The 72,089-nt window shown below is 39.3% G+C and overlaps 1 protein-coding gene across 3 annotated transcripts; it reads left to right on the top strand.

The window, feature by feature from the left end:
* Positions 1 to 17,243: 17,243 nt before the first annotated feature.
* On the top strand, positions 17,244 to 23,669 carry LOC142543161 (uncharacterized). 3 transcript variants are annotated; one of them, XM_075650242.1, is made up of 3 exons: positions 17,244 to 20,549; positions 21,750 to 22,054; positions 23,037 to 23,669. In XM_075650242.1, exon 1 carries the CDS (start codon positions 17,574 to 17,576, stop codon positions 20,004 to 20,006), a length of 2,433 nt encoding a protein of 810 aa, XP_075506357.1. In that variant the 5' UTR covers positions 17,244 to 17,573; the 3' UTR covers positions 20,007 to 20,549; positions 21,750 to 22,054; positions 23,037 to 23,669. The 3 variants fall into 3 exon arrangements, with proteins under 3 accessions (XP_075506357.1, XP_075506358.1, XP_075506356.1); XM_075650243.1 differs by having other exon boundaries at positions 17,244 to 21,361; XM_075650241.1 differs by having other exon boundaries at positions 17,244 to 22,054.
* The last annotated feature ends 48,420 nt before the right edge of the window (positions 23,670 to 72,089 follow it).

Raw genomic sequence — 72,089 nt, 5'->3', positions numbered from 1 at the left:
AGGAGAAATCCTCAAAAATACTCAGTCTTCCTACTCAAACTCTAAAGGTCGACGTCTAATATCTGCATATTTGGCCTGTCTATCCTGAGCTGTCTTCATTCTCTTCTGAATTAACTTCACTTTCTCAGTCATATCTCGAATCATATCAGGCCCAATCTCAGGTACCTCAGATATCTCATCCCAATAGAGAGGGGATCTGCACTTCTTGCCGTACAACACTTCAAACGGAGCCATCTCTATACTCGTCTGATAGCTGTTGTTGTACGAAAACTCGCAAAGTGGCAATGAATCTTGCCAACTAGTGCCAAAATCTAGCACTACTACTCTAAGCATATCCTTTAATGTCTGGATAGTCCGCTCTGACTGTCCTTCGGTCTCAGGATGATATGCAGTACTCAAATGCAATTTCATGCCTAGAGCTTCTTGCAAACTTGTGCCAAAAGTGCGAAGTAAATCGAGGATCATGATCTGATACAATCGATTTAGGCACACCATGCAATCTGACCACTTCTCTGACATAAATCTTTGTCATCTGGTCATGTCTGTACATCATCTTGTACGGAATAAAACATGCTGATTTGGTCAATCTGTCAATAACGACCCAAATCGCATCGCAACCTCTGGAGGATCGTGGTAGCTTCGTCACAAAATCCATAGAAATGTGATCCCATTTTCATTCAAGAATAGATAAGCTATGCAATAGACCTCCTGGTTTCTTTCTTTCTGCTTTCACCTGTTGGCAATTCAGACATCTATATACAAACTCTGCAATGTATGCTTTCATCTGTTTCCACCAAAACTGTTTCCTCAGATCATTGTACATTTTTCTGCCATCAGGATGAATACTGAATCGACTACTGTGCGCTTCTGACAATATCTGTCGTTTCAAATCTGAAACATCTGGCACAACAAGACTATTATTCACATACCATACAACATCATGAACCTGATATTCTGATTGATGCCCTGATCTAACCATCAATATCGAGTTCTGAACATTCTGATCAACTTTCTGTGCTCAACTCTGGTTCAACTTGAATAGCATAAAGTCTAGAGGTTGACAATTTGTCTCAAATATCAATCCAGAAAGACAGCAGTCTTCAATCAAATTCAAAACACTAATCGTCGATAAGGATAAAGAACATACCTTTCGACTCAGTGCGTCAGCTGCTGCATTTGATTTTCCCGGATAATATTTGATTTCACAATCAAAATCTTTCAGCAAATCAAGCCATCTTCTTTGTCTCATATTCAATTCTGACTGTGAAAATAGATATTTCATACTCTTATGATTAGAATAAATCTCAAACATCTCACCGTATAGGTAGTGATGCCAAATCTTCAATGCAAATACGATGGCAGCCAATTCAAGATCATGAATCGGATAGCGAGTCTCATGTGGTTTCAATTGTCTCGAGGCATAGGCAATAACATGTCCTCGCTGCATCAAAACACAACCTATTTCTTTGTGAGAAGCATCACAATAAACAACAAAATCACCAGTACCTGATGGAATAGTCAATACAGGAGCACTGGTCAATCTCTTCTTCAATTCTAGAAAGCTGAATTCACAAGCTTCTGACCAAACAAATGGTGCATTTTTCTGAGTCAACTGAGTAATCGGCTTCGCAATACTGGAAAAATCTTTAATGAATCGACGATAGTATCATGTTAAACCCATAAAACTGCGTATCTCTGGCACTGATGTCGGTCTAGGGCAACTGATCACAGCCTCAACTTTGCTATGATCAATAGAAATACCATCTCCAATATAATGTGTCCCAAAAATATCACTTGCTTCAGCCAAAACTCACATTTAGACAGCTTAGCATACAATTTCTCAGTTCTCAGAATCTTCAATACAGTTCTCAGATGCTCAGCATGATCAATCATATTCTTGGAATAAATCAGAATATCATCAATGAAAATAATCACCAAGTCATCTAGATACTTCTGAAATATACGGTTCATCAAACCCATAAATACAGCTGGAGCATTCGTTAAACCAAACGGCATGACTATAAACTCATAGTGGCCATACCTGGTTCTGAAAGCTATCTTCGATATATCAGAATCTCTGACTCTCAGCTGATGATAATCCAGATCTAAGATCGATCTTGGAATAAACAGAAGAACCCTGCAACTGATCAAATAAATCATCGATACGAGGCAAAGGATATTTGTTCTTTATCGTAGCCTTGTTCAGTTGCCGATAGTCAATGCAGAGTCTCATCGAACCATCTTTCTTTCTGACAAACAATACTGGAGCATCCCAAGGAGAGACACTCGGTCTGATGTAACCCTTGGCTAGCAAATCTTCTAGCTGCTCTTTCAATTCTTTCAATTCAATTGGGGCCATTCTGTATGGAGTTTTATAAATAGGAATTGTACCAGGTATCAGTTCAATACTGAAGTCTATTTCTCGAATTGAAGGAAAACCCGGAATCTCATCTGGAAAGACATCAGCAAATTCACATACCACTGGCAAATCTGCCAATGACGGGCTCGATTTCAATATATCTACTGAATACACAAGGAATCCTTCTGCTCCTTTCTGTAATAATCGAGTCATAGATAACACAGATATCACAGGAATTCTAGCTCTAGAACCCTTACCATAAAATTTCCATTCATCAGCCATGTCAGGTCTGAATCTCACAATCTTCTGGAAACAATCTACGGTAGCTCATGTACTTGGTCAGCATATCAATACCGATAATGCAGTCAAAATAAGACAAACCGAGTACAATACAATCTAACTCAATCTCGTTGCCATCGTACTGCAATATACAATGTTTAACAGATTTCACTGATATAAGACCTCTCCCCAACGGTGAAGACACAGATACTACAGCAGATAATGACTCAACAGGCAAATCATGTATCAATGCAAATCGCTCAGATATAAAAGTATGGGATGCACCCGTATCAATCAATACATAAGCAGAGTAACCACAAAGAGAACAGTTACCTGCAACAACATCATCAGGTGCTTCCTGTGCTTGTTCTTCAGTCAGTGCAAACACTCTGGCCTGCTGTCTAGGAGGCTGGCTAACAGTCTGGCTTCCTCCTGGCCTCTGCTGTGACTGAGTAGTAGGTGGTGGCTGGAAGGAGTGAACAGCTGATGATCGTCTATCAGTCTGAGCCATTGATCCAGATGATTCTGCTCCCTGGGATCTTTGAAAACTTCGCTGTGGACAGACTCTGGCAAAATTTCCCTGTTGTCGACAGATGTTGCAACTACCAGATACTCCTCTCCTTGGCATTGCTCTGTGGGATGTCTCCCTCCACAAGTTCTGCAATAGACCCATGTATTACTCTGGCTCTGTCGTGAACCACTGGAGCTAGATGAACTACTACCAGACTTCTTAAACTGTCTTCCCCGGGCTTTCAAAAAAATGATCTTTCTTTCCACCGCTGCTACTGCCACTCTCAAATCTGGTAGGGGGTTGGTGGAACTAAGTTGAGGGTGGTTGCTGTTTCGGTGCTGGGGCAACATACGAAGCTCCTTTCTGTCTAATCAAACCCGCTTCTTGTAACGCCCCAGATTCGACGACTGTCCTCACTGTACCACGACGAGTCTTTCCAGCGTGCTTATGTCCTCACTCACACGCACCCTGGAAAACTTCCCAGGAGGTCACCCATCCCAAAATTACCCCAAGTCAAGCACGCTTAACTTTGGAGTTCTTATGTGATGAGCTACCGAAAAAAAGATGCACCTTCGTGATATGAGTAGTACAAATCAAATCTTTTAAGCCCTCTTCAACTGTACAGTCCATTACATTGAACAGTCTCGGAATCCCTCTCATTCCCGTGTGGGTTCGGTTCATTCATGTTCCCTTCACCTAGAAGCCTGTCAGGAGCCGCTCATTGTCCGTGCAACTGATGGCACCGGCGATCACCCCCCGCCCTCTTCGGCCCCGGGCCTCACATGCCCACCAGCTTCCGCTTGGTTCGTCCCCGAACCACACCGTACTAAAAGAGGTCGGCTCTGATACCACTCTTGTAACGCCCCAGATTCGACGACTGTCCTCACTGTACCACGACGAGTCTTTCCAGCGTGCTTATGTCCTCACTCACACGCACCCTGGGAAACTTCCCAGGAGGTCACCCATCCCAAAATTGCCCCAAGTCAAGCACGCTTAACTTTGGAGTTCTTATGTGATGAGCTACCGAAAAGAAGATGCACCTTCGTGATATGAGTAGTACAAATCAAATCTTTTAAGCCCTCTTCAACTGTACAGTCCATTACATTGAACAGTCTCGGAATCCCTCTCATTCCCGTGTGGGTTCGGTTCATTCATGTTCCCTTCACCTAGAAGCCTGCCAGGAGCCGCTCATTGTCCGTGCAACTGATGGCACCGGCGATCACCCCTCGCCCTCTTCGGCCCCGGGCCTCACACTTCTGCTCCTTTGGCTCTGTTCAAAGTATCAGCAAAGTTATTCGGTCTCCCAGCATTTACCAGTGTAAAGATCTCAGGATTCAGCCCATTAATAAACTGATCAGCAACAGCTTCATCATTCTCAGCAACATGTGGAGCAAAACGTAACAAGGTAGAGAACTTGGCCATATTCTTCTATATTCAACTGACCATGTCTCAGATTGGCAAACTCTGCACCCTTGTCTTTTCTGTATGATACTGGGAAGAATCTTTGATAAAATTCAGTCTTAAAGATTTTCCAAGTAATAACTGTACCTCGATGCTCCAATGCTCTCTTAGTCGTGAGCCACCAATTCTTTGCAACTTCATGCAATTGATGTCCAATCAATCTAACTCTTCGCTCATCTGTATAATCATGTGAATCAAACATCATTTCAATGTCATCTAACTAACTCTCACAGTCAACAGAATTCTCTGTGCCCTTCAAAGTCGGCGGTTTAAACGACTGAAATCTCTTCAGCAGTGTTTCCATAGGAGTTGCTGTAACATCCATCGGATTATTCGAGGTACTACCCTGTTCTGGGATTCTTCGAGGAGGCATATCTGATTATCAAAAGGATTAGCAACCAAATATAACAATTCTGTTTCAGTCCTCCTCTGATTATCTTACTGCTGATCAAGAATCGGTTCTGATTCATTCTCAAGTCATACATGTTTCCAATCAAATCAGATATTCAGGTAAACATGTATTAAAGCAGTAAAACATGTTGTCATCATAAAGCAAGGAAAGAAAATTCAATCTACCCCGCTCACTCTCTTCTAAGTCAGTCTAAGGAACCTACTGCTCTGATACCACCTGCTGTGGAGACCCGGACGCTAATTCATTTTCTTAATCATCATTAGGAATAAATGGATCAATTAATTAAACTTGGGTCATAAAATTTTTTTTTAAATACCTGAGTGCGCAACATATGAAATTTAATCTTATTTCATTTACAAGATCACATCAAGATCAAGTTAATATCTACAACATGATCCAAAAGTACAAGTCTTGTACAAAAGTAAATCAAAACAAACTATTGTTCATTCACTACATATCAAGTGATGAAACAACTCTAATTCTGGGTCCGAATCTCCACGCTAATCTCAATCTCTCATCCTCTTCTCGACCCTGATCATGTCCCACATGTTGTCATGCACATATACAAACACAACAACAGCCGGATAACTCCGGTGAAAAATATATTTTCAGTATAAACAATGTATAAATGCAATCATATAAGCAGATATAAAAGCATGAAACAGTTATCAATAACAAGTATCATAATTTGAAAGACATGAATCGATATAAAACTGTAAATCAGACTCTTTAACTCTTAATCTCTGACTCGACTCTTCTCTAATCTAGGGATCCCGGTCGAATAAGAACGCAACATTCTCCCACCTACTCTCCCAGCTAGATGGTGGTACGTCCTTATCCCCAGACTTTGGCATTCTATATCGAATCTCTACAATAGGAGTCGATCTACTCCTAAGCACATCGATATCACCAAATGTCTAGTGACTTGGCACCTCTGCCAAAGACTAGGCACATCTGCCCAAGACTCTAACTCATGCTTTGCTATAAGTCAATAGACTAAGCATATCAATATCATGAATTGCAAACATCAATGCAATTAAATAAAGTATGTGGTTTTGGGAAACTCAAGTCAAATCTAACTCGAGTCGTATCTTCCCGGTTTTACATTGATTTATACCTTTCTTTTCGTAGATCTGACGAAGTCGAAGTCTTGAATTCGAAGCTGTCAATACTCAATCTGGCAATGACATTATTGAGAAGTACAATATCAATATACAACCCAACCTAATACTGGACATAATCAGAACTCAATATAATTATGTTTCAACGGCATAACAGCACAATATCGATATACCCAGCAATACAATATCAACATATACCAATCTCAACTCATAATCAATCAACAAACATAATCTGATACCAAATCTGTATATTCTCAATCAAATCAAATCTGAAAATGATAACAATTTCATACGGGATCTGTTCTTCAATCTGATTTCGATTATACAATTACCACAATCTCAGGAACAGATAACATAGATCAAACTCTGATTCCTTCAATATCATATTTTCAAATCATAAAAGAAAGTAGTAAAACTTACGTCCTTTTGAAGCTCTTGTCGAGAGGAACACGGTACTCAACTCAGATTGAAAACAGACGGTCGGATCTCGTACAATCAAAATCAAAATTCAAGAACTTTGCAAGTCTTTCATGAAGGTCTAGGTTCTTTCTCCTGCTGAAAATATGAAGGAAATTGAACTTCGAAGAAGACTTATACATGTCCCCATGCATGACAAGACAAGTGGCACCATTTCATATATCAGTGCTCGCACATATGCGCGAATATGCGTGAGACCTACTGTCTCGGCATAAGTCGAATCCATCTGCTCGTGCATATGTGCGCCCCGTCTTCGCGCATATGCACGAGACCTACTGTCTCGGCACTTCTGCATTTCACATGCTCGCGCATATGCGCGCCCTCTTCTCGCGCATATGCGCGAGGTTCTCTGCCCTGCTCGCGCATATGCACGCCTTGTGTGGCGTGTATATGCGCGAGGTGTTCTATCATCTCACATCATAATATCACATGCTTTACCAAATCTGGTCTCGGAGTGGTCCATCTATAATCACATCAATTCATAATCAATAATCGTAGATTGACTTGAAATTCAGGTGATTCAATCTCTTGTGCCAGAGCCAATGCTTATCAGCAAGAGAGGCAACTAAACATGTAGGAACAGTAGCATGATCTAAGTTCCATGAAACTTTGTAGGTGTTGTCTTCCCTCTTTTCAGTTAATACAGTAGACTCAGCATAATCTTTAACTGTGCATATGTGCTTCTGAAAAGCTACAGAATAACCATTATCACACAGTTGACTAATGCTAATCAAATTATAACAGAAATTCTCAACCAGTAGTACATCATTGATAGTTATGTTACCATGGATAATCTTACCCTTACCCACGGTTTTACCTTTTGAGTTGTCCCCAAAAGTTATCTTTGGTCCAATACAACTCATTACTTCTGATAGCAGATTTTTCTGCCCAGTCTTGTGTCTGGAGCATTCACTATCCAGATACCATGTGAAGCTGCTGCTTTTGATTTTCTTCTGTTGTTCCTGCAAACACAAGTTTTAGTATCTGGTACCCAAATCTATTTGGGTCCAAGTCTTATCAGTCTTTTAGGGACCCACATTTGTACAATTCTTGATGACCTTGCACTTCGGGTATCCAAAGCGGTGTGTGCAACAAAAGGCTTGTTATTTCTAATAGTATGCATAATGTTGTTCTTCCCTTCTGTTTGTGTTGTCTGGTCTGTATCTCTTCTGAACAGGTCTAGAATTATAGTAATGGTAGTTTTTAACCTTCATAGAGGGTTGTTTTCCTGAGTTGAATCCTCTACTGGATCCAGCACTCTGGTGAACTCTCCCCTTAGGTTCAACATAACCCAGACCATAATGCTTTCTTCTGTTCATCTGATTTACATTTCTTTCAACTCGAATAGTTGGTACTTCAGGTTCATATACCACACTAGATTTGACAAAGTGAATAAATTTCCCTTTGCCTTTATCCAGTTCTGGCTTGGTACTCGTTTCAGAAGTGCTTTCATTATTGCTGAATCCGAGACCACTTCTGTCACCGGATTGCTTCTGCAATTCTTGCATCTTTTCCAATGAAACAGAAGACTTATTCCATGCATTTACAAGAACAGACATCTTTTGATTTTCAGATCTCATTGTCTGGTAATCTGCATTTACTCTTTCATTCTCAGTTCTCAACTTACTTATCTCAACTTTTAAATCATTGCAGCTATTCTCTTGTAAACAAGTGAACTTATTGACTTGATTTTTTAAGTTTTGATTTTCAGTCTTAACTTCCTCGAATGACTGAGAAAGTCTTGAGTACTCTTCCACCATGTCATGCATTGCTTTAATCAAATCAGTCTGTGTAAATTCGTTAGAGTCAAAGTCAAGTACCTCTCTAGATGTCGAGGTTGGTTCAATATCCGCCATAAGGCACTTGATCTCTTCTGCATCACTTTCGCTAGAATGACTTTCTGAGTCAGAAGACTCAGAACTAGAATCCGCCCATTTAGACTTGCTTTCCTCAGCAATCATTGCTTTGCGGTCTCTTCTGAATTTCTTGTCATTCCTTTTGTATTCCTTCTTCTTCTGGTCATCCTTCTTGGGCTTTGGACAATCAGCAATAAAGTTACCGATCTTTCCACAGTTAAAGCACGCCATATCACCAAGTGGATGAATCCTTCTTGAAATTCCGATTAGGACTTTGGTAAGCTCGATGATTCTTTTTCATAAATCTGGAGAATTTCTTCACAAAGAGAGACATAGCATCATTGCTGATCTTTTCAGCAGTCTTTTCAGAAGTGCTCTCAATAATGGTAGCAGGTACTGCTTGTGGAATAACTACAGCAGCAGCAGCAGTAGATGTAGCAGCAGCAGTAGCAGCAAGAGCCTTAGTTGGCAGATTTGTTGAGGGCTCTTCTCCGCTTCTCACTTCTAGCTCAAACTCATAGGCCTTTAAGTCAGCGAACAAGTCATGTAGCTCCAACTTGATTAGATCTTTAGAGACTCTCATAGCCATTGTTTTGACATCTCATTCCCTAGGTAAAGCTCTCATCACCTTGAGTGCTATTTCTCTGTTGCCATGCTTTTTACCAAGAGCTGCTAGTTCATTAACCAGGCTGCTGAAACGTTCATCAAACTCATTTAGAGTTTCACCAGCCTTCATTTTCAGATTTCAAACTTCTGCATTGCTACAGACAGTTTATTTTCCTTTGTCTGCTCATTTCCTTCACATATTTGAATGAGCTTTTACCAATTTTTTTTCGCAGTAGAGCACATCTTGATTTTGCTAAATGTGTTCGTATCAAGAGTTTTATAAAGAATGTCCTTCGCGACGTTGTCGAGATTTGCTTTCTTTTTATCTTCACCAGTCCATTCGCTTCTTGGTTTTTCAACCATTTGCGATGCACTATCAGTAACAGCAATAGCTGTTGTAACGTACCGTACTTTTTACTACTTAAAATTTTGCGAAAAAATTTAAAATTTTCTTAAAAGAGTAATCAAACTTCAATTTCGATAGCGTAAACCGTACGTCCCTAAATTAGTTGCAACAAAAGATCTAAAAATAAAATTTGACAAAAGTATTTGTTTGTAACCTCGTAATCAGTAGCGTGAAATCAGAGTATTTGACATTTCATAAAAACTTAAAATCTTTGGCGGTCCTCGGGTCTAGCCTCCTGCTCAGTCCAAGCCAGCTCGTTGGTCCCCACCCCTAGTCTCCTCCAAATCATCCTCACCTGCATCGATCAAGTCTAGTGAGTCTAAAGACTCAACAAGTATAAACTGGAAGTAACGAGTAATACGTAATAAAACCACATGCAACTTTAAAATAGAGCGTACATACATGAGCTTGAACTTGCCCTTAAACTTGAACTTGCATACGTACATACATAGACGTGCCATAAACATAAAACTTTTCTTAAACGTGCTTGCGTACTTGTACATACATGAACATACATAAACTTCACCATTTTGCGTAGAGGCATGTTTCAAAGCAAGTGACCCATACATAATACGCCTGATCAGACTAAACCACAGTACTGGGCTGACAGGGACGAATCCACTGCCACATACATGAGATCCCCATTCATGCTTTAACGGGTGGATTGGTCCCCGTTCATGCTTTAATGCTTTCCAATCCTGATCTAAACCCGTTCATGCTTTAACGGGGAGGAGAGGTCCTTGGCCACGTTCACCGACTTCCAAACCCATTGATAATTTGGTCACAAGACATTTAGCATACCTCAAAAACTTGAAATATTTTCTTTGCACGTCGCACATACTTACTTGGCGTTGAGGGATTTGTTGGATCTCGCTCGGGGCCGCTGCTGCAACATACTAACATGAGTTCAAACACTTATCTTTCATAGCTTAGACGTAGGTACTCGTGCTCACCACCGAAGTAAATAAATAGCTTATGACATTCTAAATCCCTCGGGATTTGACCTCGTTTAATAATCGTACTAAGCCATGGTATAGAACCCCAAAACAATCTCAAAGGGAAACCTAAACTATTCCCAAACAGGAGGTACACGGACCCCGTGCCCAGGTCCGGCTCCGGGTCCGTGTAGGTACTATAAAATGCATGTGAAGGAAAGGGAAGGCACGGACCCCGTGCCTAGGTCCGTGTAAGGGTCCGTGTAGATTTGGCAAAATGACACTTCGGAAGGAACAAAGGCACGGACCCCATGCCTGGGTCCGTGTCCGGGTCCGTGTACCCTCGGTGAAAGCAAACCAACGAAAATTCAATACATGTGATGCTCAACATTCTAAACATGATTGTACGGACTATGACCCGACGCCTTGAGACTCATCCTAGGATGCTACTACATTGATACAACCCGTACAAACACCTTGAATCCACGACATCCAACCTACGACACGATGCAACTCAAAAACACGGGACTTGACACCAAATCGCTTCTTACGACTTCTAATGAATTCAATGTTAGAGTAGGTGCCCGTCGAGCCAAGTGTTGGCCGAGGGTTCATGTTTAAACTCTATGTATGAACAGTCTTCATTTTAATAATTTTTGAAATTATTATTTTGGCACTTCTTTATCTGTATACCCATGCTAGTTGCATAGATAAAGTCCTTGAATATACAAATAATAGAAAGAATATGAGATGCTCATATGATGAGTATCATGAAACTCATATTTGGAATACTGTATATTCCAAACAGTTCCTAGTCGATTCAGCCGCCGCTAAGAAGGATATAGACCGCTAGAGTTCGAGACTAGTGTCTGCGATGTGAGTACCATGTTTCATTGGTAGGGGACATTGTGATGTCCGAGCATGCAGATAGGTGCTCCTGGTAGAGTGCACTGAACAACCCCCCATAAAGACTTTCCAAGTGGTTCTCACTTATCGAGTGGAAACGTCCTAGTTTATGGTTGTACACCATTAGTCCTTATGACCCGGGACAACATTGAGACTCTATGTGCTAGAATTACACTTTGACTTGTTTACCGACTCTCACGGGGTCATCAGGTGGCAAGGTTGGGTGTTCTGTCGAAACATATAGCAGTCGATGCATTGTAGTCGGGGATTCACCGCTTACCTTCGGGTATGGATATCCTATGTGATATCATGTGTATGTAGTTTGAAATCTCTGATCAGAGTATGGTGGTAATTATGAAAGGGGTTTCATAGATTACACCATCGATGCAACTACGACATGGCACATAGTATCGATTCATTGACAACTCTCGATATACCAATGGTTGTCGAATCGATCGGGATATATGAGTTGAAGGGACCGTACTATACGCTAACCATAATTGAATGGTTCTTGCAGGCACTATCATTTGATACCTAGGGAATCATGTAAGCGATGCTGCTAGGCGTTTAACATGATTGGTTGGGTACTATCAGATTTGAGTTCTGATGTTCTTATTATCAAGGAGTTGATAATTAAGAATGGAGCAATTGTGGTATGCTCGTATAAGGACATGTTTAGTCCGAATCACATGGAGATGTGAACCCACGGCTAGTTGTATCAATGAACCATTGAGGGCCACACAAGTACTAGCTTTCTAGATCCCAGTTGAGAAGTGAAATAGTTCAATGTGTTGAACTGCTTATAAAGGAGTTTATAGGCGTAAGGAAAAATAGAAGTGTGACTTCTATGAGAGAAATGTAATTTTTTAATTTATGAATGTGTTCCTATATTAAAAGTTGGCCAAATAAATAATGTATTTGAAAATTATGATTTTCATAAACATTATTATGGACTAAATTAAATTAATTCAAGTGTTGAATTAATTTAACACTAGTGGGCCTAGTAGAGTCCTAAATAATTAAATTAATTCAAGTGTTGAATTAATTAAATCATATTGAGTCTTGTAGAGCCCAATTAAAATAATTATTCAACTAGTGGCTTGAGTAAATTCAAGTAATGTTTAATTAGTCTCAAATTTGTTTGAGATAATTAAATTAAGTCCATGGATTTTTAATTGTTAAAAATCAAATAACATTGCATGCATGGGAGGTGAAGGGTTGAGATTACTTTTTCAATCTCCAAGGCTTGGCATGCAACTTTTGCTTTTAGCTTTTTGCAAAACCAAGAAAACTCATTCTCCCTACACTACACCTTGCAATGGCCGAAACTTCACTTGCAATTCTACCTCATTTTCTCTCAATTTTTCTTCTTCAATAGTTGAGGAAAGAAAACTCTTCTCAAGAGAAAAATGCCCTACATTTTCTAGTGCAAGTGTAAGGTGGATCTTTTAAGTTTGGTGGTGGGCTTGATTTTGAAGTAAGGAAGCTTGTAGATTGTCTTGCCTTTGAAGAGCTTAGTTGTATATCAACTAAGTTGGAGCCATCATCAATCTCAAGAGATTGATAGGTAACGATTTCTCAACACCCTATGAATGTCATAGTTGTGTTTTTGTATATGTTACATGCTAGTACATGAGGTGTTCAAATTTTTTTAAAAAATTTTCGGTTTTCATGCCTTGAAAACATTTTGAACTTCCATTGCGCATTTGAACACCCTAAAATCGATCCTCTTTCATTCAAGTGCCTATCGACACTAACTGGTGCACAATTACCAACCCAACATCATACTAAACATACCTAAATACAGCAACGATCACCCGTCGATCCCCAACGAAGCCTGCAACAATAAAACTTCAAGAGCACCTCAATAACATAATTTTTTTGAAAACGCAGTTTGAGCAGTCCCACGAAAATGATTATAACTCACTCAATTTGTATCCAAATATCTCGAATTTTATATCAAATCAAAGGTATCAAAAAGTTCTACAATTTTCATGTTGAAAGTTTTCTCAAAAACACGATTGAAAAATCGCAATTTTCAAAAGAACAGTAAATTTTGAAATTTTAGATCTAAAAACGTTTCAAAATCGATCCAACATGTTTCTGCCCAAACCTTGCACATCATACATGGATTTTTATGCATAAAACAACGCAACACATACTATGATATGATCGACGCAGGAAAAATCAGAATACACATGCCTTATGATGTTAAAGTTTACCGAACCGACGATACCGAAGCGGAGATGGCGCGATGATTGATCCGGGACGATTGTGGCGCTAAAATCCTTGAAGAAAACACACAAAAATTTGCTGGAAGATGGAGAGGGAAGGGGGGGAGGCTGCAAGGACTCCTAGAACCCTAGGTTTTCTCTTCTCAAAAAAACTAATAAAAGTTGGAATGAAATATGTGTGTGTGTGTGTATCGGTATGTGTGTGTGTGTGAAATGTGTGTGCGTGTGTTAGGATAGTAATTAGGGCAATTGATTTGCTTAATTATACCATTAACCATGCTAATCAAGATACTAATTAAAATGTTAACTCAATTAACAAATTAATTAAAATTCTATCCCTACTAATCTTTAAATATAATCCCCTAATTAAAAATAAAGAGCACAAGCACTAAATCTTTAAAAGTTTTAAAACTCCAAAATTCCTAAATAAATAATTTAGGCTTTAAAGATGCTGAAACTTAACAAATTATTTAAAATGCCCCGACCTCCACTTAAAATAAAATACCGCATTAAAACAAAATTGCCAAACTCGTCACCGGTCTCTATTCCTCGATCCCGCCTCGAATAATCGCCTGAAACATGAAATTCGAAACACACTTTAACGTGCATCACATAAACGTAAATAATTTAAAAAAATGCGTTTAAATAAATCATGCACCACTAAGACTCATTTTAAAATTAAATAAATGCTTCAATAATTAAATAAATGCATGGTTTATACGTGTACTGAATTTGGGCTCTACAGCTGTATTATGCTTTAAAATCTTTAATGAACCATCTGTGATGACATACCACATGTCATCATCTTGGGCTGCAAGATGAGCTTGCATACGGATCTTCCAATCATCAAAGTCTTCTTTTGATAACATAGGAACCTTGCTGAAATGTGCCATAACTATTTGTAAAAATTTAGAACAAGAGAAATCTGCTCTGATACCACTTGTTGGGGATCGATGTAGAGTTTAGAGGGGGGGTGAATAAACTCTTTCCTTTACCGATAGATTTTGCAAAGGGTGCTAGAATCCTGTTAGAGATTGTAGCTGTTTTTGTTCAAGATTACGTCCAGCAGATCACAATTATAAGTGCGGAAACAATCCGATGGAGTAGGGTGAAAAATAATAATAACAGTAGGCAGTACAACAGTAGTTGTTTCTGGAAGTTCGAAGATAAAATCTTCTACGGCTCCCCTTCTTCTGTTTCCAGAAGGTATCACTAAAAGACTTTGGATTTTACAGTACCACACTCGTACACACCCACTTCAACATGATTTATCCTTTGCCTACTGAAATTCTTAGTAACTCAACACAATATGATTCAATATGACAAGGTTCTGGGAAAGACTCTTTTCCAGTTTACAAACTCTTTTTCAAAGGAATATCGTAAGACGTTTTACTAGAAGAGATGAAGAAATAGCAGTACAAAATGATCTCCAAAGATCAGATGTAAGATATTAAGCGTGTACTGCTTTTCTACAAATTGAGCTTGAAGATAACGATTGGTTCGCGGTTGCTCAAAGTAACGTTGGATAGATAGTATGTTTCTTGATAAAAAATCATCGTTTTTTCATCAAATGTGTTTGATCCATATATATAGATAACTTGAATTCAACGTCTATAATCAAAACGGCTTCATGATTTCTGATAGAAACAGCTTTATTGTCAAAAATAGTTCCTGCAAAAAGACTTCAGAACAATCAGTCTTGTTACACACAAAAATAGGTAATGCGTATTAAATGACTTTTTTCAGCATTAATGAAGCATTTAATACTCGTACTTGGTAAAGTAACGGTAACATTTAATATATCAAGGATAGGTTCTGTTTCTAGCAGTGAGTCAAGTTCTGCTTCTGTTTTCTAAATTGATAAGTACTCGAAGAGTACTGCTTAGTTAAGTCGACAAGAGAACTTCTGTTTTTATATTCTTCTGGTTTCACTTAACGAGATCTACTGGTTTTGACTATCATCACCGCAATTAAATTAAGTCTATCAAGTTGCCTCGGTCTTTTTGATTTCTTCGCCCGAGTCTCAGGGTGAATGGGTTCGGGACTCTCAGCCCCCATTCCTCTCTCTCTCTTAGGTTCTAAGGGCTCGAATCTAGAATGCCCAGCTCGTCTATGGGGACTAGGGTCTCATCTGAATAGTCTAACAGCTCCTGGACACTGGACTCATAAGGAGAAGACATCCTAAAGCTTAATATTAAATTAAAATGAATACATTTACCGAGGAAGGGGTCAGATTTTAAGGGCTCGGGTAGGAAGTTGGCTGGTCGGGAATTTGCTCGGAATTTCAGTAGAGTAACAGTTCGGGCGAAAGGAAAGTAAGAATGAGCTGTGGATACTTCACATTTACAGAGAATAGGAGCGTCAGGACAGCCGTCTGATCAACTAAAATCAAGGGCCTGGAGAGAACTGAGCTGGCAGAGAATCTCGGCCGTCCATCTATGCTTCACGCTAATCGAATCCAGGAGCGTCCAATGTGCCACGCAGGTTCGAAGAAACACACCCCAAAAATGAGGAGCACAGGAGGAAGGGCTCGGAGTCCGACCATATTTTCTTAAGTATAAATTTCATACTTCTTTTAGACTAAGGGAGGGGGTACTATTGATGCTCCCTGAAATTGGTACACCTGAGTGGATCCGAGCCCACATTAAAACGGATCTCAACCCTATCATTAGTCGAAGCCCACAATCCCCAGGCCTACCAACAGTCCAAGCCCACAACCCCTAGCACCATCAGAGATCCAAGCCCGGCCCACCAAGGGGTCGACAATTCGGAGCCCTGGCGTGACTAGAGGATGTGAAGATATTTAAGGGTTCCGACAGGATGCGGGATTCGGGTAAATCTAATCAGGATAAGGCGAGAGTCCCAACAGCCACGACCTAAAGTTCTAACGTTTGAAAGCTTCTATCTCAAGTAGGACTCTATTTCGGCAGAAGTCCTACCCTGACAAGAAAACTAATCTCCCACCCCCCCTCTATAAATACCAGATATGTACTACGGTTTTACACATTTAATTTCTCTTGCTCACTGAACGCTAGTATATTTAACTCTTAATTTTGCTCTCCAGACTTACTTAAGCATCGGAGGGGTCATGTTGGAAAACTCTCCAGCGTCCCCTAACCCTGTTTCTGTCTGTGCCGAACCCAGAGATCCTACACGACCCGATCAGCGGTGAAGATTTGAAGATCCGCTCTCCACACCGAACGCGAAGTAAAATTTTGGTATCATGAAATATTTTTGTACTTGTGACATTATATCTTTCAACAATAAATTAGTTAAAAATAAAGATAATTCATAATACAAAATATGTCATTGGTGGACCAAAATAAATCATTTAAATGAGTGCTTAGTACTTAGTGTATAACTAATTTAATTTACCGTATTAATTAAGTTTTCTGGCGTATTAATTTTCGAAAATTGAATACAAAAAGAACTTCCAATAATCATAAATGCAAAAACTATGGCACCTGAAAGTGGTTAAATTCTATTATATTATATTTATCAACAAAATACAACAATATAGTTAAGTCGATTTACAATATGAATTTATAAAATTATGACAATTTCACCAACAATATACCGATCGAACAAAAAAGAAACATATTGTTATCCTTTCTAATAGAAATAATATGTCGATCAGGACAATATATATCCAAATTTAGATCCTATAATAATAATAATAATAATAATTAACAAAACAATCCTTTTCCCTCCTCCTCGTTTCTTCGCCTCACGAATGAGCCGTATGACCAAACGAACGTCGAAAACTAAATCGAATTCGAATCGCGCCGTAAAGATGGTTTCTCTTCTGCAAAAGGTTCGATTAGCCATTAATTTACTGATTTAGTATGTTTTAGCATCGAGGGTATACCGATTCTAAGTTTTTTCATCGGTGCGATTCGGGTCCTAGACTTAGGGTTTGATTTCATTTATGATGATTTTTTGAATCAAATCGGATATCAGTTTGAAAGTTGTGTTACTGAACTTTGTTGTTGGGTTGAGTTGCCCAAACAATGAGGGAAAGGAGGAGGTATATTGTGGATACAAGGGTTCGGCATCAGTCCCCTCCTGGCCCTCCCCCGAGTCACCGCGAGTATTCTCCTCGCCGTGGTCGTGATGGGGGTAAATATTCACGGGAAGATGAGAGGAGGAGGATTGGGAGAATGGATGGTTTCGACAGGGAACTGGACCTGCAGGGTGGGAGATTTTATGACACTGTGGATAGAGAGAGGTATGGGGCTGGCCCTAGGCGTTCCAGGAGTCCATGGAGGAGTGACAGGGACCGAAACTCTCAAGCTGGGAGATTTTCTGATACTTTGTATAGAGATAGGTATGGGATTGGTCCTAGGCATTCCAAGAGTCCACAGAGGGTGGAAAAAAGGGATAGTTTTGATGGGGAACTGAACCCCCGAGCTGGGAGATTTTCTGATAATGTGGGTAGAGATAGGCATGGGATTGGCCCAGGGCGTTTGAGAAGTCCACAAAGAATCGAGAAAAGGGATTCTTTTGGTGTAGACCCAAACCCTCGAGCTGAGAGTTTCCTTGATGCTGTAGATAAAGATAGGTATGGGGTTCGTTCTAGGCATTTAAGGAGTCCGCGGAGGATGGATGGAAGGGATGGTTTTGATGGGGACTCAGACATTCAGACTGGGAGATTCCGTGATGCTGTGGGTAGAGATAGGTATGGGGCTGGTTCTTCGCATTCAAGGAGTCAACGTAGGTTTGGCGAAAAGGATGCCTATGAAAGAGATCTGAGCCTTCACGCTGGGAGATTCTCTGATACTATGGATAGGGATATGTTTGTGGTTGGTACCAGGTGTTCAAGGAGTCCGGGGAGAATTGAAAAAAGAGATAATTTTGATTTGGATTTGAATATGCAGGGTGCGAGATTCTCTGGCTATGATAATAGAGACAGAGGTAAGTATGTTGTTGATGATGAGAGCTCCAGAAGGTTGTATGAAGAGGACTTACTTCATGGGGATTCAAATTCATCAAAGTTTGAATCTGATCATCTTTCAAATGCGCCCAGAAATTCTGATGGTCCCAACGTTAAGTACAGCAGCTACAAAAATGATAACCATGGGGTCGGTGACGATAAAATCACACCTATAGGAGGTGGAGAGAAGGAAGATTATCTAAAAAATCCTTACCTGGAGGAGAGTCAAATCGGAATGTCGTCGGTGTCTCATCATTTGGCCGCCAAGCCTGTTTTCTTGGAATATGATAAGGGAAGAAGGTTCTACTCTGACCCAGATAGTTTGGCACATGAAAGTGTTGGTGGAGTGACCAAGAGTTATTTGGGTGCTGGAGATTGTAACAGTCAGCTGTCATCTGTGGCATCACGATATTTGAATACTGATGCTGATAGACATGGATACTTTAACTTGAAGAATGAAAGTCGGTTGGAGAAAAGAGATGCAGAACCTCGTGATGGAGGAGAGCATTGCTTTGAAACTGCAGATGAAGGTTTTAATTTCAAGGATGGGCTTTATCTGGACAAACTGGGAATTGAGAGGCCAGTGGGTAGAGACATGTACGAAAATAAGAAGGAAGATAGCCTCGTATCATTACAAGGTCATCTAAAAGGCGATTCTAGTTACATGGTGTCATCATCTCGATCGAAGGTTTATATCCCAATGTCATCAGAAATTTTAAATGAAGGTTTTCCATGTCACTCCATAGCAGGAGACATTCCTCTAATTTCACACGGCTTACAAGCAAGGACTGGATTGGTTTCTGACACGTATGGCTTTGATGGATATAATGAAAGACCGAAGCACATGTCCCCCAGAAAACTGGGATGTCGATTTGATGACACTGAAAGCAAATCAAGGTTATATGTGGGGCTGCCTGAGCAAAAGCGCAAAGATAATATATATCCAAAATTTGGCGGAAGTACGAAACCCAGAGATTTTGGAGAAGAATATGGTGTTCAACACATGTCAAGATTTGGCCACTTGAACTCTGTTGAAGAAACCCCTCATCGAAATCATATGGAAGATGATACACTTGGGCAAAAACTTGCTTCACTAGGACAGTCAACATCTGATAATTTTGTTGCATATGAATCTCTGCAACCAAGAAATCAGGATCTGGATATGCTAGGTTCTGGAAGTTTGCACCTCAATTTTGAAAGGGAAAAATATCGTGGGCATGGTAGGGTTCGAGTAGGAGAGTATAATGATGAAGTGTATGATGGTTCACGATATCTTCCTGAAAGATCAGATATCTTTACAACAAAGGATTATCCTTTGTCGGGTACAGTATATGGAAGCCAAAGAAATGGGATGGATTTGGCAGACTTGAGGTTGGATGAACCCTCCCAAAGGAGGCCTGGAGGCAAATATCCTGTGGATTATATACTGTATGAGCGTAACACTGGGATTAGAATATCCAGAGATGGGAGTGGTGCTCGTAAGATTTGCAACAGCCTAGGCAGTAGATGATGTGGATCCTGCTAGTTTTTTAGAGAGACCTGAATCAAGCAAATGCAAACTTGAGAAATCAGAGAGGGAAGCCACAGAGTTCGTAGATAATATGTTTTCCTCTTCGCGGTTCATCACTAGTCGATCAAGTGACCCCGACACATCTGGTTCAAGAGATATTAAAAAGCGACTGGGACCAGTTCGTCAAAGGCTTCATGTTTCACAGCGTTTATTGAAGAAAAAGAAACCTTCACTGAGGAATCAGTTGGCACCTGCTCCTTCAAAGAAACATGCCACTCTTCCATGGCTGAAAAGTAGGAATTCAAAGAAAGTGCCTAGCATGCGAGATGAATCAAGTGGAAATCATTATAATCAAGGTGGAGAGCAGATGGGAGTCTATTTTCCTCTTGCAGTCGAACCACCCGAAAAGTCTGAAGATTTCAAGCAGCTTGTGCGTAGTGCATTTTTTAAGTTTCTCAAACAGATAAATGAGACACCTGCAAAAAGAAAGAAATATGTAGAGCCTGGAAAAGACGGTAGTTTGAAATGCATTGTGTGCAGCAGGTCTGTGTCTTAGAGAGCTATTTTCATTGATGAGGCAATGCATATTCCTATTTTTAATTATTATATCTGTCCTTCGATCTATTTCGATCTATTAGTTAATAGCCGATCAAGTAGTCAGTAACTGAGAACGAAATTTAAAACAAATGTCTGAGCATGACTCCTGCACTAAGTGAAGCTCCGAGGTCATTAGAATGAAACCCGTAGGAAGAGTGTTAAAAGTGAGTTTCAAATGCTGATTCCTTTGGCTGTTTGTCGGTACAAATTAGTAGATCGAGTTCCTTAATTTATGTGTTGAGGATTTTGCATATTTCCTTCAATAATACCCATGACTATATTCATTTATTTTTGGATAATACTATAAATTCAGTCTGATGATGTTTTTCATGGTTGCTCGGTTTACTTCAGAAATCATATAAGGACTCGGAAAATTGAGAAAGTTTGGAACTATATGCACTCTATTGACCATCAAAGTTTTAAGGATGTGAGTTGTCACATAATAGGATTTTCTTGTTGGAGTTGTTTGGAAGAAGTGTTCACTGAAATGTCTTATTATTATCTTGAAAATTTTGGTCTTGGTGGAAGCAGGGACCAGTTTGTTCTCTAACTCTATCGAAATAAAGATGCAGAAAGTAAAGCATGTATGACTTGTTCTTGGGATGCGTCTTGCTTTGGTCTGACAATATAATTTTTTGACGGTGTTTATTGGTTGAAAGACCTTCACAGTGGTTTCAGGACGAGTGCTCTCGTGGAGTATAAGATTGAGTTTTAGTAAACTTAGCCTCTCGACTTTCTTGTATCTTATTTTATCGATGGTATGAATTCACCTGGGGGAAGTTCATATTTTATAGACTAGCATGTTTCTATTCTTGGCATGTCCTCATTTACTATCATAGTTGTTCATTATGGTACATTTGATTTTTTGTTTAATTTCTGTAATTTACAAAGATGTTACTGTTAAAAGGTGGTGTAGTCTGCTAGAATTGGAAGTTCTTTAGTTGTGTGAATGCAACAAATTTCAGTTTCATGACAGGCGACAAAAAATTTTTGGGATGAATGTTTATCTCATTTGGTGATTGCAAGCTTCTTTTCTTTCTCAGGCAATAGCTAGCTTCTCATTTTTCAAACCATCCGCATGTTACTAGAATACATAACATATGTTACTTTGTTGTGGCATTATCTTTCTTTATTGTGTTGTTTCAGCAATTCCGAAGAGTTTGTAGATACAGGAAGCTTGGCGAAGCATGCCTTCGCGTATAAAAAGGCTGGCCTCAGGTCTCAGCATTTGGGTTTTTACAAAGCTCTCTGTGTGCTGATGGGATGGAAGATAGCAGAGGAGCCTAGCAGTGACTGGCATTGTGAGGTATTGTCCAACGCTGAAACTTCAGCCCTGAAGGAAGACCTGATTATTTGGCCTCCGGTCATGATCATTCACAATTGTTCCATTGACAAGATAACCAATGAACGGGTGAATTTATCCACTGATACGTTGGATGCGAAGCTTAGAGGTAATGTTTATCTTTGATGTTTCTTTTTGCTTAACTCACTATTCAGTTGAAAGTAAGGTAGGTTTGGGATTTTTCCTCATTTTAGGTTTCTGCAACCTGAAGGATTGCATGCAGATCTAGTTTGCATAAGTTCTTGTTTACTATATGGTTGTCAAATTTGGGCAGCTGTGCGCTACATTTTAAGTGTGGTGTTAAATGCATGGGTGGTTCTGTTGAAGTTTGGTCCCATGCATGATATAATGTTTTTTTAAAGTTCGAAATTCTTTTTCTGGTGGCAATACTTTCTATAACACTAGTAAAATATGCACATGCATTGCATGTGCTATTATTATTTTTAATTTGATAATTTGATCAAATAATACTAAATAATTAACACAAAATTATTTTCGATTTAGAAAAGTTGTTCGATTTAAAAAGGAAGTTTTGTTTTGATTTTTTTCTATTTAAAATATGGAGTGACTTGAAAAGATTTTTAGTAGAATAAGATGTGTAATTATGGAATTAAATATTTTGGTGTCATCAAATGTAGTTATTCTAAGGCCCTCACACTTAATATAATAATATAGATATCTAAAAGTACGTCCATGTCAAGTCTTTCCACAAAATGTCTTTTTTCACTCTGCCTTGGCTATTTCACTCGGCCACTGTTGCATCAATCTGTATATTTGATAATTTGTTAGAAACGAATTATATGCATGCTTATTCTGAGCCACTGAGTGATTGTATTCTCTATCCTGATCCCGATTTGCTTCCATCAGCATTTTCACAAGTTATTTATTGCCGAAGCTGTAGGTCCAATCTTGAGTAAAAGCAAGCAGCATGTTTTTCACTTGATGATTCTGCTCTGTTTTTGTCTGCCCATTCTTCCCTACGAAAATTCATTTCTTGGTATTCTTTGTAGAATTCATTGTTTTATCTCAAATGTTTCACCAGCATTTGTTTTTCCTTCTTGGGGTGTTGTGTTACTATGTCCTTTATACAGGTATGGGCATTGGAAGCATCCTTAAAATACGCAACGGGAAACCCTGCAAATCAAAATGTGACTGATTCTAAAGTTCAATGGCACACTTTCAGCATTACAAGAGGCCGAGAGGTTACACCAGCACTATGTAGAGAACAAGCATGGCAGGTCGCACTTGAAGCAACTTAAGTCAAGTAAGAATGATAGTTCCAATGGAGATCCACAAGTTGCACCAGCTGATGAAGAAGAAGCATTTTTGTATGGGTATCTTGGAATTGCAGAGGATCTGGACAAACTCGACTCTGACACCCAAAAAAGATGTGTGGTAAAGAGCAAGAAGGAGATTCTAAGCATTGCGAAGTCCAGTTTAGATTCCAATGCGGAGAATGGATCTTTTAACAGTTAAATTATATATGAACTATATCCGTCTTTTGCCCTTTGTTCACTTGCTTATCCTGACATCATAGGATACAAAGACCGGCCCTTTTGCAACGAGAGGAGCTGAGCATCTCTGGCTTTTGAATTTGAGATCGTAAAATCGATCATTTTGCTGTTTGTCTTCTTTATATGGGAAACCACTTTTGGTCTGTGTAAATAATTTCAGACTTGGTATCTTATGGTATCTACTTGTTGGAATCCAGGGTCAGTTTTCAATCATACTAGAAATATTGTTTGATAGTGGCGCTATTTCGGTTTTTAATCTTTCTATCCATACATGCATTTTTTACATATTATAATCTATTTTTATTACCTATATAAAAGGCCAATGTTTTTAAAATTGTGATTTGTCTTTTAAGTTCTTCATTAATAATTAATAAATAATAATTAATATATTTAGAATTGTGATTTGTTTTTTAAGTCATTCATTAATTTATATAATCTATTATACCAATATAAAAAAGTCAATGTTTTTAGAATTGCGATTTATCTTTTTAAGTCCTTCATTAATATTTTCATTAATTAATAAGTTTTAATTATTAATTTAAGAATATATATATATATAATTTAAATAAAATAAATACAACAAAATTCATGTAATTTATATATATAGATTTAAATTATACTATATATTATAATCATTACATCATATAAGTTTAGCAAATCAATTTAAGGAAAAAAAACATTATAAACAATTGTATACATGATTATTTTCTGAAATAATTTAACCACTCGCTTTAAAAAATCAATTTAATAGTATTATTATTTTAAAAATTAACAACGAAATTTAACAGATAAAATCGTTTTTCATCTTCATGATTACACCAAGTGCTTTAATTTAACACATATAAATATCCCCAGTGCTAAATAGATTATTATAAAGATTTCACTATATTCAAATATTCTTAAACAAATCAAAACATATTCAATTATCATAAGTTATGTAACGTGTAATTAATAAACATATAATGGCCCGAAAATTCGTGTTTGAAAATTTGCGAAAAAATTTAAAATTTTCTTTTTAAAGTAATTAAAATGCCTCATTCATAAAATAAACTGATAAATCAAGTTAAATGTTCAAAATAGCCGCGGAAGAAATTATTGTTCGCAAAATAACAAGTTAAAGTAATCCAACAACTGTAAAAATGTTTGAGCATAAAAATGGTGAATGCTGTAAATGAGGTCCTCGGGTTCCACTATTGCCGACCCAAGCTAGCTCACTGGTCCCCGCCCTCGGTCCCGACCTCATCAGTACCTACAACAATCAAGTCTAGTGAGTCTAAAGACTCAACATGCATATATCGTAAATAACGAGTAAGTAATATAATAAAATTGCATGGGAGTAAAAATATCATGTCATGAGGTATAACGTGAAAATAACTTATCATGAGCAATTATAATACGTGCATAACTGACTGAAAATCATAAGTGAAATGCTTGCTCAATAGAGCCCTGTAATGAAATAGCATGTAATAATATTCTGTTGAGATTATGTTCTACGCAAGTGGCCCCTGCACTGAACTGAACTGAACTGACCGGTAAGTGACCACCGGGTGAAGTAATGATCGTCTGATCAGACTAATGCCACAGTATACTGGGTGGAACTGAACTGAACCGGTAAGTGACCACCGGGTGAAGTAACGATCCCATGATAGTGAAATGGCCACAAGCAATATCGCATAAATCTCAAAAATGAACATTTTATATTTTATGCACGTAATATAATTAAATGACATAATTAAATATCCTGTATTATTTTACCACATGGATTGGATCGTTCTCAGGCTCGCTGCGACCTAAATTTAACAGGAAAAAAATATGCAAATGATTTTCTTGACCAAACTTTGTAATTGAATCCAAAAACGAGACAATTACGCCCAACGACTTCGTATTTAATCATGACTCCGTGTCAACCCGAACCAACACCTTAGAATGTTGGTAAGAGGTTCTGGTCGGTGGTTCAAGCCCCAATGGCCATTAGCCTCGCAAACGACGCAAGGAAACCAAAGCGCTGCTGCTGTAATTCTTGACAGCAAGTGTGCTGCGGTTCAGAGGTGAATTTCGGGTTCCTGGTTGGCTTTTTGCCTGTGGCCTTGGACTGGACAGTACCTCATCGAGTTGGGAAGGTCATGTTTTTGGCCGTTCGTGATTCGGTTAAGTTTAGAGGTCGTACAAGAATTTACGGTGCAATGTGCCAAAGTGACTCTCGAAAGAGCGTTTCATGTTTTGGCCTTCATTCACCAAAATTTCGAGTACTATAATTTTAGGAGCATTATTTCATCATTTTAGGTGTATTTTAATCATGACTAAATGATGGTTCGGTGTTGGTTCGGGCCTTTATAGCTGGTATCAGAGCAATGGTTCTGTAAAGGGTTGTACTACTACTGACCACGAGAAGCTCATGGAGTCACGTCTTCGGTCTGTAAGTTTTACATTTATCCATTTTATTTAAAGCATGAAATATTCGGACAACATGTTTTCATGAAATATTTTACGTCCAAATTTTTATTGTTCAGTATTTAAATTTAAATAAATTATGGAATTATGCATGTTAGTTACGTATGGGTTATGTATGGAACAGTATGCCCCCTAGACGCATCCTTGAGCGCACTAGAGAGGATGAGCCTCGCCAGGAGCACGGCATGAACCAGAGGCAGGAGAGGGACTTACCACCTCCACCTCCACCTCCACCTGACATGAATGCCCAGATGCTAGCTGGAATGACTCAGTTCTTTGCACAGTTTGCAGCCAGGCCGACAGGGCCCGAAGGCTACTTATGAGAGATTCATGAAGATGCGTCCTAAGGAGTTTTCAGGGACGACGGACCCCATGATTGCCGAGGGCTGGATCAAGTCCCTCGAGGTTATCTTCGAGTTCATGGAGCTTGGAGATGCGGACCGAGTTCGTTGTGCCACCTATTTATTCGGAGGAGATGCACGCCTATGGTGGGAAGGAGCATCAGTAGCTTTGAACTTGGCTACACTGAGTTGGACGCGCTTCACGGAGGTATTCCACTCCAAATATTTTACTGATGAGGTGCGTTCCAGGGTGACCAGGGAGTTCATGACCTTGAGGCAGGGTGATCTGACTGTTACGGAGTTCGTCCGTAAGTTTGAGAGGGGTTGCCACTTTGTGCCCCTGATCGCCAGTGATGCTGGAGCCAAACTGAGACATTTTATGGATGGTCTGCGGCCGATCTTGTGCACCGCGATGTTAGAGTGGCAGGCCCTACTACTTTTGAAGTCGCGGTTTCCAGAGCTCTTGATGCAGAGCAAGATCAGATCGACATTGAGAGGGACTGCCAGGGTAAGCGACCAGTCCCAGTACCACACCGCCCTCCTCCTCCTCAGCAACAGCATTAGAACAAGAGACCTTTCCATGGCCCACCCAAGAACAGAGGATAGAGGCAGCAGCATCAGGGACGTGCAGTCCCAAGGACCTTTGAGCAACCAGTCTGCCCCAAGTGCTCACGCCGCCATCCTGGAGCATGTATGTATGGTTCAGGGAAGTGTTATAAGTGTGGTAGTCCAGACCACTTACTTCTGCAGTGCCCTCAAAGGAATCTGCCTACCCAAGGCAGAGTTTTTGCTCTCCATGCGACGGAGACGAACCCGGAGACCATGCTTATGACAGGTACCTTTAAGCTTTAAGTTTACATTTGGGATTTAATGTTTTGGGTTAAGATTTTTGAACATAGAATTGCAGTAGGATTGCATGCTCTACTCAGTATTATTTTGGGAATTTAAGTTAGAAGAACTTTGACCCTTGCATGTCTATAAGTTAGTTCTTGTGATTATTGGTTTCAACTTAGAGTTTCGATCTTTCAGGGAGAATTTTTATATCTGGTTCCGCTACGAAGGCCTTGATAGATTCAGGGGCCACTCACTCATTTATTTCGGAGGTCTTTGCTAATTTCCTCAAGGTCAAGACCGTTGGGCTAGATGTAGCCTATTCAATAGTATTGCCTTCTGGTGAGGAGATGGCAGCTACCAATGTGATCCGAGACATAGATCTTGAGCTCCATGGAAACCTCGTTTATGCGGATCTGATCGTGTTGTCGATGCCGGAGTTTGACATCATCCTAGGGATGGACTGGCTATTGTGGAACAGAGTTTTGATTGACTTCCAGCGGAGATCTGTTCTAGTCCGACCGCCTGGAATGACGCAGTTCTTATTCGAGCCGGACATGTACTTTCCCTTACCGCACATTATTCCTTATGTCAAGGCTAGGAAGCTCATGCATAGAGGGTGTCGGGCGTTTTTAGCAACTTTTATATCTATCCCCGAGGCACCCAGTCAGTCAGCCGCAGATGTTCCGATTGTTAGAGACTTCTTAGACGTTTTTCCTGAGGACGTCTCTGGTATGCCACCCGAGAGAGAGGTGGAGTTTTCTATTGAGCTTATGTCAGGTACGGCTCCGATATCCAAAGCACCGTACCGACTAGCACCGACAGAGATGGCAGAGCTTAAGAAGCAGATTCAGGAACTTCTAGACAAGGAGTTCATTCGCCCGAGTTTTTCACCATGGGGCGCGCCAGTCTTATTTGTGAAGAAGAAGGATGGCTCTATGAGGCTTTGCATTGACTACCGAGAGTTGAACAGGGTCACAGTGAAGAACAAATACCCACTTCCGAGGATTGAGGATTTGTTTGACTAGTTGCAGGGAGCTTCGATATTCTCCAAGATAGATCTGCGTTCCGGTTATCACCAGTTGAGGGTGAAAGATGCCGATGTTTTCAAGACTGATTTTATGACTCGTTATGGCCACTATGAGTTCCTTGTGATACCGTTCGGTCTGACGAATGCGCCAGCGATCTTCATGGATCTCATGAATCGCATATTTCGGCCGTATCTTGACCAGTTTGTGATAGTATTCATAGACGACATTCTCGTCTACTCCAAGAATCAAGAGGATCATAGCAGACATCTGACCACAGTGTTGCAGACCTTGCAGAAGCATAAGTTATTCGCAAAGTTCAGTATGTGCGAATTCTGGTTAGAGAAGGTGGCATTCTTAGGCCATATTGTTTCCAGCAGCGGTATTGAGGTAGACCCAGCGAAATTTGCAGCAGTCAGAGATTGGGTTGTGCCTCAGAATGCATCAGAGATCCGCAGTTTTCTTGGGCTAGTAGGATATTATCGGAAGTTCATTAAGGGATTCTCCTCTATTGTTGTTCCACTCACATCATTGACCAAGAAGAATGTGAAATTTGTGTGGAGCGATTAATGTCAGAAGAGCTTCGATACTTTGAAGCAAGCTCTTATCTCAGCACCAGTTTTGGCCATGCCGTCAAGGCCTGGAGATTTTGTGTTGTATACCGATGCTTCGAAGCTCGGTTTAGGCGCAGTGTTGATGCAGCATGGGAAGGTGATAGCATATGCTTCTCGACAGCTAAAAACTCATGAGAAGAATTACCCTACCCATAATCTAGAGTTGGCCGCCGTAGTTTTTGCCTTGAAGATTTGGAGGCACTATTTTTATGGAGAGAAGTGCCAGATCTTTACCGACCACAAGAGCCTCAAGTATTTCTTTACGCAGAAGGAGCTGAACATGCGTCAGAGGCATTGGTTGGAGCTTGTGAAGGATTATGACTGTGACTTTAGCTGTCATCCGGGTAAAGCTAACGTAGTTGCAGATGCTTTGAGCAGGAAGGTCGCAGTGATGGCTCATTTGACGATTCAGAGACCTCTTCAGCTGGAGATGCAGAGGTTTGATCTAGAGTCATATCCTCAAGGTAGAGTTCCTCGTCTATCTACTTTGACGATCCAGTCTTCCCTTATTGACCGTATTCGCAGTGGTCAGCCAACAGATGAGCAATTGGCACAGTGGAAGAAGAGAGATGAAGCCAAGGGCAGTATCTTGTATTCAGTTAGCGACGGTATAGTGAGATACCGAGACAGGATGTGGGTTCCTAGCAGTGGTTCTATCCGAGCAGATATTTTATCAGAGGCCCACATGTCGCCGTACTCTATTCATCCAGGGAGTACGAAGATGTACCGAGATCTGCAGTTATTGTATTGGTGGCCTGGGATGAAGAAGGATATCAGACGGTTTGTATCCGAGTGTCTGACTTGCCAGTTAGTGAAGGCGGAGCATCAGAGACCAGCAGATTTGCTCAAGCCTCTTCCTATTCCCGAGTGGAAGTGGGAGAATGTTACCATGGACTTTGTGTCCGGATTGCCGAAGTCAGTCAGAGGGTCAAATGCTATCTGGGTGATTGTAGATCGTCTTACCAAATCAGCGCACTTCTTGCCTATTAAGACGACTTTCACCATGATTCAGTATGCAGAGTTGTATATCCGGGAGATAGTCCGACTTCATGGTATTCCAGTTTCTATCGTATCTGACAGAGACCTCAGATTCACTTCCACATTTTGGAAGAGTTTGCATTCGACTATGGGTACGAAGTTGTTGTTTAGCACATCTTTCCACCCTCAGACAGATGGGCAGTCAGAGCGAGTTATTCAGATCTTGGAGGATCTTCTCCGTGCTTGTGTTATTGACTTCTCAGGGAGTTGGGAGTCGAACTTTCCATTAGTAGAGTTCACCTATAACAACAGTTTCCAATCGTCTATAGGTATGGCACCGTATGAAGCACTGTATGGCCGTAAGTGTAAATCTCCTGTTCATTGGGATGAAGTAGGAGAGAGAGCAGAGTTGGGTCCAGAGATTATTCAGCAGGCTGCCGATGTAGTAGTCAAGCTCTGTGATAGGATGAGGACTGCTCAGAGTCGACAGAAGAGTTTTGCAGATCAGAGGAGGAGAGATCTAGAGTTTGCCGTTGGCGACCATGTTTCCGTGAAGGTAGCACCTATGAAGGGTGTCATGCGATTTGGGAAGAAAGGAAAGCTCAGTCCGAGATTCATTGGAACATTTGAGATCCTCGACAGAGTTGGGACTCTAGCTTATCGTGTGGCTCTTCCGCCGAATCTGGCCGGAGTACACAATGTGTTCCACGTCTCTATGCTGAGAAAGTATATGGCGAATCCTTCGCTATGTCTTGAACTTTGAGTCGTTGCAGCTTACTCCGAACCTGTCTTATGAGGAGAGACCAGTGTAGATCTTAGACAGGCAGGAGAAGAAGTTTCGGAACAAGCTGGTGAAGCGAGTGAAAGTCAAATGACTCAACCATTCAGAGGATGAAGCTACATGAGAGTCTGAGCAAGAGATGAGGAGTCGTTGCCCCGAGCTATTCAGTAAGTTTTAATTTCGAGGACGAAATTTCTTTTAAGGGGGGGAGAGTTGTAGAACCCGTAAATTAGACTACGTATAAGCCATGCATAATTCTAGTATTTTAAATTAAAATGATTTTATTGCATGAGTATTTAAATTCTTTCCTTTAAATTTAATATTTTACGCAGTAGTTTAATTGTTGCATTTTCAGTTAATTAAGTGAGGCCGGACTGGAGTTGGAGTTTTGAGATAAAATTTAATATTAAGAAAACATTCACAGAGTTTATTTTAGCTAATTAGTAAGTTAATTTAAGGTAAAAGAATGTTTAAGGAATTATTTAAGCAACTTGAGGTAAGTAGGAAATAAGTTCATTTAGGTTTCATAATTAATGTGTTAATTCACAAAATTATTTAATGGGTAGATAAGACTCTAAAGATTTAAAATACACTAACTAAGCAATATTTTTCCCTTTTATTTTACTCAATTTTCGGCCACCCCCTAGTTGATATAACATTTCTTTGACAGTTCACCACCTTTGACTCATTCCTTGTTATTTCTTAGTATGATAACCCTTCATTTTTTTTAATCACCATTTAATTATTAATCCATCATTATCCTAGCCTTGGTTGACATGAAGAATCGGTCCTTTACACCTCCATTATCCCTCCAAGAATATTTGATATCAAACCATTTCAAATTCAAAAGGGAGCAAGACTTGGTCATGTCATTTGAATCCCTTTTATATTGCAACTCCCCTCCAACTCTCCTAACCATTATTCCCCCTCCTCACCACCGAAATTCAGAGAGAATTGAGAGAAAAAAATCGTGAGAAAGCCTTAGAAAAAACAAGAGAGAAAATAAGAAAGAAAACAAGAAAGTGAAGCAACTCCGTCTCCCCCGCGTCGTGTCGTCGTAATCGATTTGTTTTCGTTTCAAACAAATCCAAGGCATGTTTATATTATTTCTTTGCTCTTCAATCAAGTCATATACATTTTTAAAACCATAATTTTCATGAGTATAATAGCCAAAAACCGAAATAAAGACAGTAACTTCCATAAGAATTCTGCACAGTTTTCTCGGCCACTTCATGCTTCACGGTTTTTGGTTGGTTTTGTGGTTGCAGGGTTGGCTCGATTTCCCGGGGCTCAAGGATGCTTATGGTCATGTTTTAGGGTGTGTTAGTAAGGGTTTAGTTCATTGGTTGCATGCCATTCACCTCAGAAAAACCGAATTGGGACAGCAACTTGTCCATGGTGCATTTTTGAGTCGCGATTTCTGGTTTTTGGGTTGTCCAGGTTGTGGTTCGGGTCTCGGTTGGCCTTTGGGCCTGTAACCATGGTCTCAGCACTTCCTTGACATGTCTAGGACATGTCCAAGTTGGCCTTTCATGGCTTGGTTCATGGTTCCTATCAGTTTTTAAAACAAACAAGAACAGCGCCCCATCTGTTTTCAATTTCTGAAATTTTCTGCACAAGTTGGTTTCGGTTTTGAGGATGGAATGGATCTTGGTTGGCTTTTCAGCCCTTAGCCACGGTTCATACCATACCTCTTGACATCTAGATCATGCCATGGCCAATCAAATGGCCACTGGAATGACACGGGACAGCAAGAACAAGCGAGACACCCCACGCATGCATATGCGTTCTCGGGTGGGAGCTTCGAATCATTTCGGTTGTGGGTGGGATTGTAGCTGGACTAGGGCCCTTAGCCATAATCCGAACCACACCTTAGGAAGTTGGTAAGAGGTTCTGGTCGGTGGTTCAAGTCCCAATGGCCATTAGCCTCGCAAACGACGCAAGGAAACCAAAGCGCTGCTGCTGTAATTCTTGACAGCAAGTGTGCTGTGGTTCTGAGGTGAATTTCGGGTTCTTGGTTGGCTTTTAGCCTGTGACCTTGGACTGGACAGTACTTCATCGAGTTGGGAAGGTCATGTTTTTGGATGTTCGTGATTCGGTTAAGTTTAGAGGTCGTACAAGATTTACGGTGCAATGTGCCAAAGTGACTCTCGAAAGAGTGTTTCATGTTTTGGCCTCCATTCACCAAAATTTCGAGTACTGTAATTTTAGAAGCATTATTTCATCATTTTAGGTGCATTTTAATCATGACTAAATGATGGTTCGGTGTTGGTTCGGGCCTTTATAAAACAACTATTATATATTTAATTGTATATCACATAATTAGTCTAACGAAGATAATAATTGGGGTAGCTGAAGAGAAAAATAGCTAATATTAATGAAATAAATGGAAATTACTTCAAAGCCAATAGTTAATATCATTTGTCACGATGGTTATTAACAATTTTAAATTAAATCAGATTCAATCATATACGGCAGACCATGCAACCATTTCACTAGCCAAAGAAAAGTTTTACTCGTCCTTAGTAAAGACATACTAACAATGACACATCTTGATGTGATGCTGATTGATATGTTCCAACATAATCAAAAAAAATATAGTAGTCAAAGCATTTATTATTCGACAAAGATATCAAATTTCAACAAGACATAACTCAAAGACTATTTGAAAGTTAACTTTCATAAATACACAAGTTACTACTTTTCAAATGCTATATTTCTTTAAAACAGATAATAGCATTTTTTTCGGACCACCAGTTATGTACTAACAATATGAATATGGTATTGCAGGAAACTATGATACATGGCTTGATTTTTTCAAATGTTATTCAACAATTTAAGCAGCTTTTAAAGTGTAACAAAAGTTACTTATATGAAATCCAATCGTTAAGGAAATAAATTCTTGTTATCCAAATGTAAACTGGAATATTGAGTTGATAATGCGAAAAGAAACTTTAGTCACCGAGTTGCAAGAACCCAAATTTAGGCAAACTTAATTTTCGCTTTAAAGAATTTGATCATTTAGCAAGTAATTCAATATTACACTAATGATCAAAGCATGTTTCCATACTAATGATCAAAGCATGTTTCCATTTTATTTATTTTGATATTTACGTATATTGTTTTAATCGAATAATATAATTATGCACATATATCATTGGCATCATCAAGAAGATTCTATCATTAAATAATTTTCAAAAACAAGATGACATTGTTATTCAACGGAGGGAAGTAGTTTTGTTCAACACTTTGTGAAGCTGAATATCGAGATCGTCCCAAGGTATTGCAACTATAATTTGCTTTACATGCTTAAAAATATTTAATTATTTTGTATACTTTCTCATAATTAATTTTTCAAGTATTAACAATGTTTGTTCAAGATAAACATGAAATAGCTAGAGTGACGTTGTTCGAAGAGGTTGCTGAGACATTTATTGATTGTTATATAAAAAAATAATTGACATGCATACTAAGGTGAATTAAAATATTTATTTGAATAAATATTATAATAAGCCAATACATATTGCCAATAACTACAAATTTTATATCGCATAAAAAAAAGTAATTTGGAGCATTTAACAATACTTGATCAACCAAGAAAATAAGATCACAATTTTCTTTCAAATTAGACAAGTCTGTCTCGACTAAAAATGAAATAACAACAATAATTGTGGATGGATTTGAGAAACCACAGCTCAAGAGAAATACTGATAAAAAAACAAAGAACTGAAACATCAATGAAATACAAAATGAAGATAAAAAAAGAACAAACTGCAAAGGAAAGGGCAAAACAAGTACAATATGAAGATAAGAAGACAACAAACACTAAGGAAATGACAAAACCACAAAAAAAGAAACAAAATTCATCATGTTTCAAAAGAGAAACCATAAAAATTCAAGATAATGAAAAAATAGATGATTTCATTAAAATGATGAAGAAACTTAGACAAAACAGTCACGTAGAGATGACCCAAAAACTGAAATTTAAATAAGAAAAAATTTGATAATACTTTTTTATATTATGAATTTTCAATAGAAAATGGTTCTTTCGATTTCATTCAAATATGTGTTTTATGTTCACTTACTCGTTACAATGTTTATCCACCACGTGCAATGCACGTGTTACTTGCTAGTTATATATATTTGCAAAAACATGATATTCTTCTCCCTAAAACTTTTTTGGCTCCATATACATGCCCCATTATATTGCATGACTCATTTATTTTGTATTCTAAATTTAGCTGATGATTCACATCTGCCTACTGATTTCCTCACTGTTGCTTCATAAGGTAAATTTATGTTCAGCCTCTCGCATAAAATTTTTCAGGTCTTTGTTGTGCCACTGTCTAATAAGTTAACAACAGTCAGGCCACATCTATTCAACTGACAATATGATATGATTTGTTTTTTTTTTTTTATATATATATGATTTGTTAATTATTAAAATTGAATGTTAGTTTTCTTAGCGATCCATTCACTTTTATTGAATACGTGATTTTGTTATATAAATAGTTGTACATTTTGAAAAACGATGAATTATTTTGCAATTTTTTCGAATAATTATCGCACAAAACTGGAGTTCATGTTTTCAAATATTTGATAAAGAGAGGGAGAAAAAAAGGTGGTATAGAAATTTGAGTAAAAGTTGAGAATTAATTATTAACATTTTTTATTTATTTAAAAACATCTTCCATTTATAATACTTGATTCATACTGTACTAACATATCTTTTTGCAGCCAGAACAAGATCAGAGCAAACGCATCAAATATGAAAATAAGATCAGTGACTTTGCATAAAAACAGGACTTTTCAACAAGAAGTTGGAGACATGTTCAGATAAGATATTTGATTCTCAGAATATATGAGTTTATTTCAAAAGAAAGAAACAAGAGATAAATCAGTAAGATCAGATGTGAATCAAGATCACGATCATCATACTTCCAAAATTACAAAAAAGATATCAGATCAAAAGGTAAAAGAAAACATGTCAAGACAAGAGTAGAAGACCAGACTACATCTAAAGAATCAAGTACAGAGAAAAGTTTCAGAAGACTCAGTTTAATTAAAGAGATCTAAATGATTATAAAACTTTGGACAACACTTGAAAATTTTGTAAGTATTCAAATATCACTCAACAAGATAAGACAAGAGACTTGATAAACGATTGTGCTTACTTTGAGGCTTGCATCTCATCTCAGCTATCAGAAGAAGATCAGCTTATCACAAGGACAGTTTTTGAAACATCAAGTGATAATCAAACACGTAGACCACAACGGATACTTTATAGTATGAGGAATTAATTCGTATTAAATGTCAGTCGTTGTTAGAATCAAAGTTTCGGAGTTTGACAAATAAAATTTTTTAAGGTTGCAGAACTGAGCGGCTCAACTTAATTAATTCGAACTGGAACTACCTATATTGAAGTTGCCCGAACTGATAATTAATTAGTAAAATAATCGGAGGCAATCGAACTGATCAAATATAACTGAATCTGTAAAGATAACTGACCTATCAGTTGGAACTGATCAGTCATACAGTCAGTTCAACTGATCGGCTATATAGTCAACTGATAATCAGTTTGACATGTCATCAGTTAAAGTGCAGCTACCAACCGACAAAATGTATGCAGGAGACTGCGACTATCCGAAAGAGCGTCACATAACAGACTGCCACAATATACTATTGTGAGAAGAATTTTGACATATTCAGAAAGGACAAATCAACGGATATGAGTCATTTAATGCATTCAATGTTACCCTTGGAAGCAAAGCCTATAAATAGCCGAGGAGTTCAGCTGAGAGAACTATTGGACAATTACAATGATTGATTTTCGAATTCAGTTATACACGCTCAGTCAACATATTCATATAGAAAAGCTCACACTTCACAGGAATATTCATAGCTTTTAGGCTATTATTTGAGCTAAAGTATTAGCACATTACACTGTTGTATTCGATCTTTTAAGATCAGTTGTACTAGGAAAGAAAATCAGTTGTATACTAATAAATTGTAAAGGACCTAAAAGTTTCAGTTTGACAGTGTTTAAGTCCAAATTGAAGTGGGTTATTACAGCTTCTGTAATTAATCAATGTTTTTTAGTTGAAAACCTATCCTTGTGATAGAAGGGGTGACGTAGGAGCATTTGAAGTCTCCGAACATCCATAAAATCTTTGTGTTTATTAATTCAGTTATTCGTTAAGTACTCAATCTATCAGTTAGTTTATTTCCGCATTTAAACTAGTTAACTGACTGATATCGACAACAAGATTCCTGAATTCAGTTTATCAATAAACTGATTCACCATTATCGAAAAAGAGTCAAAAATTCTAAATTGTTTATTCAACTCCCATTTTAAACATTTTGACCTTCAAACCGATCCTAACAGTCGTACAATCAGTACCAGAAATGGCGAATTCATAATGGGAGAAAGGTTTGAAGAACGAGAATGTTTCATACTAATTGGACCGAGGGATATAAATATCCACCATTGGATCATGTAGGATGTGATGAAGCTTTAACTTTTATAAGAAGCATTCAAAGCATTCAACGAGCATTTATTAAGTGACAGAATCGTAATAGTTTATATTTTTGTTATCATATTTTTCATTATTTTAAGTTCCTACATGCTTAATTGATTTACTTTTGTGTTACTTTGTTGTAGGAGAAAATTTTATGGTCTTAGAGCTAATTTGAGCTAAACGGTGATTTTTATCACATTTCAAGTTGTCAAAGATAAAACTGCGAAAGAAAGACAAAAATAGAAGAAGTCCAGGAATAAGGCATGGCTACGTCTTGTGACTGTTCTTTTGCTGCATGGAAAACTGAAGCTGACAAGAATTTCAAGGAGTGAAATTTGAAGTTTGTGAAGATTATGCCAGATTTTGTAGTCCTGATTATGATTTTTGACTTATAAAAAAATTGTTGGAGAGAGAACTTTTTATTGGGAGAAATAAATACTAGGTAGAGTTTTATTTCATAAAAATATATTGTTAAGTCCAAAATTAAGACGACGTAATTCAATTGCATGCAAATCTAGGAAATATGAAAAAAGACTAATTAAATGATTATAATTGCTTAATTAATTATGTGACATGCATGATTATATGTTAAATAGGATTTTATTGTCATTATGCATAAAACTGTATTTTTAAGGATTATTCAAGTTGCGATCGAGGAACGGAGACCGAGGGCTGAAAAACGTAAAATATTTTTATTAAATAATTGTTTTTAACTATTTAAAATATAATTGATGGTTTTTCTTATTTTTGAAAATAAGGAGTTTCGAGGTGATTTTATACGCCGGGACGTAAATTTTATCGTTGTTGGTTTTTCGACAAAAATACGAACTTTTTGGCAACCCAGGCTAATAAATTCACAAACTTAATTAAACAAAATTATTTTTAAAATTTAATTAAGCACTAATGGGCCTAATTACCTACTTAATGGGCCTAAGCATTTAAAGTGTTAAAAACACCCCAAACCCTATCGTTGTTCACGCCTACAATCTGAATGTTTCTCCCCAAACCCTCCACTACAATACACGACACACCTCAAGTTTGAGAAGAAAAAAATTCAAAGCTCTCAAGGGTTTGTCAAGCCTAGGCCTCTTCGTCGTCGTTCTTCATCGTCAACGTATATTTGTGCGTTTAAAACGCAAAGACACGTCATACATCTCTTTTTTTCCTCTATCACATCGTATTAGTGTTTTAAATTATGTGTGCATGAAAAGCATGATGTCCATATGAAATTTTCGTATTATTACATACACATGGGTAAAATTCACGATTTAAGGTTCCAAAAACATGTTTTGATGTGCTTCAGAGAGCTTCCATGATTAGGACATGATAAAGCCAAGTTTTTGCATGGTTTAGAGTCCTAGAACCATACCCTAAACCCTACTTAATCGAAGGAAACAAGCTGGAATCAATATTGTTGTCATGGGGTCTTGGGGTTCGATTTTCTTGCATGGGTGGTTGGTTGGGTCGCGGCTTGGGGCCAGGGCTCGGCCAGGATCTGGTTCAGTCAAAGGGTGAGTCTTAACCATGTTGGGGCTCGAGTTGTGAGGGCTGGAGTAGTCCTACTCAACTAGGACTCCTACTCGAGAGCCTTAGTACAACGCGCAGGTTGCGCGGCTTGTGCAGTGAGGGGGGCTCGGTCCAGTGCTCAGGGACTGGGCTAGGGTGAGACCTTAGGGTCCTAGGGAGGTGCACTAGAGTTTGGTTCAGGGGCTGGGTCGTGGGTAAGGTTCTAGGCGCGCAACTTGGAGTCCTTGTCTTTGGGGGCTCTCAGCTGCAGCATGCATGGAAGAGGGGTCACGGTTTTTGAGTCGTGGTCGAATACCATGGGTTAGCTTGGGTCCCGTAGGTTCCTCAGTTGTCTGGGAAGGGGCTGGCTCGTGATGGTCTGAGCATGGCTCGGCGAAAAAACCAACATGGCTCGGTGTTTGCTAAAACCGTAGGTCTAGGGTCTTGTCCTTGTTAAATTATTTGAAACATGGCTCACGGGGGTCGAGTCATGGTTCATGAGGGCCAAATAATTATTAAAAATCTAAGTGTTAAAGTTAGCAATTTTTTTCTAAAGTTTGGGATTTTTTCGGGATTGAAACGCCGTAAAAACGATTAATTAAAAAATCTAGTATTTAAGCTAAATAAAATTATGAGAATTTTAACTTAGGCTTAAATAATTAATTGGGACATGTTAGAGTCAATGAAATCATGAAAAAGTAAAAAACGTGAAATTTTACGTCGAGGGGTAAAACGGTCTTTTTACACCTAAAAATTAGTAAACGTCATGGCAGCGCTCTGAATGCTGTTTTATATGCTAATATAATTATTTCAAATGTTTATGAACTTTTACATGTTAATTATGATTTTTAAATGTCTATGGATTTTGATGATTTAAGGATGACATTTAAAAGATATGTTGCATGCTTGGTTTCAAAAACAAAAACGAGATGTTATGCATGATTTTTATAAAGTGATGAAAAGGTAAAACGTTGAAAGAAGTGAAGTAATTGTGACTATGAGAATATGATGATAAGAATGGGGAAATCGTGAGGGAAAAGGCCCTAGAAGGAGCCCATTCATGGGAAGGCCCCATAGGGAACCCGACGATCGTATTTTCATTCGATGAGGATAGGCCAATGCTCAGTTGACTAGAGATTGTCGCTGATGTCCTCACCGCTCAGTATTGTGGTTACATGTAGATGGATCCATCGACTTTTTGAGGATGAAGAAGTTACAATTAATGATCTGAATTCAATAAAAAAGAAAATGTTTATGATCATGATAGAAGGATACTTGTTATGAATGAGGAAAATTTTTGTGTTCATGATAGAAGGATACATGTTTATATATGCATGTCATGAAATATGTTATTTTTACGTAAAAGTATTTTCCTTGTTGCTTGTAATTTTTATACGTATTATTTGTTATAAATATTATGGTGTGTTGAGTCTTTAGACTCAATAGATGTGATGGATGCAGGTGAGTTTGATGGAGGTCTTGATGGTTGACCTGACTGGACTGAAGGTGCACACAACCCGAGGACCAACGCTTCTACTTTTCCGCACTTACGATTTATGATTACAATTTACGTTAAAAGATTTTAAAGACTATTTATTTATGCTTTTGAGTGGTTTTTGAGAGGGTGATACTTTTCACGTTTATTGCTTATTAGGTTTGGTAAAAAATATTTGACGATTTCATGATTTTTAAATACTAGTTGATTGATGTGTTATTTTAAATTGGGCAAAATATTTTATAAAAATATTTTCATGTGTTGGTAAAGGTTAGGCCATTTCATGTTATGTTTTCAAAAAAAAAATTTGTATTTTCTAAGCAATAAGAAAGGCAGACGTTTCAGTTGGTATCCGAGCCAAGGGTCCTGTAAAGGGTTGTGCCACCATCAGCGCAGGAAAGATCAGTCGTCAAGCCTCAATTTGTAAGTTTTACATGCTCTATATGATTAGTATGATGTTACTTGCATGATGACATGAATAATATGTTTACGTTACGTGTTTACGAACTTTTTGAGTATTTATGCTTTGCATGCTTAATTGCTAAATGAGTTAGGATATGTCACATGATTAGAAAAACATAGATTTAAATGAATGTTGGTTACGCTAGAATTTGGAAAACGTTAAGATAAAATACCTCCTAGACGTGCCCCTGTTAATGAGAATCAAGCCGAGAGCAGTGTGAATCATCAAGGGACACTACAAAAAAAGGCAAAAGACAACGGTTTTTAACCGTTGTCGTAGGTCAAATAAAACCGTTGTTAAAGCCCATGTGGTTAAAGGGTGTGCTCGAAGACAACGGTGAAAAACCGTTGTCATAGACATCAAAGACGACGGTTTTTCACCTTTGTCGTAGGTCAAATAAAACCATTGTTAAAGCTCCTGTGGTTAAAGGGTGCGCTCAAAGACAACGATGAAAAACCGTTGTCATAGACGTCTAAAGACGACGGTGTAAAACTGTTGTCGTAGCATTGAAAAATTGTTGTTAAACTATTTATTGCGACAGTTTTTGTAGAAAAGCGACGGTATTTTATATTATTTCCGTCGCTAATTAGCGACGGTTGTATACATCATTTCCGTCGCTAATTTACGACGGTTGTTCACTATGATTTCCGTTGCTAATGTTTTACGTAAAATAAAAAAAATTGTTTTTATAATTTAATAAATCATGAAAGAGAGAAAAATTAACACTATCTTTTATAATTTAATAACTTACAATTTTACTAAACTAATAATATTTATAATCTTAACACTTAAAATTGAAGCGAAAGTAAAATCATAGAAGAGAGAAACTTTCCTTCAAAAAAAAGAAGAGAGAAACTTATTGTGTGAAGAAAATGACTGAGGATGCGGGTATTTATAGACAATTTGGCGACGGTTTTTGTTTAAACCGTCGCTATTAGTGACAGTTTTGGCTTAAACCGTCGCTATTTATTAGCGACAGTTAAGCTTAATCTGTCGCTAATAGCGACGGCTAAACTTAAGCCGTCGCTAATAGCGACGGCTAAACTTAAGCCGTCGCTATTTGCGAAACGTCGCAAATTTACTAATTTAAAAGTACGACAGTTTTATTGAAACCGTCGCTATGTTCAAAATCGTCGCTAATTTGAAAATGCGACAGTTGTATAAAACCATCGCTAAATTTAGCGATGGTTTATGCCTTCGCTAATTTAAATTTGCGACAGTTTTACAGAAATCGTCGCTAACTATAGCGACGGTTTTAACGACGGTTTGTGTTAAAACCTGTCGCTATTTTAAAATTAGCGACGATTTTATATGTCGCTTAATATTGCTACAATTTTAATTTAACCGATTTTTTAAAAAAATTAGAACAATGACAACGGTTTTTCAAAAACCGTTGTCGTTAACCAAATAAAACACTAAAAAACGACAAAGTTTTTAAAAAACCGTTGTCGTAGATATAAAAAAACCAGCTGAAAGACAATGGTTTACACAAAACGTTGTCTTTGACCCTTGACAGAAACACATATAGACAACGGTTTTTAGCAGTCACTTAGGCCACAACATGACATATATGATCAGTTCCGGAGGCTAGGGCCGAAGGAATTTTCTGGCACCACCGATCCTTTGCCGCTGAAAGCTGGATTTGTTCACTCGAGGTACACTTCCATTATCTGAATATGGGGGATGCTGACCGTGTGAGGTGTGCCACTTACCTTTTAGGGATGATGCTTCTTTATGGTGGGAAGGAGCCGAGTATGGTGTTAATCTTGCTACTATTACTTGGCCTCGTTTCAAGGAGATATTCTATAAGAAATATTTTACTGCTGATGTTAGAGGGCGACTGAAGAGGGATTTTTTGAGCCTCCGTCAGGGAGACTTATCTGTCTCTGTGTTTGTGAAGAAATTCGATAGGGGTTGTTACTTTGTACCCCTTATTGCAAGGGATCCTGCAGAGAAGTTTAGACACTTCATGGATGGTCTATGACCTACCTTACGAAATAATGTTATGATGATGCATCCTTTGGATTACGCTACTGCTACTAATTGTGCATTCCAGTTTGAGCAAGCTTTGAGGGACATTGAGTTTGAAATACAGCGCAATAGGCAACAACACCACAATAACAATCAGCCAAACAAGAAACCATATACGGGTCCTCCTAGACCTCAAGGGCCTCAAAAGCCCCAAGGTCAAGTCAAGAAGCAAGGACAACAAAGGCCACAAAATCCTGGAGCACCAAAGCCTGCTGAGAGGCAACAATGCAAGGAGTGCAATCGCTTTCATCTTGGCAAATGTGAATGGGGGACGTTCAAGTGTTTCTACTGCAAGGAGAATGGGCATAAGGCTGCTGATTGCCCGAAGAGGAAAGCACCTACTATGGGACGAGCTTATGTTATGAATGCTGAAGAAGCTGAGGAGGAGGCAGACACTACACTCATTACAGGTAACCTAGTCGTTTAACATTTTTATATTGCTCTTATTGCATGAAATGTTAAATTGGTTATTAGAATTGAATTGGGATGAAGTTTAACCTTGTGAAAAAATTATTAGGTTGCATGTTCTACCTTAGTTGGATTTAAGATATGATTCTGAAACCATAGAGTTTGGTGCTGAATTTTGTGCCTTAATTTATGCAAAGGATGAATTAATTCCAAAAAAAAGTTTTAGGGCCAAAATTAAAGAATAAAATCATAATTTGAGGGTTTGCTAAGGGTTTCGAAGTTTAGGAGGGGTCTAAGTGAAATTTTCGATAATTAAAGGACCAAATTGCAATTAACCAAAAGTTAAGGGGCTTTAATGCAATCACCGAATTCTTAAGGATTAATGATACAATTTTCGAAAATTTAAAAGACCAAGAATGGGAAATTTCGAAAATTTAAGGGGTTAAGATGGCTAATAATAAAAAATTTGGGTACTAAAATGCAAATTTCGAAAAATTGAAGAGCTAAAATGCAATTTTTCAAGAAATGCTTAAGTTCAACACGCAATATTCACACAATTTTGGGAAATTAAAGGTAAAAATTCCTTAAGCTTCAACACGAAAAGATTTAAAAGACAAATTCGCCATAGGGAGGGTTATCATTCAAGGGGTAGCCACCTATGCATTGCTAGATTCAGGAGCTACACATTCATTCATATCTGAAACCTTCATCAAAAGACTGAATATTACTCCTCAAGATATGGGTTTGGGTTTCAAAGTTTCTATTCCTTCCGGTGATCAAATGCACACGTCTAAAATTGTCAAGAATCTGGAGCTTCGTTTATTCAAAGATGTAGTTCGGGCAGATCTTATTGTGCTTCCTATGCCTGAATTTGATAGTATACTCGGTATGGATTGGTTATCAGCGAATGTAGCTTCAATTGATTTCCGTCAGCGATCAATATCTATTAGACCACCTAGTGGTAAATCTTTTGTATTTGAGGCGGCGAGAAACAAACAAATGCCGCACATCATCTCTTGTCTATGTGCGAGGAAGCTTACTAAACATGGATGCCAAGATTTTCTAGCATGTGTCACTACCACACATGATCCTATCAGTCAGAAATTGGAGGATATTGATATTGTCAGAGATTTTCCTAACATCTTTCCCAAAGACTTTTCTGGCATTCCACCTATCGTGAAGTGAATTCTCTATTGATCTAATGCTGGGCACAATACCTATATCCAAAGCACCTTATCGTCTAGCATCTGCTGAAATGAAAGAACTAAAAGATCAATTCCAAGAATTGCTAGAAAAGGGTTTTATCCGACCTAGTTATTCCCCATGTGGCGTACCGGTATTATTTATGAAAAAGAAAGATGGTAGTATGCATCTTTGCATTGATTATCGAGAGCTTAATAGGGTCACTATCAAGAATAAGTATCAACTGTCAAGAACCGAAGATTTATTTGATCAGTTGCAAGGAGCATCAATATTCTCAAAAATTGATCTTCGTTCTAGATACCACCAATTGAAGGTGAAGGAGTTTGATGTTCAGAAGACGGCGTTTCGTACTAGATATGGGCATTACGAGTTTATGGTCATGCCATTTGGTTTGACCAATGCGCCAGCGATCTTCATGGATGTCGAGGCCCATATTCGTATTTGTAAATTTACGGAATTATTTAAAATTTTTCTCTTTAAATAAATAACATGCCTCATTCATAAAATAACTGATAAAAAGATTTAACGTTAAAGTAGCAGCGGAAAAAATTATCGTTTTCAAAACAACAACTTAAAATAATTCAACATGATGAAAATGAGTTTTGAGCATAAATAGTAAATGATAAAAAAATGAGGTCCTCGGGTTCCTACTACTGCCGACCCAAGCTAGCTCACTGGTCCCCGCCCTCGGTCTCGACCTCATCAGTACCTACAATAATCAAGTCTAGTGAGTCTAAAGACTCAGCATGCATATATCGTGAATAACAAGTAAATATATCATAAAATTTCGTGTAACGTAAAAATATCGTATCGTAAAGCGTAAGGGGGAAATCATGTCATGAGTAATTATAAATACGTGCATATCTGAAAATCATACGTAAAAGCTTGCTCGATAGAGCTCTATCATAAAATATCATATCGTAATTTTTTGTAGAGATAATGTTCTACGCAAGTGGCCCATAACATAACATAACATAACATGCACGTCTGATCAGACTAAACCACAGTATACTGGGTGGTAGAGATCATCACAGCCCTTGGACTGGATATCCGTACCCATACATAATCGTAAACCGGTCGTAAGTCACCGGGTGAAGCAATCCCATAAGCGTAAGGTGGCCACAAGACATATCGCATATATCTCAAAAATAAATATTTTATATTTTATGCACGTAATATAATTATAATCATGTTTTACCGAAAGAGTTGGATCGTTCCGAGGCTCGCTGCGACCTAAGAACGCCACCTTCTCTAACCAGAACTCACACTTACTGAACTTTTCGAATAACTTGTGCTTCTGTAAGGTCTGCAAAACTGCGGTAAGATGTCTACTGTGCTCCTCATGATTCTTTGAGTAGACGAGAATGTCGTCTATGAATACTATCACGAACTGACCAAGATACAGCTGAAATACGCGATTCTTGAGATCCATGAAGATCGCTGGCGCATTCGTCAAACCGAATGGCATCACAAGGAAATCGAAGTGGCCATAACGAGTCCTAAAAGCAGTCTTGAGAACATCGGCATCTTTCAACCTCAACTGGTGATAACCAGAATGCAGATCAATCTTTGAGAATACTGAAGCTCCCTGCAACTGGTCAAATAAATCTTCAATCCTCGGAAGTGGGTATTTGTTCTTCACTGTCACTCTGTTCTACTCCCGGTAATCAATGCATAGCCTCATCAAACCATCCTTCTTCTTCACGAATAAGACTGGCGCGCCCCATGGTGAAAAACTCGGGCGAATGAACTCCTTGTCGAGAAGTTCCTGAATCTGCTTCTTGAGTTCTGCCATCTCTGTCGTTACTAATTGGTACGGTGCTTTTGAGATCGGTGCGGTACCTGGCATAAGCTCAATAGAAAACTCCACTTCACGCACAGGTGGAATACCAGAGACATCATCAGGAAACACGTCTAGGAAGTCCCTAACAATTGGGACATCGGAGGCTGACTGACTGGGTGTCTCGGGAACAGATACAAAAGTCGCTAAAAACGCTTGGCAGCCTCTACGCATAAGCTTCCTAGCCTGGACACAAGGTATTATACGTGGTAAAGGAAAGTACATGTCTGATTCGAATAAGAACTGCTCTCTCCCAAGAGGTCGGACTAGCACAGATCTCCGCTGGAAATCAATCAAAACTCTGTTCCTTAATAGCCAGTCCATCCCAAGAATGATGTCAAACTCTGGCATCGGCAATACGATAAGATCCGCATAAACAAGATTACCATGAAGCTCAAGGTCTATGTCTCGGATCACATTAGTAGCGGCTAGCTCCTCTCCAGAGGGCAACACTACTGAATACGCTACATCTAGCCCAATGGTCTTGATCTGGAGAAAATTCGCAAAGGTCTCCGAAATGAACGAATGAGTAGCCCCTGAGTCTATCAAGGCATTCGTAGCTGAACCAGCTATAAAAATTCCTCCCTGAAATGTTGGAACATCAAGCTGAACCCAATAACTAACTTATAGACATGTGAAGGTCAAAGTTCTTCTAACCTAAATTCCCGAAAGTAACACTGATTAGAACATGCAATCCTATCATCAATTCTATATTCAATATCTTAACCCAAACCCTCGAAACAATAACTTTCAAATATAAACTTATAGCTTTAAGATACCTGTCAAGAGCATAGTCTCCGGGTTCGTCTCCGCTGCATGAAGGGCAAAAACTCTGCCTTGGGTAGGCTGACTCCCCTGAGGGCAATTCTTCAGTAGGTGTTCAGGACTACCATACTTGTAGCACTTCCCTGAACCATACATACAAGCTCCAGTGTGACGGCGTGTGCACTTAGCACAGATTGGATAATCCGTGGCCCTCGGGACTACACGTCCATGCTGCTGCTGTCCTCTGTTCCTGGATGGGCCGTGGAAAGGCCTCTTACTCTAATGCTGCATATGGGGAGGGCGGTGCGGTGCTTGGACTGGTTGCTTGCCCTGGCGGTCTCTCTCAATATCATTCAGATCCTGCTCTGCAGCTAGGGCTCTGGAGACAGCGACATCATAAGTAGTAGGGCCAGCCACCCTAACATCACGGCGCAAGATCGGTCGCAGACCATCCATAAACTGCCTCAACTTGGCTCCAGCATCATTCGCAATCAGTGGTACGAAATGGCAACCCCTCTCAAACTTACGGATGAACTCCGTAACAGTCATGTCTCCCTGCCTCAGGGTCATGAACTCCCTGGTCAACCTGGAACGCACCTCGTCAGTAAAATATATGGAGTAGAATACCTCTGTAAAGCGCGTCCAGCTCTGAGTAGCCAAATTCAAGGCTACGGATGCTCCTTCCCACCACAAGCGAGCGTCTCCTCCAAACAGATAGGTCGCACAACGGACCCTATTCCCATCTCCAAGCTCCATGAACTCAAAAATAACCTCGAGGGACTTAATCCAGCCCTCGGCAATCATGGGATCTGTCGTCCCTGAGAACTCCTTCGGCCTCATCTTCATGAACCGCTCATAGGTAGCCTCAGGCCCCGTCTGCCTGGCTATCCCTGTATTGTTCCCCGCAAACTGTGCGAAGAACTGCGTCATTCCGGCTAACATCTGGGCGTTCATGTCCGGTGGAGGGGGTGGTGGTAAATCTCTCTCCTGCCTATGATCCTCACCGTCCTCATGACGATGCTCATCATCTCTCATGCGCTCAGGAATGCGTCTAGGAGGCATACTATTCCATACATAATCCATACGTAACTAATATGCATAATTTCTATTATTTCTTTAAATTTGAACAAATACTGCATAATCATAATCTTGACATAAATCATTTCATGAAAACATGCAGTAAAAATATTTCATGCTTTAAACGAAGTGCGTAAACATAAAACTTACAGACCGAAGACGTGACTTCATGAGCTTCTCGAGATCAGTAGTAGTACAACCCTTTACAAGAACCTGACTCTGATACCAACTGTCGAGGCTCGTATTTCGTATTTGTAAATTTGCGGAATTATTTAAAATTTTTCTCTTTAAATAAATAACATGCCTCATTCATAAAATAACTGATAAAAATATTTAACGTTAAAGTAGCAGCGGAAGAAATTATCGTTTTCAAAACAACAACTTAAAATAATTCAACATGATGAAAATGAGTTTTGAGCATAAATAGTAAATGATAAAAAATGAGCTCCTCGGGTTCCTACTACAGCCGACCCAAGCTAGCTCACTGGTCCTCGCCCTCGGTCTCGACCTCATCAGTACCTACAACAATCAAGTCTAGTGAGTCTAAAGACTCAGCATGTATATATCGTGAATAATAAGTAAATATATCATAAAATTTCGTGTAACGTAAAAATATCGTATCGTAAAGCGTAAGGGGGAAATCATGTCATGAGTAATTATAAATACATGCATATCTGAAAATCATACGTAAAAGCTTGCTCGATAGAGCTCTGTCATAACATATCATATCGTGATTTTCTGTAGAGATAATGTTCTACGCAAGTGGCCCATAACATAACGTAACATAACATGCACGTCTGATCAGACTAAACCACAGTATACTGGGCGGTAGAGATCATCACAGCCCTTGGACTGGATATCCGTACCCATACATAATCGTAAATCGGTCGTAAGTCACCGGGTAAAGCAATCCCATAAGCGTAAGGTGGCCAAAAGACATATCGCATATATCTCAAAAATAAACATTTTATATTTTATGCACGTAATATAATTATAACCCTGTTTTACCGAATGAGTTGGATCATTCCCAGGCTCCCTGCAACCTAATTCTAACATGAGAACATGCCAATAAACTTAACTTGACCAACACTTCATAATCGAACTAGAAACGAGACAATTACGCCCAACAAACTTGGTATTCAACCATGGATTCGAACCAACCCGAACCAAAATTTAACCATCTTTTAGCCATGATTAAAATACTCTTAAAATACTGGAAAACATAACCATAGGGCTGTAATACACGAAAAGTGTGAATGGAGGCCAAAATCGTAAAACGCTCTTTCGAGAGTCACTTTGGCACATTGCACCGTAAATTCTCGTACGACTTTTAAACTTAACAAAATCACAAACGGCCAAAAACATGACCTTCCTAACTCATTGAGGTACTGTCCAGTCCAAGGCCATAGGCTAAAAGCCAACCAAGAACTCAAACGAGACCTCTGAACCGAAGGCAAAGTTGCTGTCAAAAGCACGGTGGCAGCAGCTGCGCTTCCTTGCGTGGTTTGTGAAACCAATGGCCATTGGGGCTTGAACCACCGACCAAAGTCTCTTATCAACATCGTAAGAAGTGGCTGGAACCATGGCTAAGGGCACTAGGCCAACCACAATCCCCCCAAACACCTAAGACAACACAAAGCTCAAACCGAGAACACAAAGAAAAATTCTGTACCATGCGATTGTTTGGATCGCTTGCTGTCATGTGTCGTTCCAGTGGTCATATGATTGACCATGGCTCAATATAGACATGATGAAGTGTTGTATGAACCAAGGTTAAGGGCTAAAAGCCAACCAAGATCCATCCAAAACCTCAAGAGCCGAAACTCACTCACAAAAATCAAAAAATGAAACCGAGGGACATGTGTTTGTTTTGTTTTAAAAATCGATGGGACCATGAACCAAGTCTTGAAAGGCCATCTTGTTCATGTCCTAGACATGCTAAGGGAAGGTCCTAACCATGGTTACAGGCCCAAAAGCCAACCAAGATTCGAACCTCCTTGAACAATCAAAACTAGAAATTTCGAGACTCAACTTGCAACTATGGTGGAGTTGCTGTCAAGTCTTGAATCCAGCGAGTTAGGGGCTTAAACTAATGGACTAACATGATCCTAACTCACCCTAGCACGTGCCTAGATGCAGCTTTGAGCACCTGGAACCGAGCCAATCCTTGAAATCACAAAAACATACCAACCGTGAAGCACAAGGAAGGGCCGAAAAATTATGTGCAGTTTTGTTTGAAAGTTGCTGTCATGATTTCGTTTTTTGCTCCATGGATCATGAACATATTGTGTTTTAAATTATTTATATGGCTTGATTGAAGAGAAAAGAACAAGATATACATGCCTGGAATTTGTTTACAAAAGAAAACAAATGATACGACGAACACGGCACGACGGAGACGGAGTTCTTTTTTTCTTTCTTGTTTTTCCTTGAGCTTCTCACTATTATTGCTAGTGTTTTTCTCTCTGAAATTTTGAAAATATGGGGGAGGAAAATGGCTAGGAATGAATGGGGAAGTTGCAAAATAAAAGAGAGATTTGAATGGCAAAATAAATCTTGCTATCCTTTGAGTTTGTGAGATAAGGAAAATGATATGATATAATGGGATTGAGGGGGATTTGAGGGATGTGGTGGCCGATTTCTTGCTATCAAAAACAAGGGAGAATATTGCTTAATTGTTAATTATTGGAGATTAAAATTGAGGGAATTATCTCATCAAGAAGGGATAAGGAAGGATGGCATAAATGGAGAGTTGCCAAAACATGATTAAATCTTTTAAATGGGATGGCCGAAATTGCTTAATAAATGGGGTGAAATATTTCTTAGTTATTGAATTTTAACTCTTTAAAGTTTTAAACACTTATTATGTATTTTAGTGAATTAATAGTTTAATTTGGGATAGTAATTTTCTTGCATGCATGGATAGTTCTTACTAACATGTTAAGTTACAATTTCTTAAATAAAATAGATCTAGATTAATTTATCCCAATTGGTTACACAAATTAATTTAGGCTTTTAATTAATTATGGGACTTAGAAGGCTTATTTACTACTTAACTCCAATTAATTAAATAAATCCTTAAACTTCTTTTTCATTAAAATAAATTATTTTTTTATCTTAAATTAAGTCTAGGAATATTTTCTTATTCTTAAAATTTATCTCAATACTTCGACTTCAATCCGGCCTCGCTTATTTAACCGAAAAGATAAAACTAAACTTCTGCGATTAAAATAAATGATCATGACTAAGCAACTTTTAAAATGCTTTAAATATAAAAGAAATCATTTTAATTTTAAATAATAGTAATTATGCATGGCCTATACGTAGTCTGATTTATCGGGTTCTACAATGGATCTCATGAATCGCGTATTTCAGCCGTATTTAGATCAATTCATCATAGTCTTCATTGATGATACTTTTATCTATTCTAAGAGCAAAGAGGAGCATAGTCGTCACTTGAGGGCAGCACTGCAAGTACTGCAATATAGAAGTTATATGCAAAATTCAGCAAGTGCGAGTTTTGGCTGGATAGAGTGGCATTCTTAGGCCACATTATTTCTAGTAATGGTCTGGAAGTTGAACAAAGTAAAGTTGAGGCAGTAAAGGAGTGGCCAGTACAAAAGAGTGTTACCGAGATTCACAGTTTCTTGGGACTAACTGGCTATTATCACAAGTTCATTCAGGGGTTCTCATCTATAGTGGTACCCATGACCGCCTTGACAAAAAAGAATGTAAAGTTTGTATGGGGACCCGAGTGTAAAGACAGTTTTAATAAGTTAAAGCAAGTCTTGATTTCAGCACCAGTGTTATCTATGCCGTCGTGGCAAGGAGAGTATGTTTTGTATACCGACGCTTCTAAACTTGGTTTGGGCGCAGTTCTGATGCAAAATGACCGAGTTATAGTCTATGAGTCGAGACAGCTGAAAATTCACGAGAAAAACTACCCTACTCATGATCTTGAGCTTGCGGCAGTAGTTTTTGCATTGAAGATTTGGAGACACTACTTATATGGGGAGAAATGCAAAATATTCACCGACCATAAAAGTCTGAAATACTTCTTCACCCAAAAAGAGTTGAATATGAGACAGCGTAGATGGCATGAATTGGTAATCTACCATCCGGGAAAATCTAATGTAGTGGCAGACACATTGAGTAGGAAAGCTGCAGTTATCACTCATCTATCACTTCAAAAACCGTTGCAGTCCGAGATACAGCGGTTTGAGCTTACAGTGTATGCTAGGGGCGAGGCCCCTAATCTTGCCACATTATCAGTACAATCAACTTTAAGAGACAGAATTCGTGATGGGCAATCTACTGATGAGCAATTGCAAAAGTGGAGAGCTAGAGATGAAGCCAAGGGCCGAAAGTTATATTCCAAGGTGGATGATATAGTTCGTTATCAATTTCGTTTATGGGTTCTTAGCGACAATTCTTTGAGAGATCTTATTATGAAGGAAGCTCATGACACGCCGTATTCCATTCATTCGAGAAGCACGAAAATGTGCAAGGACTTGCAATTGTTATATTGGTGGCCAGGCATGAAGAGAGATATTCTGAGGTTTGTATCCGAGTGTTTGATTTGTCAGCAAGTCAAAGCAGAGCATCAAAGACCAGTGGGAAAACTTAAACCACTCCCTATTCTCGAGTGGAAGTGGGAGAATATTACGATGGATTTTGTAGCGGGATTGCCAAAGACTATTAAGAGATTCAATGCTATATGGGTGATAGTGGATCGTCTTACGAAATCAGCGCATTTTCTACCTATCAAGAAGACCTTCACCATGATTCAGTATGCAGAGCTATACGTTCGAGAGATAGTTCGGCTGCATGCGATTCCTGTATCTATCGTATCTGACAGAGACCCAAGATTCACGTCATCTTTTTGGAAGAGTCTTCATGCAGCGATGGGAACCAAGTTATTATTCACTACATCATTCCATCCTCAAACCGATGGTCAGTCCGAAAGAGTTATTAAAATTTTGGAAGATGTACTGCGAGCACGCGTTATTGATTTCCAAGGCAGTTGGGAACCAAAATTACCTCTTGTGGAGTTCACCTACAATAATAGATATCAATCATCAATCGGAATGGCTCCTTTTAGGCACTTTATGGAAAGAAGTGTAGATCTCCTATTCATTGGGACGAGGTTGGTGAAAGAAGAGAGATTGGTCCGGATGTGATTGAAGAGACTGCCGAGCTTGTAGTCAAACTTCGTGACAGAATGAAGACTGCACAAAGCCGACAAAAGAGTTATGCTGACAAGAGACTGAAGGGACTTAGAGTTTGCAGTGGACGATCATGTATTTGTGAAAATAGCACCTATGAAGGGTGTTATGCGCTTTGGCAAGAAAGGCAAGCTTAGTCCAAGATTTATTGGCCCGTTTGAGATATTGGAGAGGATTGGGACACTAGCTTATAGAGTGGCGTTGCCACCAATGCTTTCTGAAGTTCACAATGTGTTCCATATTTCGATGCTGCGAAAGTACATGTCAAATCCATCACATGTGCTAAATTATGAACCACTTCAATTAACTCCAAATATGACATATGAGGAAAGACCAGTTCAAATCTTGGCGAGGCAAGAAAGGAGACTGCGAAAAAGTCATTCCAATGGTCAAGGTCAAGTGGCTGAATCACTCGGAAGAGAAAGCTACTTGGGAAACCGAGAGAGACTTGAAGAATCGCTATCCAGAGCTATTTGTTAAGTTCTAATCTCGAGGACGAAATGTTAATTAAGGGGGGGGGGAAGGAATTGTAAGGTCCAAAATTAAGACGACGTAATTGATCGAGCAAAACTTGCACTGTGGAATCCTTAATAAAAATAAAATTTTGTATGCTCGAAAATTAATCGCAAGCGCACGATGTCAAGTAATAGTATAATGTACGCGAGTACGAGTGTCGTTCCACTGAAAACTGTATTTTGCAATTATTATTTTCAGTTATCAAATCTTTAGCAACGAAATTTGAATGGTTGTTTACGATTACTAAAATTAAATAAAAACTCAATGAACAAGTCAAGAATTAAATGCTGAAATATAAACTCTAAACCACTTAAATAGATTTCGATGAGAAATGGATTTTTTTGAGAATTTCAGTTCACCTACCCCTCGTTAATTAATTAATTCGTTCGATAGTGATGTATGCTTCCGACATGATTTCCTATTCAATTGAACACGTCCTCTCGAGATATGCCAAACTAATTCTATTCAGTGAAGTAATTAAATGTTTTTAATTATTTATCAAGAGTGAATCGCATATCGATCTATGAAATCCCCTAGTTTTCGCCTGACCGGACTATGACTATCGGCACGTATCCAATTTCATATGTCTATGTAAATTGTAGATCCACGAAATATTCTACTCGTTCTTATCACAAGCTATTCTCTCGAACTCACTCGCAATATAAAAGTTAGCTATACTTTAATAATTATAATAAAAACAGTAATATAATCAAGAATAAACCAACAATTGAAATACGAATTAACTAAATCAGTTTTGGGGTAGGATCCCCTTAAATCCTAAAAAATATTGTAAATTAGCTACAAGATGTCATGATTGAAATTAGAGGTGGGTATGGTACGGTATACCGTACCGAACTATGGTACCGTAAATATCGATATGGAATATTTTCATACCGATACCGATACCGGAAATTCGGTATACCGCACATTCGGTATACTGAATTTTCGATATGAAAAAGTTCATACCGGATACCGTACCGACACCGAAAATTTTGTCGGTATACCGGAAAAATGTCGGTATACAGAAAACATTTTTTCGGTATATCGAACTTAAATTTTTTAAAAAAATAATAATAAAAAATTATTTTTGGTATTTCGGTATATACCGAAATACCGAAAAAAAATAATTCCGTACCGATACCGATACCGAAATTTTCGGTACGGTATCGAAATTTTCGGTATATCGATTTTTTCGGTAATTTCGGTATTTTTTTGGGTACGATTTTTCGGTATTTCGGTATTTTTTCCCACCCCTAATTGAAATAAGCAAAACAACGTTTAAATAAGAGAAAATAAACTCGAAATACTAGACGTGACGAAATCTGCGAAGAACGATGCCCGGAAATCTCTAATCTTCAACTTCAAGCAATTGCTCCAAGCTTTTCTCCTTCTTTAGACTCCACAGCTGCTGAATAATGTCTGAATTTTCCTCCAAAAATCCCTTGCATATCCTCTCCCATTCAGAAATAAGGGAAGAAATCGACCAAAAAAATCTTTCCAAAATTAGGTGGCGCTCAGGGCGGTAGAATATTACCACTCGAGCGCCACACCCTCTATAATCTTTCTTGGGAAGTGTGGCACTCGCGGTCGGGCGGTAAGATTTCACCGCCCAAGCGCCGAGTCTTCTGTATGTTAACTCTTCGGAAGGCATTTCTCGCGCCCGGGCGGTAGAATATTACTGCCCGAGCGCCATGCTCTCTGGAATTTAGTTCCTCGAATCACCTCTCACGCCCAAGCGGTAAAATTCTACCGCTCGGGCGCCAGCCTTTCTGCTCATTGTCTTCTTGGCTTGCACCTTTTGCTCTGATTTCAGTTTTCCGGTCGTTTTACCTACAAATTCATCACGCACAAGTGAGACATGATCATATTCATACGCTTACTCTAAAACGAACAAAATGAAATGAAATATACGCATACACAATGCAAACACACAAAAAACTAATGCAATAAAACACGTAAAAACCACACCTATCAACCCCCTCATACTAACCTTCTGCTTGCCCTCAAGCAAAATAGGTTATAGGACCACAACCAAAACGTGAACCAAACCACAAAGTGAAAGTACTAAAAACAACTAAACTGATGGCGAAACAGCAAACTTACATCTCATGCCTCAGCGGGTTTTTGAACTACATCCAATTAGTCAACTCACAGCATCTATTAACACCCCCTTTCAAAGCATCTTATAGCATTTTGATTTGACCAGAAAATGTGGTCGTGTGTGTGCTGTGGGTTTCACCAGCTCGTGCTTCAGATAGTTTCATTCGCAAATCATGCAAGTCACCAAATCAACAATTCAACGCAAGTTTCTCTATCCTGAGTTCTGTTTCAATTCGTGACCAAGAAGTAAACACAAAGCGGCAGAATTTCATTGTTGTTCAACAAGAATTAGAGAGCCAATATCCATAAATGTTTCAAATGGTTCCAAAAGATGGGGAGTACACTGATCATTTTCATTATGCACTTGTCAGCATTTTTAGCTGACATTCCTCAACGCCTCACAACTCCATCTTTTTAGCCTCGGGATAAGATTTCATCCCTTTTTGGGTTCCCCACACCTTACATCCCCTTTTTACCTTCACATTCTAATTCTTTTTTTAGTGCATAATTTTTTCATGTATACTCCCTGGGCTTTGAATATAAGGTATGTTCATTTATCTGGCCTAGGGGCAAATTTTGAGGTTCGATGCACGATTGTGACGAAGATTATTCCAGGTGGATTAAAGTTTTCTACTCGAGTGTATGCCACTGGTCAGTCACGAGTGTAAACAGAAATTCATTCAAGTTCTACTCGCATCTCATGTTTTTCTAGTTTCCCCACAGATTTTTAAACTCAACTGTCATTTACACTACTACCAAAACCCACTATGCGTGCATATACAAACTTTCAATTCACCGATGGATTCATAAATAGTGACAAGACTAAGCAACATGCAGTTCATTTAACCCAAAATCATCATTGGCTACCAACTCACTTGTTTCACCACCAACTGACACATATGCAAGATACAAAATAAATGACCTCGTCATACTAAGAGTGTGCAATGTCCCCATTGCACAAAGAAAAAAAACTGAAACACATAAAAAAACATATGAATGCAGAACATAGGCACAAATGAAAAATAAATTATGGATTGAAACAACAAGAAGAACAAAAAACAGAATGCAGTAGAAAATTAAAAACATAAAAGAAGGGGAAATAATGAACTCCCCTGATCACGGCTCATCCTCGTTATTCTCTGGCGGTGGCACTACCGGAGCATCCCCCTGCTGCTGATAGTCATACTGAAAATTGAACGGGGGAATGAATGGCGGAGGTGGTGGTATGGTCCTTGGTTCAACGCCCCCGTGCTCGAGCATAGTGCACATCATGGATTCAACGTAAGCAAAATGGTCATTGACGTTCGATTTGACCTGATCCTGATGCGCCATGAAGGCGAGGAATTCATCCATTTTGTAGTTTGGGTTCGCCTGCGGGCCTGTGACGAAGGCTACGTGAGGCTGCTGTGCTCGATCCACCGAAATCTCTCGCGAGTGGGGAAGTCTATTTGTCGTTTAGCGCTCTTCCGCTGTAAGTCCTCCACACAAATGGGTTTCACTGGTTGCAGGAATTCCTCGTCATCCTGGAAAACAACCCCTGCCCTTGCACACAACTCCGAGATGATGGTGGGGAAGAAGAGACCGACATGACTGTTGTGAGCACTCATTATGATATGAGAATTTATAAGTTTGCCCACATTGATGTTGTACCCTTCGGTCAAGGCAAACAGTAGCACCGCTCTCTCTTTTTGCACCTCGCTCTTATGCGAGACCGGCATCATCCTTTCGGGCCACAAATAGATACCATAGGGCAATTCTGACTTTCAAATACTTCTCATCAAAACAGCTTGGCGGTCCGCCCAACGGTTTCCACATCGCGCCCGGATGGCTCAGCGCTGCGAGTATCATATCATAATTGGGGTCGGCTACTAATGCCGCAATTCTAAAGTCATCAACTTCAGCCATCTCTAATAGTGCGTTAATTGTAACAGAGTCACACTGTACAAGTCGCCCTCTAACAAAAACCTTACCATCCTTCCCTTCCGTCGCATTAGCATAGAATTCCCGAACCACTCAGACCACTGCCGCCGTAGGTTGATTTCCAAATTGTTCCCATCCACGCCTCTTCAACTCCACAAGAGGATCTAAATATCTATCTACCATTTGCCTACGGAATCCCTTCTCGGCAATTGGGTTTCTATGAATCTTTGCGTGATCATATGGCGCCCTAGACGACCTCATTCACAAAACGATGTCTATCAAATGACGAAGACGAAGAGGAAGAGCCAGGATAACCTTTTTGTTTCTTGGGTGCCATGGTGGTATATGATGGAGATGGTAATCGGAGGGAAGAAGATGACCGGAGAGCGGGAGATGCTTGATTCTTACGGATGAGGGTAAGCCACGGTGCTTAATTCTTGATTTTGGGAGTGAATTTTGGTGCAAAAAAAACAAGAGTGAGTGCAAGTGAGAATTAGTGATTGAGGGAAGAAATTTGCAGAACAAGAAAGGGGAAAGGGGGAGGCCGATTTTATGTCCAGACGCGCTCAAGCGGTACAAAACCGACCTCTCTGGAAATTTTATCCCGTCAAAGGCGTTCGCGCTCGAGCGGTAAATATTTACCGCTCGGTCGCGAACCTTCGCCCAATCTTCCTTTTTTTATTTTCTTTTTTCTTTTTTTTATTTCTTTTTTTTAAAATAATTAAAACTAGTGATAAAAAAAAAAAAAACAAACAAACTAAAAAACAATAAAGTAACTTAGTAGATAAATTAAAATAATAAAGTCGAATTATGTAGAAGATAGGGGAAAGAGAGGTAGTTCTCAATTTATAGTTGAGAGCTTGACTATTGGTCAATGTCAGTTCGGACTGTCTTGGAACCAGGTGATTTCAAGTTGTGGCTCAACTGTGCCACCCATGTAGTGCTTCAGTCGCTGGGCATTGGCCGTAAATGTCACATCCTTTCCATCTTGCAATTCTACAGCTTCCGATGGGTAAACTTTAGAAATCACGAATGGACCAGACCATCGCGACTTCAATTTTCTAGGAAACAGTTGCAACCGAGAGTTGTAAAGTAGGACATTTTCGCCTTCTTTGAATTCTCTTTCGATGATTCGCCTGTCATGAGCCCTCTTTGTATTTTCCTTGTATGACAGTGCGTGATCATATGCCAGATTCCGGAATTCCTCCAACTGATCCAATTGAAGCAGACGTCGTTCACCTGCATCAGTAAAGTTAAAGTTTAGTGCTTTTGTTGCCCAATATGCCCGATGCTCTAACTCTACTGGTCGATGACATGCTTTACCAAACAATAACCTATATGGTGTAGTGCCTATATGTGTTTTAAAAGCAATCCTATATGCCCAAAGAGCATCATCTAACCTCACTGACCAGTCTTTCCGACTGACACCTACCACTTTTTCCAAAATCCGCTTGATCTCTCGGTTCGACACTTCCACTTGACCACTCGTCTGGGGGTGATAGGTGGTAAAGATCTTATGTGTGACATCGTATTTGCTCAAAAATTTTTCAAAGAGTTTGTTGCAAAAATGGGTGCCACCATCACTAATGATTGCTCGTGGTGTCCCAAACCTATTAAAAATATTTTTCTTTAGAAATTTCAGGACTACTTGAGCATCATTAGTGGCATATGCTTCTGCCTCTACCCACTTAGACACATGGTCAACCGCCACCAAAATATATTTTTTCATGAACAAACTGGAAACGGTCCCATGAAGTTTATCCCCCACACATCAAAAACCTCACACTCAAGAATATTATTTAATGGCATTTCATGAGGGTTAGAGATGTTACTTATCTGCTGGGATTTATCACAGGTAAGCACATAAGAACGAGCATCTTTATATAGAGTTGGCCAATAAAAGCCACATTCAAGTACCTTAAATGCCGTCCTTGTTGGTTAAAAATGACCACCTACCTCACGGTCATGGCAATGGTTGAGAATTTGACCAAACTCCCCCTCTGCAACACACCTTCTTATCATGGAATCTGCACAAATCTTAAAAAAAAATGGTTCCTCCCAAAAATAATGTTTCACGTCAGAGAAAATTTTTTTTCGTTGGTGAAACGATAGATTTGGTTGTGGTGTGCCTGTGACAAAAAATTTGGCAAAATTTGCATAACAAGGACAGTGTTTCACCTCAAATAGCTGCTCATCAGGAAACCAATCATTAAATAGCATGATTGACACAGGCATTACTAACAAATTCTAATCTAGACAAGTGATCTGCTACCACATTCTCAACACCTTTTTTATCTTTTATTTCTAAATCAAATTCCTATAACAATAAAATCCATCGAAGTAGGTGTGGCTTTGCATCTTTCTTGGCAAGTAAATATTTAAGGTCGGAGTGATCAGTAAACACAATTACTTTCGACAGAACAAGGTATGAATGGAATTTTTCAAGTGCAAATACTACTGCGAGTAACTCTTTTGCAGTGGTTGCATAATTTAATTGTGTTGCATCTAGAGTCTTACTTTCATATTATATAGTGTGAAATACCTTGTTCTGCCTTTAGCTGAGGATAGCATCAACCACAGTATCACTGGCATCGCACATGACCTCGAAGGGTAGATCCCAATCCGGTGCCACCAAGATAGGAGCCGTCACCAAGCGCTCCTTCAACTCCTCTTATGCCTACAGACAGTCAGAATTAAACTCAAAGGGCACATCCTTCATAAGTAAAGAAGATAGAGGTTTGGCAATTCTAGAAAAATCGTCGATAAACGCCGATAAAACCGGCGTGGCCTAGAAAACTTCTAACTCCCTTTATTGAAGCTGGTGGTGGTAGGTTCTTGATGACTTCTACTTTATCTTTGTCTACCCCAATCTCTTGTTCCAAAATTTTTTGCCCTAGGACAATTCCCTCTTGTACCATGAAGTGGCACTTCTCCCAATTAAGCACCAGGTTCGTCTCCTCGCACCTCCTCAACACGGAGCTCAAATTCTGCAAACACTCATCAAACGTTGCACCAAAGATAGAAAAGTCATCCATAAATATTTCAAGAAAAGTTTCAATCATATCATGGAATATAGCAGTCATGCAGCGCTGAAATATAGCAGGGGCATTACAAAGACCAAAAGGCATACGACGAAAAGCAAATGTTCCATAAGGACAAGTGAAAGTGATTTTCTCTTGGTCCTCAGGTGCAATATTGATTTGATTATACCCTGAATACCCATCTAGAAAATAGTAAAACTCATGCCCCGCTAGTCTCTTTAACATCTGATCAATAAAGGGAAGAGGAGAGTGGTCCTTACGGGTGGCATCATTCAACTTCCTATAGTCAATACATACTTTCCACCCCGTAACAGTCCCCGTGGGAATAAGTTCATTCTTTTAATTAGTGATCACCGTAATCACACCTTTCTTAGGCACACATTGAATATGACTTACCCATGCACTATCTGAAATAGGATAGATAATACCTGCATCGAGAAGCTTAATAGTTTCAGCCTTCACTACCTCTTGCATCTTTGGATTGAGTCGTCTTTGAGATTGCACTAGGGGTGAGTAATTTTCTTCCATCAAGATTTTGTGCATGCAGATTGATGGACTTATTCCCTTGATGTCTGCCACCTTCCAGGCAAATGCCTTTTTGTGCGCTTTGAGAACTTGCAACAATTTTTCCTCCATGGCATCTATCAAAGCTGCAGAAATAATGACATGTAAAGTGTTATTCTCATCTAGGTATACGTACTTTAGGTGCGGAGGGAGTAGCTTGAGCTCAAGAGTCGGTGGTTCCTCGATTCTTGACTTTGGAGGGGTCAAATCTATTCTCTCTCCCAAATCCTTCGGTCTCATCCTCATTGGCTTTTTCCATGGATGGTTAGCATTAAAGTATGCCACTATTTCAGCTTTCTCTTCGTCCAAGTCATCCTCCTTCAATTCAGTTGTGAGGGTGGCTTCCAATGGGTCCTTCATAGAATCCTCCACAAAATTACACACAAGTGAATCCACTGCATCAATTCTAAAATAGCCATCCGTGTTCAGTGTGTGATTAAGAGCATTAAAAATGTGAAGAGTAATTTCTTCCTCGCCCACTCTCAATCTCAACTTCCCTTCTTGAACATCAATCAGGGCCGTGCCCGTCGCAAGGAATGGTCTCCCCAGAATCAAGGGCATCTCCATGTCTTCTTCCATGTCAAGTACTAAAAATCTGCAGGAAATATGAATTTGTCCACCTTTGCTAGGACGTCCTCTGCGAATCCTCGCGGGTATTTGACAGATCTGTCTGCTAGTTGCAAGGACATCCTTGTTGGCTTAGGTTCTCCTAATCCGAGTTTCCTAAATACAGATAAAGGCATAAGATTAATATTCGCACCAAGATCACACAAAACTTTATGAAAAAGAATATCACCAATCACGCAAGGAATAGAAAAACTCCCTGGATCCTTAAGTTTCGGTGGGATCTTGTTTTGCACCAAAGCAGAGCAATTTTCAATTAGATTTACCGTCATGTGATCCTCCAATTTTCTCTTGTTTGCTAAGATGTCCTTCAAAAATTTAGCATAGCTTGGCATTTGCATCAGTGCATCAGCAAAGGAATATTGATGTGCAATTTCTTGAATACTTCTAAGAACTTATCGAATTGCGCATCTAATTTCGCTTTTTTTAATGCTGCAGGAAAAGGTGGAGGGATAATAATTTTAGATTGTGCAGTGAGTGCTGGTGTAGAGTTATAAGACTTAACCTTTTGATGACTCAGTCTGTTCATCTAGTACTTGATTTTTTTTGTCCCTCTAGAATCTAAAATTTTTCCACTCTTCAACTCGATGGCCTTCACTTGCTCTTTTGGATTTGTCTCTGTGTTACTTGGCAAGGTGCCCGACTAACTACTTGCTATCATCTTATCTAACTGTCCAATCTTATTCTCTAGCCCCTTTATCGATGCATTTTGATTTTGGAGTCTAGCTTCGGTAAATGAGATGAACTTAGACATCATCTGCTCCAAATTGGACTTTTCTTCTCTAGGAGGGTCAGATATGTACATTGGTTGTTTCCCATATGGTTGTCCTTCCTGTGGTCGATTCTTACTATTTTGGCCACCCCATGAGAAGTTGAGATGTTGCCTCTATCCAGGATTGTATGTGTTCGAATACGGATCATTCCTTGGACGGTTTTGGACTCCCACTTTATTCACTGGTGCCCCTTCTTGCACATAAAAGGGATTGTCATCTTGACAGTCTTTCGCAAAGTGTTCCCCTCCACACTTATCACAAAATATCTCTTGAAGACGCATAGCCGTGCCACCCATATTCAAGCCGTCCAATTTCCTGTTCAAGACATCAAGTTATGCAGTAATAGCGGAAAGGTCAGTTACCTGGTGAACTCCTGCACTTCTTCGTTGGTTGTTCCTTTCAGATTGAGGATGATAGCTACTAGCGGCCATTTCCTCCAATAACTCATATCCTTCCTCATCATTTTTTCTCAGTAGGTTTCCACAAGCAGCAACATATATAATATAAAGACAACTGCTCGAATTGAGCAAATGTGGTTATGTCTGCCCACAGCTTCATGGTCTTAGATGGAGGAAAGTATTTAATGAGAAACGCTTTCCCCATGTCCTCCCATGTGGTGATCAAACCTACATGAAAAAAATTTAACCATGCTTTAGCTTTGTCACGTAAGGAGAAAGGAAATAAACGCAACCTAACAGCATCATCAGAAACTACATTAAATTTAAAAGTATCGCAAATTTCAAGGAGATCTGCGATGTGCGTGTTTGGGTCATCTACTGTAGATCCTCCAAATTGGACTGTATTCTGAATCATCTGAATTATAGCTGGCTTGATTTCGAAGTGGTTTGCTTGCACAATAGGCCTCACAATACTGGGGCGTGCACCATCCAAAGAAGGCTGGGCATATTCTAGCATCGGTATGCGGCGTGGCATCTCAACATGTATGTCTTCATGGTGTTCCTCCTTGTGGGGACCCGGGCTCTAACTCAATTTCTTTTTGTGATTAATTGGATCTTTGCTAGAAAATGTGGGTCATAAAAAAAATTTCTTTTAAACACTATACACGATATAAATCATGAAACATACCATTATGAATAAAATCAATAGTAATAGGTTCCATAATCTATGAAACCAAATCAATATAAGCATGCAACTGAAATGGATTCAGATCTTGGACTCGACTTGTATCTAACTCTAGGGATCCCGGTGTGAATAAGACGTCACAGTCTGCCACCTACCCTCCCAATCGGGGTGACGGTACGTCTTATTCCTAGACTTCGGTCCTGTCTGTATCGAATGTCTACAATCGGAGTAAATCTGCTCCTATGCATCGATAACACCGAACATCTAGAAATTTGGCAAATCTGCCAATGACTCTCCTATCTTAAATGCTTGAATATAAATCTATAAACAAGGCATAAACATAACAAGATATAAACAACAATCTATTATGTGATTTTGGGAAACTCAAATCAAATATAATTCGAGTTGTATCTTCCCGAATTCACATGAATTATACCTTTCGTTGCACGGTCTTTGTCATAGTCGAAGTCTCGATGTCGAATCTGTCAATATCAACTCTGAAATGATACATTCAAGATGCATTCTATCAATCTCTAACTCAAATCAACACATATACGAATCAATAATCAATCTCGATACGATTCGACGGCATAACGGCGTAATCTTGCGATATCGATCAACTCAAACAACATTAATCAATGACAATAACTCACATATCCATTTGAATATAATCTCAACAAGTCTTACTCCTCAAGAACATAATTTACCATGCTGATATTTGCATAATCTTTACTCAATACCTGCTGGAATTTCACAATAATCTCATATCCTATCTGTTTTTCAATCCGGTAGCACATATATATGTTCCATCATCTCAACAACTTATACTATCAAGCATATATGAATTTCTTCAACACATGAATATCAAAACATGCTGGAAAACATTAAAACATATACCCTTTCGAAGCCCTTGTCAGGAGGAGCAAGAATCTAAGCTCGGATTCAATTTCGGTTGGTTGAATCTTGCAAAACCAACAATTTAAGCTAGGAAGAAACCTTGCACCTTTTCTGGAATTGCTCTCGGTTCTTATGCTGGAATAGTGAGGAAATGAAGACACATACATGTTAAATGCATGGCAAGGACACATGTTTTATTTTTCACTCAACACGTCGCACCGCGGGTGCGCTCAGCTCACGGCATTCCATCCAGATTTCAAAAAGAGACGACCGCGGGTGCGGTCCCTTTTTACACCGCGGGTGCAGTGTTGGTTCGTGTGCAAAACTCTAACTTTCTGCCTATTAACCACGGGTGCGGTCAAAACATGAGTGCGGGTGCAGTGTCCTCTCGAAATCAAACTCTAACTTTCTGCCACCACTCCGCGGGTGCGGTATGTTTTGCTGTGCAGGTGATCAAATGAAATTATGAAGTGTTGCATGAGGTATAGGCCACACCTGCACAGCAAAACATACCGCACCCGCGGAGTGGTGGCAGAAAGTTAGAGTTTGATTTCGAGAGGACACCACACCCGCGCTCATGTTTTGACCGCACCCGCGGTTAATAGGCAGAAAGTTAGAGTTTTGCACACGAACCAACACCGCACCCGCGGTGTAAAAAGGGACCGCACCCGTGGTCGTCTCTTTTTGAGATCTGGATGGAATGCCGTGAGCTGAGCGCACCCGCGGTGAAAAGCTACCGCACCCGCGGTGCGACGTGTTGAGTGAAAAATAAAACATGTGTCCTTGCCATGCATTTAACATGTATGTGTCTTCATTTCCTCACTATTCCAGCATAAGAACCGAGAGCAATTCCAGAAAAGGTGCAAGGTTTCTTCCTAGCTTAAATTGTTGGTTTTGCAAGATCCAACCAACCGAAATTGAATCCGAGCTTAGATTCTTGCTCCTCTTGACAAGGGCTTCGAAAGGGTATATGTTTTAATGTTTTCCAGCATGTTTTGATATTCATGTGTTGAAGAAATTCATATATGCTTGATAGTATAAGTTGTTGAGATGATGGAACACATATATGTGCTACCGGATTGAAAAACGGATAGGATATGAGATTATTGTGAAATTCCAGCAGGTATTGAGTAAAGATTACACAAATATCAGCATGGTAAATTATGTTATTGAAGAGTATGACTTGTTGAGATTATATTCAAATGGATATGTGAGTTATTGTCATTGATTAATGTTGTTTGAGTTGATCGATATCGCAAGATTACGCCGTTATGCCGTCGAATCGTATCGAGATTGATTATTGATTCGTATATGTGTTGATTTGAGTTAGAGATTGATAGAATGCATCTTGAATGTATCATTTCAGAGTTGATATTGACAGATTCGACATCGAGATTTCGACTACGACAAAGACCGTGCAACGAAAGGTATAATTCATGTGAATTCGGGAAGATACAACTCGAATTAGATTTGATTTGAGTTTCCCAAAATCACATACTAGATTGTTGTTTATATCTTGTTATGTTTATGCCTTGTTTATAGATTTATATTCAAGCATTTAAGATAGGAGAGTCATTGGCAGATTTGCCAAATTTCTAGATGTTCGGTGTTATCGACGCATAGGAGCATATTTACTCCGATTGTAGACATTCGATACAGACAGGACCGAAGTCTAGGAATAAGACATACCGTCACCCCGATTGGGAGGGTAGGTGGCAGACTGTGACGTCATATTCACACCGGGATCCTTAGAGTTAGAGTCGAGTCGAGTCAAGATATGAGTTGATTTCAGTTGAATGCTTATATTAATTTTGTTTCATAGATTGTGGAACATATGGTTATTACTTTTATTCATGATAGTATGCTTCATGATTATGTTGTGTATATGCATGTATACATGTCTTATACTGGGATTTGTTCTCACCGGAGTTTCCGGCTGCTGTTGTGTTTGTATGTGTGCATAATGACAGGTGGAACAGGATCTGGGTCGCGACAGAGATGAGAGATCGAGATAGCGTGGAGATTACGGGCCAAGAAGAAGGACTAGTGATGTAATACTAGACATGTATTAGATCCTAAACACTAGTAGAATACTTGTAGTTGAACATGTGAATGTTATTTGGAGTTCAATAATATGACAACATTGTGTATGGTGTATGATTTATATACATTAGTTTATAGTGTTTAAAGGAAATTTTTTTTATGACCCACATTTTCTAACAAAGATCTAATTAATCCCAAAAAGGAATTGAGTTAGAGCCCGGGTCCCCACAACAGGTGGTATCAGAGCGATATATCCTTTAGACTGAGATAGAGTAGAATGAGCGGGGTAGATTGAATTTTCTTCCTTGCTTTTGTGGTGCTAGCATGATTTATTGCTTTCCGTATTACATGTTGTCTCGTTATCTGAGTTGATTTACAGCATGTATTCGCAAAGAATGAATCAGAACCGATTCTGGATCAGAGGTATATGATCAGAGGAGGGCTGAAACAGATTATATAGATTGTGTACTAATCTGTTTGATAATCAGATATGCCGCCTCGACGAGTACCGCAACCAGCAGCAGGTCGGGCACCAGAACAGGGCAGTACATCCAATGATCTGATGGACGTGACCGCTACACCGATGGAGACTACTTAAGAGGTTTCAGTCATTTAGACCGCCGACACTGAAAGGTACAGAGAATGCTATCGATTGTGAAAGTTGGCTTGATGACATCGAGATGTTATTTGATTCCCTTGAGTACACCGATGATTGACGAGTGAAATTGATTGGACATCAAATGCAAAAAGTTGCAAAGAACTGGTGGCTTACCACGAAGAGAGCATTGGAGCATCTTGGCACGCAGATTACTTGGAAGGTGTTTAAGACTGAGTTTTATCAGCGATTTTTCCCCGTGTCCTACCGAAAAGACAAAGGTGCTGAATTTGCCAATTTGAGACAGGGACAGCTGAACATTGAGGAGTATGTTTCTAAGTTCTCTGCATTGCTCCGATTTGCTCCTCATGTCGCAGAAAATGATGAAGCCGTTGCTGATCAGTTTATCAATGGCCTGAATCCAGAAATCTTTACCTTGGTGAATACCGGTAGGCCCAATAATTTTACTGATGCGTTGAACCGTGGCAAGGGGGCAGAAGTTGGATTGCTTAGGCAACGAAGCACTTCCTATGTCGCTCCTACTCCGAGACCGCCACAACCCTCATTTCAACCCCCTCCCAGATTTGAGAGTGGTGGTAGCAGCAGCGGAAGGAAAGACCAGTTGAAAGCAAAGGGCAAACAGTTTAAGAGATCAGGGAGCAGTTCGTCGAGCTCCAGTGGGTCTCGACAGAGAGGTCCTGGCCAGAGTACAGAGTATACAGGGATATATTGCAGTTTCTGTGGAGACCGACATGCCACCGAGCAGTGTCAGGGTGTTATGGGTCGCTGTAACATCTGCAAACAGCAGGGACACTTTGCCAGAGTTTGTCCCCAGAGAGGTGTACAGCAGGCTCAGAGTGTAGGAGCATCTGGTTCAGTAGCTCAGCCTGAGAGGCAAGCTTCATCTATTCATTCCTTTCAGCCCACTCCTACACAGACACAGCCCAGAGCCAGAGGTAGCCAGAGTGTGAGCCAACATCCCAGACAGCAGGCTCGAGTATTTGCACTGACTGAAGAATAGGCCCAAGATGCACCAGATGATGTGATTGCAAGTAACTGTTTTCTTTGCGATTATCCTGCCTATGTATTGATAGACACGGGTGCATCTCATACTTTTATATCTGAGCATTTTTGCATTGTTGCATTCATTGTCTGTCGAGTCATTATCTGATGTAGTGTCTATTTCTTCTCCGTTGGGACGTGGTCTTATATCTGTGACTTCAGTTAGACATTGTATACTACAGTTTGAGGGTCACGAGATTGATTTAGATTGTATTGTGCTTGGGTTAGCTGATTTTGATTATATTGTTGGGATTGATATGTTAACCAAGTACAGAGCCACTGTAGATTGTTTTCAGAAGATTGTCAGATTCAGACCAGAGATGGCTGATGAGTGGAAGTCCTACGGTAAGGGTTCCAGATCTCGGATTCCCTTAGTATCTGTTTTGACGATGACTAGATTATTGAAGAAAGGAGCAGAAGGGTTCCTTATATATTCAGTAGATCTACTGAAATCGAGTCCGTCATTGGCAGATCTGCCAGTGGTACGTGAGTTTGCGGATGTATTCCCAGACGAGATTCCAGGGTTACCTCCAGCCCGAGAGGTTGATTTCAGCATTGATCTTATACCAGGTACAGTCCCTATATCTCGAGCTCCCTATAGAATGGCGCCTATTGAATTGAAAGAATTGAAAGAACAGCTCGAAGATTTATTGGCCAAGGGTTACATCAGACCAAGTGTATCTCCTTGGGGTGCTCCGGTATTATTTGTTCGAAAGAAAGACGGTTCGATGAGATTGTGTATTGATTTCCGACAACTGAACAAGGCAACAGTAAAGAATAAATATCCATTGCCTCGTATCGACGATTTATTTGATCAGTTGCAGGGATCCTCTGTCTATTCCAAGATCGATTTGAGATCTGGATATCACCAGCTGAGAGTCCGAGATGTTGATATACCGAAGACAGCGTTTCGAACCTGGTATGGACATTACGAATTTATTGTCATGCCTTTTGGTTTAACGAATGCTCCAGCGGTGTTTATGAGTTTGATGAACTGTATCTTTCAGAAGTATCTAGATGAGTTTGTTATTGTTTTTATTGATGATATTTTGGTATATTCCAAGAGTGAGACTGATCATGCCGAGCATTTAAAAATTGTGTTGCAGACATTGAGAACAGAGAAATTGTATGCTAAACTGTCAAAGTGTGAGTTTTGGTTGAGACATGCTGTCTTTTTGGGTCATATCATATCTGGAGACGGTATTTCGGTGGATCCGAGTAAAGTTGAAGCTGTGATCAGTTGGCCTAGACCGACTTCTAGTACCAGAGATACGCAGTTTCATGGGTCTAGCAGGATACTACCGACGATTTATCAGAGATTTCTCCTAGTATTGCGAAATCGATTACCCAGTTGACACAGAAGAATGCGCCATTTGTGTGGTCTGAAGCTTGTGAGTCTAGCTTCTTGGAGTTGAAGAAACGACTGACTAGTGCTCCAGTGTTGACGATACCTTCAGATACTGGTGATTTTGTGGTATATTGTGATGCATCTCACAGAGGGTTAGGGTGTGTTCTTATGCAGCGACGGCATGTGATAGCATATGCTTCGAGACAGCTGAAGCCACACGAGATTCGTTACCCAATTCATGATCTTGAATTGGCGGCCATCGTATTTGCTCTGAAGATATGGCGACACTATCTCTATGGCGAGAAGTTTGAAATCTACTCTGATCAAAAAATTCTGAAGTATCTGTTTTCTCAGTCAGAGTTAACATGAGACAGCGTAGATGGCTCGATTTGTTAAAGGACTTTGATTGCGAGATCAAATACTATCCAGGAAAGTCAAATGCAGCAGCGGATGCCTTGAGTCGAAAGATATGTTCCCTATCCTTATCGACGATAGGTGTTTCGAATATGATTGAAGATTGCTGTTTGTATGGATTAGCGTTTGATACAGATAGTAGACCACTACGACTTGCTACGATTCAAGTTGAGCCAGATTTGATTTTGAGAATTAAAGCAGCACAAAGAACTGATCAGAAAATTCAGAAGTCGATTCAGATGGTCAGATCAGGACATCAGTCAGAATATCAGGTACATGATCATATTTTGTATGTGAAGAACCGTCTTGTAGTGCCACATGTTTCAGATTTTAAACAACAGATATTGTCAGAAGCGCACTGTAGTCGGTTTAGTATTCATCCTGGTGGCAGGAAGATGTACAACAATCTGAAGACACAATTTTGGTGGAAACAGATGAAGTCAGATATTGCAGAGTTTGTGTCTAAGTGCTTAAATTGCCAACAAGTGAAGGCCGAGAGGAAGAAGCCCGGAGGTTTACTTCAGAGTTTATCTATTCCTGAATGGAAATGGGATCACATTTCCATGGATTTCATTACGAAGTTACCACGATCATCCCGGGGCTGTGATGCGATTTGGGTCATTACTGACAGATTGACCAAATCAGCTTGTTTTATTCCGTACAGAATGACGTACCGACATGATCAGATGGCCGAGATATATATCAGAAAGGTAGTCAGACTACATGGTGTGCCGAAGTCGATCGTATCAGATCGTGATCCACGATTCACTTCTCATTTCTGGCACAGTCTGCAGCAGGCTTTAGGTACGACATTGCATCTAAGCACTGCTTATCATCCCCAGACAGACAGACAGTAAGAGCGGACTATCCAAACATTAGAGGATATGTTGAGAGCTGTAGTGCTAGGATTTTGGCACTAGCTGTCAAGATTCACTACCACTTTGTGAATTTTCGTACAACAGCTATCAGACGAGCATCGAGATGGCACCGTTTGAGGCGTTATATGGCAAGAAGTGCATATCTCCTCTGTATTGGGATGATGTATCTGAGGTACCAAAACTTAGACCTGATATGATTCGTGAAATGACTGAGAAGGTGAAGATCATTCAGAAGAGAATGAAGATGGCGCAGGATAGACAAGCCAAGTATGCGAACATCAGACGTAGACCGTTAGTATTTAAACAGGGAGACTAGAGTATTCTTGAAGATTTCTCCGTTCAGAGGCGTTGTCAGATTTGGCAAACACAGGAAGTTATCCTCTAGATACATCGGTCCGTACAAGATTCTTGAGAAGATTGGCGATCGAGCATATCGACTTGCTCTTCCTCCTTCTTTATATGGGATACATGACGTTTTTCATGTATCGATGCTGTGTAGATACATGCCTGATGCTTCTCATGTCATTCAGCCTGATGAGGCCGAGCTTGACGATACACTGAGTTATTTTGAGCAACCATTGCAGATTTTGGATCGAAAAGAAAAGCAACTCAGAACGAAGACTATTCCGGTAGTGAAAGTCCAGTGGAGTCTTCATGGCACTGAAGAAGCAACTTGGGAGACAGAATCAGAGATGAGACAGAGATATCCCGAGCTATTTTCATGATGTGAGTAATTATTCAGTTTTGATGATATTGTTTCTGTTATATACTTTGTATTGATTGCCTGCGAGTTCGAGGACGAACTCTTAACTAAGAGGGGGAGATCTCCATCAGTTCCTTCAGTCTCTGTTGATGTCTTCTTCTGCGGAAAGTTCTTTCAATTTCAGGGTCAAACTGCTCAAGCTCCACGTCGAGTGACTTTGGCATGCACTGAAAAAGATATCTGGAATAGAACATGGAGTGTTAGCTCAAGAAAAATAAAACAATGCTAAAGAAAACAACTAAAAATAAAATTTTGAATTAAGAGTCCCCGGCAGTGGCGCCAAAAACTTGATCGAGCAAAACTTGCACTGTGGAATCCTTAATAAAAATATGATTTTGTATGCTCGAAAATTAATTGCAAGTTCACGATGTCAAGTAATAGTATAATGTACGCGAGTACGAGTATCGTTCCACTGAAGACTATATTTTGCAATTATTATTTTCAGTTACCAAAT

This window comes from Primulina tabacum, chromosome 4 (genome assembly GCF_025594145.1).
Source record: "Primulina tabacum isolate GXHZ01 chromosome 4, ASM2559414v2, whole genome shotgun sequence".
NCBI lineage: Eukaryota > Viridiplantae > Streptophyta > Magnoliopsida > Lamiales > Gesneriaceae > Primulina > Primulina tabacum.
This window is presented reverse-complemented; position numbering and strand designations above follow the sequence as displayed.

Bases quoted from the DNA above. Each gene is read 5' to 3' on its own strand.
- LOC142543161 (XM_075650242.1), top strand. From the start codon at position 17,574: ATGAGGGAAAGGAGGAGGTATATTGTGGATACAAGGGTTCGGCATCAG.